Source organism: Mus caroli, unplaced genomic scaffold (assembly GCF_978045245.1).
Source record: "Mus caroli unplaced genomic scaffold, Mus_caroli_1 scaffold_3, whole genome shotgun sequence".
NCBI classification, from domain to species: Eukaryota; Metazoa; Chordata; class Mammalia; order Rodentia; family Muridae; genus Mus; species Mus caroli.
In genome coordinates this window covers 59,276,930-59,349,018 of record NW_028227258.1, presented here as the reverse complement: position 1 = coordinate 59,349,018, position 72,089 = coordinate 59,276,930, and the positions used below count along the sequence as shown (strand labels likewise).

The following is a 72,089-nucleotide window of genomic DNA, read 5'->3' as shown; positions in this document are numbered from 1 at the left end:
AAATGTTTGCATTCTAACAAGTGCCCTGACCCTAAAACCAAACATGAGAAGCCTTCCCTGTGTACCATCTGTTTTCTATTCAAACCCCATTTTCAGGTTGCTTGTGGTTCTACACTCAGAAAAATCATGAAGCTATCAATAGTGGAGTTCCAGTTGTCTGTGAGTGGTGTGTCACCCATTTGGGAGGCAGGAGGCTTCCTAATCTCTCGATGGCCCTGGTCTTGAGACACCGATCTCTCTGAAGTATTGGAGATCTTCACTCACCTTCCTATCAAAGCTTCCCAGAAGATCCCAGCCTGAGAGATGAGTGAGAAGATGCACTGCTGGCAGGGACATCTCCAAGTAGTGGGCCTCTCTGATCCTTGCTCTCCCTTGCTCCTTGATGGAGCTCAGTGTCTAGGGTACAATGTGGCACACTTGAGTTCCTTTGTCAGTTCTGCAAGTACAGATGTCGATGGAACAACCAACTGAGATTGTGACAACCTGTCGTCCTGTTGGAGATGGCTTCACCTGACAGATATGCCGGCATAGGTCCATTCATCCACCAGGGTGTGAGTTATCTAGCAAGTCTGCTTCAGGTAACTGTTGTCAATGGGCTACCACTAGTGTTCACAATTTTAAGGAACGTGTTGCTACTACACCCTCAAACAATCTTTTGGTAGCCTCAGTGTCCTGACCTTGAAGCAGGAGCAGATCAGAGCAGTGAGTCTGTGTCCTCTGTCAGCAGGCCACTCCCCTACCCCTCCCTTCTCTGATACCTTCCTATTCTACAAGTATGTGGTTTCTTTCTTTGCCCCTTCGATTTTCTCATACCAGATGTAAAGATTGTTGCCTCTTCTTTCTTTTAAATCATATGTGCTTGATACTCATGCTTTTTACTTGTTTAAATGTTATTACATTTATCTGTGTACCTGCATGTATGTCATACATGCCTGTGTCGTGGTGCACTTACAGGGATCACAGATCAACTTGCAGGAATTGGTTCTCATGGTCCACCATATGGGTTCTAGGGATGAAGCTCAGTGTCAGGCATGACAGGAGGTACCCTTACCAACTGAGCACCTCTTTGGCCCTATTTGTTTGTTTTCAATCTTTCTGTATTCTTTTGTGACAAAGGAATCTTCTGTAAATAATATACTGGTGAATCTTTTAGACCATACATTTAGAAATGTTCTATTTTGTAATGGCCAAATCCATTTACATCTATTGTACTTATGTTATATTAAGATCTATTTCTACCATCTTACTCCACCCTTTCTACTTTAAAAATTCTCTTTGCTCAGGGCTGGAGGGATGGCTCAGTTGTTCAGAGCACTGGTTGTTCTCCCAGAGGACCAAGATTCCATTCCCAGCACCCAGAAGGCAGCTCAGAACCTTTTCAAGAGGCCCAACAACCAAGGAACACACACAGTGCACAGCCGTCTGTGCAGGCAAAAGACCCACGCACAGAAAATAAAAATAAATAAAAATCTCAAAAAATAAAATAAATCTTTTTGCCTTAAACCAAACAGATTTGATTTTCTTTTGCTGGTATAAAGTAACAATTTATTTTTGTTCTTGCAGCGACTGCACTTGAAATATATTTACTCATTTATCCCGACTTATTAAATTTATGAATATCTACTTCTTCACCCGCAAAGTACAAGTAGTTCAGCATGTTCTCTTTCTCTTCTGCCCACCTTAAGTACACAAAACAGCAATGCCCACACGTGTCTACCCACCCACAAGCACACACACATACACACACCACATACTACTCATGCAATCTGAAGCGAATTCTAGTTTGGATTTCTTATGAATATAATTTTTTCTTCATTTCCCCGCCTCAATCTTTGCTTTTTTTTTTCTTCCAAGAATAACTTCCATTTTCTTTTTCTCAGATGTTTTTTAACTCTGTCCTTATGAAGTGACCTCTTTACAAGGGGTCTCTTGTGGATGTCTCAGCAGAGCATCATCAGGTTAAATCATTGTGAGAGTGTTCAGTCATTTTCGGGCTTCAGGAGATGGGCTCCTGACTCCCTTGCTATGACTGTCATGGCCCTCACAGTAACGGAGCTCGCCACAGTGAGAAGCACATAGCATCAAAGACGCTTGTTTCAGATGCATCCTTGACAGCAGTGGACTTTACAATGTCCCAAGTAATGACGTTCTCAGCATCAGGCACACTCTGAGTGCAGGTTGTACAGTGAATTGGCAGCACACGGCCCAAGGCCACCCACCCATCCTTTATCTTTGGTTATCGTGGAGCCAAAACCCAAAACAGCTTTGCTAAAAAAATAAATAAATAAATAAAATAACACTAAATCTCAGTCTATTTGACTGTCCTAACTTGGCATTTTTCTATAGCAGTGGTTCCCAACCTTCCTAATGCTGCGATCCTTTAATACAGTTCCTCCTGTTGTAGTGACCCCCAGCCATAAAATTATTTTAGTTGCTGTTTCATAACCATTATATCGCTACTGTTATGAATCACATTGTAAATATCTATGATGGTCTTAGGCCACCCCTGTTATAGAGAAAATATCTTGTGTATTGTACGAATGCATCACCTGTCAATTAAAAAGCTTATGGCCTATGGATTAGGCAGGAAATAGAAGGTGGAACATCAAAGAGGAGAAAGAATTCCCAGACAGAGCCTGGCACGAAGAGACCTGCCTGGGGAGATGCGAGGAGACAAACACATGGTGCCTGAGCACAGGTGACCAACCATGTGGCAGAAAGTAGGTTAAAATAACTGGGATACTTGCAGTTATATCTAGTCAGAGAAAAGCCTAGCTACATGGTCAAGGTATTTGTAAGTATATTTTGATTGTAAATATATTTCTTGGAGCATGGGACTGGGAAGCAGAAACAGACTAAACTTCTACACCCTATGAAAGGGTCAATTTGATCCCCATGGGCTTCAACCACTGCTCTATAGCACTGTTGGGTTTATATTCCATTAGCTTGAATATTTCTTCCTATGTTTCTTAAGAGCACAGGTTCTAAAACTTCATGATCCAGAGAATATTATTACATTCAGAATATTTTTGTTATGTCTTTCTATTTAGGTATTAACTTTACTGGGTAGAAAAGCCAACACCCATCAATTTCACCTTGCCACTGTCTCTTTTGCAGCGAGTGTTAGCGTCGAGTGTTCCGAGGTTCATCGGATGCTTGCTCCTTTGTGTAAGAGCTCCTATTTTTGTCCAAAAGAGTTTGGGCTTTCTCTTAGTCTGCAATGATTCTACTGCACAGAGACTGCCTACTTTTGGAGTTTTCTGACTCTGCACCACAGGCTCTGATTTTTTTTCTCTATTTGGTTTTCCCTCCCATTGAATCACTATTATCTGGGTACTAGAATTTTCACCCTTCATAACCCTAGCACTTCTCCATCTTAATTTCTCCTGTCTTGCATAAGGTGCACAGTAGCTTCCTAATGTGTCTTGTGGCTGTATATGTCTGGGCACTTGTCCCAGATCTTATTCCTTCTGTGTCAGTCATTGCGTTTGACCAACCTTGTGGCCAGGTGGTTGCTCTCTCTTTCTATCACTAATATTTTCCCTGGTTGAGTTTCTGACAGAGAATGAACTAACCTGTACAGCTGGCCTCCTCCTCCAAGATTGAATTGCTCCTAATTGACAGCGCAAGGGGATGAAGCACGGGCTGGAAATCCTAGCGCACACGGGAGAGCCCTCTGAGATGCTGGAGATTGCTGTGAGCCAGAACGTGATGGAGCACGTGTGCGCGCACGATGTGATCATTTGAAATTGAAGGCAGACAGAGTCGGCCTGGAGGAGCAAACAACTTCGCTCTCCTCCTCGACCTTGGCTACGGTCTGCCTCCCCACCACAGCCACTGGACTGCTTAGTTTTTGTCAACTTGACATTACCTAGAATCACCAGGGAAGACGGGACCTCAGAGGAGGAATTGCCTCCATCAGAGTGAATGGTTGACATGGGAGGGCTGTACTGGTTAGTTTTGTGTCAACTTGACACAGCTGGAGTTATCACAGAGAAAGGAGCTTCAGTTGAGGAAATGCCTCCATGAGATCCAACTGTAAGGCATTTTCTCAATTAGTGATCAAGGGGGAAAGGCCCCTTGTGTGTGGGACCATCTCTGGGCTGGTAGTCTTGGTTCTATAAGAGAGCAGGCTGAGCAAGCCAGGGGAAGCAAGCCAGTAAAGAACATCCCTCCATGGCCTCTGCATCGGCTCCTGCTTCCTGACCTGCTTGAGTTCCAGTCCTGACTTCCTTGGTGATGAACAGCAGCATGGAAGTGTAAGCCAAATAAACCCTTTCCTCCCCAACTTGCTTCTTGGTCATGGTGTTTGTGCAGGAATAGAAACCCTGACTAAGACAAATTGGTACCAGAAGTGGGGTATTCCTGTGACAACCTGACCATGTTTTGGGGAGGACTGTGGAAGGACTTTGGAACTTTGGGCCAGAAGATCCATTCGGTGTTAAGAGCTCTGTCGAATTCTGTGTAGGAGCTTGGAAGATAATGTTGAGAACAGTGCAGAGGATGGAGGCCTGGGTTGTGAAATTTCAGAGGGAAAATTAAAGACTCTCTTCAGGGCCATTGCTGTTTTTATTGTGAAGATTTTGTAGTTCTGGTTAGCTGGGGCTGAAGAATCAGCTGTGATTAACAAGATACCAGAACTACTAAAGCAAAAACTTTGCATTACTGGGACTATTGATGCTGGTTAGCTGGAGCTAAGAAATTAGCAGTGATTAAGAAGAGACCAGCATCGTTGAGGTGACATCTTCTGGGAAGTGTTTTCTGAAAGCACAAAGAGGCTGTGTTCCAGAGATAGGCAAGGTTGTACTCCTTCTGCAGTGGGACTTGGTAATGTGTAAGGGTCACCCAGGTGGTACTGGTTTTGAAGGCATGAAGGGGTCACACAGCAGCTCAGGCTCGGCACTGTGAGAGGCCATGGAAGGCCATTGGTGAAGGTGCAGCCCCAGTTGTAATTGAAGGCCAAGGACTGAAGGGGTCACGCAGTGTTTTGGAGATGCCAGCACCAGGAGATGACCACCAAGAGCAGCAGCAGCAGTGGAGTACAGGCATCTGGAGCCCAGAGGACGACGTGTGTGCTACAAAGGGCATGGCTGGAGAAGTGACCCAAGCCCTTGGAGGAGCCCAGAAGATCGTGAGTTGGATCCCAGACATTGGACGGTTGGAGATTGATTTTTGCTTTTGATTGTGACTGTGCCCTGATATTTTCCCTCTTGAAGGAAGAAACTGTTTTAGTGGAGCCCACAGTTAAGAGACTTTTAATTGTAAAAAGACTTTGAATTTTAAGAGAGATGGATATTTTAAAGAAATTGAAATTTTAAGAATATGTAAAGACTGTGGGACTTTTAAAGTTATTTAGATCTTGAGGATGAATAAGAATATAAGGGTTGAGGCTTACTAGTGATGTGTTTGTGTGTCAAGTTGACAAGGGGTCAATTGTACTGGTTAGTTTTGTGTCAACTTGACACAGCTGGAGTTATCACAGAGAAAGGAGCTTCAGTTGAGGAAATGCCTCCATGAGATCCAACTGTAAGGCATTTTCTCAATTAGTGATCAAGGGGGAAAGGCCCCTTGTGTGTGGGACCATCTCTGGGCTGGTAGTCTTGGTTCTATAAGAGAGCAGGCTGAGCAAGCCAGGGGAAGCAAGCCAGTAAAGAACATCCCTCCATGGCCTCTGCATCGGCTCCTGCTTCCTGACCTGCTTGAGTTCCAGTCCTGACTTCCTTGGTGATGAACAGCAGCATGGAAGTGTAAGCCAAATAAACCCTTTCCTCCCCAACTTGCTTCTTGGTCATGGTGTTTGTGCAGGAATAGAAACCCTGACTAAGACAGAGGGCATAGCGCAGCATAGGTGGTGCCAGGCCTGGGCAAGCGCTCCTGGGTTGTCTAAGAAAGCAAACTGCCTGAGCTAGCTCTGGAAGCAAGCCAGTGAGTAGCCTCGCTCCGTGATTTGTGCCCCTGTTCCTGCTTGAGTGCCTGCCCTGACTTCCCTCAGTGATTGACTGTGGATGTATGTGAGGAAGCAAACTGCAACAGTCGTGAAGCACAGCAAAGTGGTTCTGCTGGGGTGGAGAGGGCACAGGGGACGGCGCGGAGAAAGCAGATCAAAGAGGGAAAAGAAACCTGAGTACTTGTTACCCACCATAGCCGAAGCCACTGCCAACCCTGAATTCGCCAATACTGAAAATGGCTCTCAGGGGAAATACAAGGATAGATTCCTACGGGCCACTGATCCGCACTTTCTTCAACTGATCAATATGTAAGTTTGTGTTCTGTGTGTTTCTCTTTAAAGGCATGGTTAAGATCTATTACTGTGTGGTAACATCGAGCTCGTAGCCAATGCTGTAATTCTTGCTTCAGTGAAGCTTGGGTAACATGAGTTTGCTCCCTACGGCACATCAGTCTTCCTGTCCTGAGGCAGCACCTTAGCCCTGCTGTGGACTCCATGGTGCCCCTCAGATTCATGATGAAGCTGCAATCCAGGTAGGTCACACTGGAGGTAGGCCCTATATGTAAGGCCAAACAGAGTTCAAAGCATGAGCCCCGACACAGTGCCTTATGAGACGAGGAAGAGGCCCCTGAAGTGTGGATACAGAGAAAGGGCTGTGTGCGGGTATGTTAAGAAAGTGGCCCTCACCAGGAGGTGGTAGGACACACCTTTAATTCCAGCATTTAGAAAGCAGAGGCAGGCAGACCTCTGTAAGTTTGAGGCCACCCTGGTCTACAGAGATAGGTCTAGAACAGCCAAGGCTATTAAAACACACACACACACACACACACACACACACACACACACACACACCTGTTTCCCAAAACAAAAAGAAGAGGAAGAGAAGGAGGAGGAGGAGGAAGAGGAGGAAGAAAGTGGCTCTTCGGAACTGCACGTGGTGGTACCCACCTGTAATCTCGAGGGAGGTGGAGGCAGGCCAATCAGGAATTCAAGGACAGCCATCTGGGTTCGCTTTCCACATCTGTAATAAGCACCATGATCAAAATGAGCTTGTGGAGAAAAGGCCCATTTTATTACAGTTTATAATTTATGTCCCATCACTAAAGGAAGTCAGGGCAGGACCCAAAGCAGGAACTGAAGCAGAGACTGGAAGAGCTCTGCTCACTGGCTCGCTTCCCGTCCTCCCTCGGCTTGCCCTTTTATACAACCCAGGAGAACCTGCCAAGGCAGGTGGAGCACCTGTAGTGAGCTGGACCCCCACATCAATCATTAAAGAAAACTCTCCACAGACTGCCCACAGGCCAACCTAATGGACACATTCCCACATGACTCCAGCTTGCGTCAAGCTGACAAAAAAATTAACCAGCACACCCAGCTTGGCGGTCGTGAGTTTGAGGTCATATGAATTCCTGATCCACAAAATAGAGATAGAGAGGCCTTACCAGAAACCATTCCCACCGGGACCTTAACCTTGGGGTTTCTGCCCTTGGAAATGTGAAGAAATGGATTTGTGTTGCTTAAGCCACTACCAGGACTTTCAAGAATAGTCCAAGCAGATAAGACAAATGCTGTGTTTGGAGACCTTCTCTGCCTCTCTGTCTCTCTCTGTCTCTGTCTCTCTCCTCCCTCCCTCCCTCCCTCCTTCCTTCCTTCCTTCCTTCCTCCCTTTCTTCCTTCTTTTAAAAATTAATTAATTTATTTTATTTTATATGTATGGGTATTCTCCATGCATGTATGCCTCTGTAGAATGTGCTTGTAGTGCCTGCAGAATCCAGAAAGGCATCAGGTCCCCTGGAACTGGAGTTACAAACAGTTGTGAGCTGCCACATGGGTGCTGGGAATTGATCCAGGAGCCCATGGAAGAGCAACCAGTGCTCATAACCACTAAGCTATCTCTCCAGCCCCATGGAGACCACTTTCAATACAAAATCAGCACTTCCTGCTCCTGTAAAGAACCCAGGTTGGAGTCCTAACACCCATATCAGGTGCCTTCAATGCCAGCTCCAGGGGATCTGACAGCTTTGATCTCTTCTGGCACCGGCTCTTATGTTCAGATATCCACACACGTATACATAATTAAAATAAATATTAAATATTAAAGAACTGCTTAAAATAATTTTATAAATTATTACCAATCAAAAAATAATTTTAAAAAATCTATCCTAATTTTTTCTTTTCTTTGGTAAATGTAATTTTTGCTTATGTTAAGGTATACTTTGTCACATAAAGAATCAAGAAGTTCCATATAATTTGTCTTAGCTCACTTTGCTGTTAGAAAGGAAACAACAGAATACCAAAGACTGGAAACACAAGTATGTTTCTTATAGTTCTAGAAGCTAAGAGGTCCAATTTCAAGGAATCAATATCTGGGAGGGCACTCTTACTGTACCATCCCATGGAAAGGAAAGAAAGAGAGTGTGTGAAGGTTTGTATATGCTTGACCCAGGGAGTGGCACTACTAGAAGGTATAACCCTGTTGGCGTAGGTGTGGCCTTGTTGGAGTAGGTGTATCACTATGTGTGGGGACTTTAAGACCCTCATCCTAGCTGCCTGGAAGCCAGTATTGTGCTAGCAGCCTTCAGATGATACTCTCCGCTCCTCCTGCACCATGCCTGCCTAGATGCTGCCATGTTCCTGCCTTAATGATAATGGACTGAACCTCTGAACCTGTAAGTCAGTCTCAATTAAATGTTGTCCTTATAAGAGTTGCCTTGGTCATGGTAACTGTTCACAGTAAAATCCTAACAGAGAGAGAGAGAGAGAGAGAGAGAGAGAGAGAGAGAGAGAACTTTCATCAACATCATTATCTTGGTTATTGAGACCAGATCTCACTGGTAGCCCAGGTTGGCCTTGAACTCATGATTCCCCTGCCTTACTGCTGGGCTTATAGGCATGTATTGACACACTTGGCTCCATGCTCACTTTTTTAAAATCTGTGTATATGCGTTTTACCTACATGTATGTATGTGCACCTCATGAATCACAGATGCCAGGAGAGGATGTCAGATCCCTTGGAACTGAAATTCCAGATGGTTGAGCTGCCATGTGGGTGCTGTGAACTCGACCCAGGTCCTCTGCAACAGTAGCAAGCCCTCTGAACCACTGAGTCATCTCTCTGGCCCCTCAAAACTCACTTTAATAGCAACTTTGTCCCCACGGCAGCATTATTAGCCCATCCATGAGTGCACCTAACCTGTTTCTTTTTAAAAACCTTTACATGTATTTATGTATTGAGAAGGCAAAGGGTGCACTTGTGGGAGTCAGTCCCCTCCACCCACTATGTGGACCCTAGGAATAGAATGGTCATTTTCAGGCTTGGCAGCAAGAACCTCTACCCTCTGTGCCATGCCACTGGCCCATCTAATGTCCGCACACAGGTCCCGCTCCTCCACTCTGTTGCACTCAGAACTGCCTGCGATATACAAGCTTTGGGGGCGCACATTAAAAACCCAGTGATCCAACAGAAGCCTCTTGATGCTCCCTTCCACATCTCCACTCTTCAGAGAAGGCTGCCTGCCCTCAATTCCTCACAGATTCTTTGGGCAGTTTACGTCATTTCTCTATAAAACATAATTATGTAGTTGCTTCCTGATTGCTTTTTTCTTTCATTTCAGTCATTAATGCTAGCCTTTTCATCCCTAATCCTCCCAGGAAAGCAATGCTATCATTTCAGATAGATTAATATTCAGTGTTTATATTATTACCAATCACGAGAATGCCAGGCCCTGCTTAGTGATCTGATACGCAATGATTTGCTTTGTTGAGCGAGTTATTATTTTCTCTGCCGTTAATTACTGTCTTTGGTTTGTTGAGTCATGTCCTCTGTGTTTGCTATTTTTTCCCCCCAAACTCTGTCTCAGATGTGCTTAACTGTGTCAGGGTAGTTAAACTCAGTCCCTTCTGCACTGACTCTTGCTGGCTGTCTGCTAAGCATGCGGACACTGTCCTGGCTCTTCCTTGCTTTATGATCTTATTTTGGCAAAGCACCCTGGTCTAGCAGCTTGCTTGTAAAGGCAGAAGTTAGAGGGACATCCTTTCAAGGAGATGTCCATATTTGAAAATGCCTTTATCCCTGCCTAGCACCTTTATTCCAGCTTAATACCTAGTTGGTAGGTTAGGGTAGGGGGCAGAAAGGCATTAGAACTTTAAAGTGTTAGTCTGTTGTCTTTTAGTTTCGGCACAGCTGTTTAGAACTTTGTTCTGTTTCATTATGAGTTTGCTGTTGTTGTTTGTTTTGAGACGGGTGGTGGTAGGTCCCTTGTAGTGAAGGCCCACCTCAAGCTGCCTCTGTCTATGAGGATAATCTAGAATTCCCGTTCCTCCTGCTTCGCCTTACAAGTGCTGGAACTGCAGGGGTCTGCCCCCATGTCTGGCTTCTACTTCTTTATTTTTTGTTTAATTAATCAGTTGTACATGAATAGAACCCAAGGCCAGAAGCGTCTTGAGTGCTCTGGCCCCAGCCGGCTCATCAGCCTTTGTGTTTCTTCCTTGTATTCTCTCCCTCCTTTCCCCTCTCCCTCCCTATGTCCACTCCCTGATTGCTTTTGTCTCTGTGTTCTGAAATTTTACAGTTCCATTCCTAGGTCTGAATGAATTCTCTTTCATGGTGCTCTGTCCTTAGTAAACACTTAAAAGAAAGGGGGCTTTCAGAATCAGATCACGTTCAGATTTATAGCAAAATGAGAGAACTACAGGGGTCCCACACAGCCCTGTCCCTTCTTGCTTTGTTGCTGTATGATAAACACCAGCGACAAAAGCAACTCGAGGAGGGCAGGGTCTGTTTCATCTGACATCCCACACTGCAGTCTAACATCCAGAGAAGTCAGGGGAGGCACTCGGGCTGCAGCAGAGCCACAAACCATGGAGGGATGCTGCTCAACCGACTTGCTTCCCCCTGGCTTTCTCTCTTGCTTTCTTATACAACTCAGGAGCACCTGTCCAGGGGTGGCACTGCTCAAAGTGGGCTGGGCCCTCCCACATTGATCACTAATCAAGAAAACACCTCACAGACCTCCCTACAGGTCAATCTGACAGAGGCAATTCCTAAAAGGAGGTTCCCTCTTCCTAGCTGTCTCTAGCTGTGGAGTGTGGAAATATATGTCCCACGTGGGCATAGCGTATCTCATTCAGAGTAGCGCATGGAATGTGATTACACTGATGCTTTGTCTCCTGAGCCCTTAGCCCCCACACATCAGGACCCACCCGCTGTTGTCCACTCTGAGTTTAAACGGGGTGTATAAGGACACACATCCAGTGCATCACACAGAATGTTCCCTATGCCCCGCAGAACCTCTCTGTACCCCCACCAGCGTTTCCACCTAAACCCAGACAAGCATAGGTCTTTTAGCTCTCCACCAATTTGCCTTTTCTGGAATGTCACATAATAAGTAGATTGGCTTCATTCCCTCCGTAATATCTGTCTCTTGCATCTCATTTCATAGTTTAATAGTGAATTTCTTTATCCCTGAATAATAGTCCATTGTTTGGGTTGGGCATGCTATTGGAAGACAGAGGCAGGCAGATTCCTGAGAGTTTGAGGCTAGCCTGGTCTATGTAGTAAGTTTCAGGACAGACAAGACTGTGTACAGATACCCTCTCTCAAAACCAAAAATCCATTGCTTCCCGATTTGAGCAATTGGGAACATAAGTGCTATAAATATCTGTATGTGGGATTTGTGTGAATATGTTTTCAACTCCTTTGGGTAAAGAACATGAAGTGTAGTTTGGGGACTGTACAGTAGAAAGTCTGTAGAGTTTTACAAGAACCTTCAAGTCCGGCTACATTGTTTCACATTCCTAACTCCAATGGCTGACAGTTCCTGCTGTGTCACCTCCCGACCAGCATCCAGTGCTATGGGTGTCCTGCATGCTGACTGTTCTAACAGGTATGCATTTGTACTTCATTTCTGTTTGAATTTTCATCCCCCCAGTGACATAGGATGAGGAGTGTCTTGCTTACTTGACATCTGTAAACATCCATGAAGTATCTACTAAGGTCTTTGGCTCAATTTGAATATGGTTGTCTGTGTTTTACTGTGGAGTGTTTTCTTTAAAGGAAAATTTTATTTAACGTGTGTGTGTGTGTGTGTGTGTGTGTGTGTGTGTGTACCATGAACCTATACCATGTACATTGAGGTGCCTGGGAAGCACAGAAGAAGGGGTTGGGTAGCCTAGAACTGGAGTTTAAGGTAGTTGTAGATGCTGAGAACCAAACCACATTCTCTGTGAGAACAGTGAATGCTCTTAACCACTGAGCCATTTTTCCAACCCCTATGGTAGAAGTTTAAGAGTTCTTTGTGCATTCGGGATAACTGGGATGACAGGTATCATGCAAATATGTTCTCCCAACCCAAGGTTGTCCTCTTCAGCTCTTGCCTGTCCTTTGCAGAACAGAAAAAAAAATCTTTATTCTGAAGGAGTTCAAACTATCACCTTTTTTCTATAACTTTATCTTTCAGACCAATTCAGAAAATTATCTAAAAGACAATTTTCAAATCTAAGGTCATCTAGATTTTCTGCTGGTGTCAAGCTTGCAGAATCCAGAATCCCCTGAGAGATGAGTTTCTGATGCCTTTGAGGGATTACCTTGATCAAGGTGAGGTGACAAACCCACCCTCTGTGGATGGTGCTCTTCCCTGGCTGGGATCCTGGCTTATGGGGATGGAGGAAGGAAGCTGAACAGCTCCCAGCCATTGCTCTCCGCTCACTGTGCAAACTCCTGCTGTCTTTGCCTCCCACTACAGTGCATCCTTGAATTGTGAGACAGAAGAAACTATGTCTCCCTTAAGATACTTTGCCAGAGGATTATACACAGCAACCTCAGGAAGACAGCTGAGGCGGCTGTGTCCTTGGACCATTACAGCTTTACATTTGAAACTCAGGTTTGTGATCCATTTGAATTGATTTTGTGGAGTGCTTAAGATCTTCATCTAGGTTTGCCTCCAGGTGTATATCTAGTTGTTTAGGTGATCGCTTGTATTAAAGTAATATCTCCAATTGGATTGCATTTGCCTCGTTATCAGAGGTTAAAGAATTGATTTATGCAGTCACTCTCAGGCTCTCTATTCTGTTCTATTTATCTATTTGTCTATTCTTTCATCAATATCACACACCTATAAACTTTATAGTATGTTTTAAAATTGGGCAATTCAGTACTAGAATCTCTTCCTCTTCCTCCCCTTCCTCCCCTTCTTCCCCTTCTTCCTCTTTTTCTTCCTCTTCCTCCTCTTTTTCTTCCTCCTCCTCTTCTTCTTCCACCACCACCACCACCACTACCACCACCACTACCTCCTTCAATATTGTGTTGCCTATCCTGGATCTTTTGCCCCTCCTCATAAACTTTGCAATGGCCACAAAATAACTAGTTAGGATTTTGCTTGTTGTTTGTGGTGGTTTGACTGAGAGATCTTTGACTAAGTCCTGGACATTTGAATATGTGGCTCTCAATTGGTAGTTGTTTAAGGAGGACTAGGGAGAGTGGTCTTACTGAGGAAGTTTGCCACTGGGAGTGGACTTGGAGGTTCCAAAAGTTTTAGCTGGCTCTCTCTGCCTCGTACTTGGACAACCGCCACCATGCCTCCTTCACTTCACGGTTAAGAACTCTATCCACTGGCACCATATGCCATAGTCAATGCTTTGTTTCATTATTTACCTTAGTCTCAGGGTTTGATAACGGCAGAGAGTAGCTCATATAGTGTAAAACTAACTGACTTTGTAGATTAGCCTCAGAAGAGCTGACATCTTGACTACACTGAGTCTTCCTATTCACGAACATGGACTATCTCTTCATTTACTTAATTTTTTTTTTATTTCTTTCATCAGAGTTTTGTATTTTCTTCCCAACAAATGCCGTGTATATATGTGTCAGGCATTTCACTTTGGAGGGGGGGACATTTTACGTATTTTAGTGCTAACATAGTGATACCACATTTCAAGTGGTGCTTCACATTGGTACGTACAAGGGAGCCATGTGCTCTCCAGCATGACTCTTGTACTCTGCAACCGTGCTGCAATCTCTTGTTCCTGCTTCTGCTGCTGTTGTTATTGTTCACTGTTTCAGAATTTCTAAATAGACAGATTTGTGTCATCTGCAAAAAAGACAGCTTTGTTTTTTATTTTGTTCCCAACCCATGTGCCTTTCATTTTCTCTTCTTTTCTTTTGGCATCACCAGGAGTTCCAGTGTGAAGTTGAGGGAAACTGGGAAGAAAAAATATCACTACTGTGCTCTCAGTCTTAGTGAGAAAGCCTTAGGTTTCCCAATTATTAAAGATGATGCTATCAGTACATTTTTTTTTTTGGTAGATTTCTTTGTTAAGGATGTCTTTTTCTAGTCTCAGTTAACAAAAACTGTCTTTTTATTTTTTTAAAGTTACTTTGTTTTTCACAGCTATTTGCAGCAGTACACTGAGCTCCATAGACACAGCATGGGAGCAGGCAAGAGCAGGACTTGCTCTGGGCGGCTCTGGGCCTCATGGAGGGAAACCTGGGCAAAGGAGAGCCTAAGTAAAGAGACAAATGTCTTCATATGCATCTTTGTGCAGACTTGCCAGGAGAAGCACAGAAGAAGCACTGGGTGCCCTGTCAGCACCTCAGAGAGTTCTCTAAGAAGTTTGAGAGGCTGGGACTGTGTCTGCTGAAGAAAAGCAGAAACACGAAGACATGGGAAGGCTGATGAGACACGTTACAAAAGAGAAATGAAAACCTATATTCCACCCCCCAAAAGGGGGAGACCAAAAAAAGTTTGAGGACCACAATGTACCCAAGAGGTCCCCTTCAGAATTCTTCTTGCCATGTTCTGAATATTACACCCCCCCCCAAATAAAAAAGCGACCATCCTGGCTTATCCACAGGTGATGCTGCAAAGAAACTGGTAGAGCTGTGGGGGAGCGCTGCGGAGGACAGGCAGCCCTGTGAGAAGGCTGTGGAGCTGAAGGAAACCTGCAGGAAGAGGGGGCACTCTAGGCTGAAACGGGCAGGAGGATGAAGAGGAAGACAATGAGGAAGATGAAGAGGAAAAGCAGGATGAAGATGATGAATAAGATGGTTCTAATGCAGTTCCTCTTCTCTGTAAAGACTTTAAATCCCCACCCTGTACACAACCCACTCCTATTTTAAAAAAATTAAAATGTAAGGCTGTGGAAGCATTGGTTTTAAACTGTAGTGTCTTTTCTTTTTTCTTTTGTATAGTTAACACACTACCAACTGTGTCAGTAGATGGCCCTGTCCCAGTGGTATTTTCAACAGCCGCTAACTGTACCTGGTATAGCCCGGGGTTGTAAATTGGCATGCAAATCTAAACCAGGTTCTTGTTGGTGTACAGCACAAATGAGATATATGGGGACAGCGGGGTGGGGTTTGTTTTGGTTTGGTTTTTCCCTCCTATCTTCAGTTGTCTCTGATACTGCATTATGAAAAGACATGTTGTTCAGTTAGCTGAACACCATCTGTAATTACAAAAGTAAAAATCTCAGCTGCTTTGTTGACATTCTCTTTCTAAGTAAGTTCATTTTTTAAATTAGTATTCTCCTGTTCATAGATCTGAGATGTTTCTTCTCCAGGGACGCTTGTCTTCTGCTCTTCCCCATGTTGGGCCACACGGATTGCTGCAGTGTTTATCTTTGCATAGAGCCAGATGTTAGAAAGATTTTTTTTTTCTGCACACCCTGCATACTGTGTTGGGGTAACAAAAATTAGAACAGCTTCATTCATCGCTTAAATTCCCAAGTCATGATCAGCTGGATAAGAGATTCTACATAACCGGTTGTAGAGCTGAAAGTGATCAATTCTACCACACCGTGGCATTGTTGGACTGAAACAATCTGAAAGCTGTCCTTGACAGGCTAATAGAAAAGCCTGTTCTAATCTTTACGTGAGGACTCTGCGTTCTTTAACTCCCACTACTGTGTAATGGCAGCTACGTTCTGCAGTTCTCTTATTAAAGAGGACCTGAGAATGGATCCCCAAAAACGTGAGCTTAGAATTCAAGACTGCCAGACTAAACTTTGTGTTGGCATTAGTCCATGTGAGGACTATGAGACTACTGGTTATAAAGCCTAAACTGTTTGTCTTTCTAATTAGTTGAAACAGCTTTTATTTAAAAATTGCTACATTTTAAATTAAAGTTAGGATATGTTTATTCTATGTTGTGATTTGTCCCTTCATAAACAGATACAAAAAAAAGAAGAAGATAGACTTTGCATCTTAGTATCAGATGTCCAGTTCACTTGGCTTCTCTTTAAAAAACCCAGATTCATTCATTAGAGTCATGTTAGTCTGCTTAGCAGTTTAGGGGACAATTTGGCAGTTTTCTGGATTTTTTGTTTTGCTTTATTTATTTTTCTTTTTTGTTTTTGCTTTGTCTTGTTTTTTGTTTTGTTTATTTGTTTGTTTTGTTTTTGTTTATTTGTTTGTTTACATTCTTGTCCTCCTGAAGCACCAGTGGGTTTAAAACAGTGCTCTTGCCAGTCTCCATGCCTTTACGATGAAGTGTTATTATATAATTTTGACTTGGGTTCTTTCCAGTTGTTTTGATTTTTGTTTTTTGTTTGTTTGGTTGGTTTGGTTTTTTTAGTTTTTTCAAGACAGGGTTTCTTTGTATAGCCCTGGCTGTCCTGGAACTCACTCTGTAGACCAGGCTGGCCTTGAACTCAGAAATCCGCCTGCCTTTGCCTCCCGAGTGCTGGGATTAAAGGTGTGCGCCACCACGGCCCGCTGTTTTGATTTTTGAAAGTCGAGAAAGAACACTGAGCTTACGTCCTGGATGATACTCATGAACTAATAACTGCAGAGGTTTTAAAAATTACTTTTGGGAGGGGGACAGGGCTAGAGAGATGGCTCAGTGGTTAAGAACACTGGGTCCTAGAGCTGACATGGCGGCTCACATCTGTCTGTAACTGCAGCTCTAGGAGATCCAACACCCTCATATAGACATACATGCAGGCAAAACACCAATGTACATAAGTTAAAAATAAATAAATCATTAAAAAATAAAACCCAAAAGTGTGTACCACCATGCCTGGCTAGAAATATCTTTAAGAAAATATCTTTCATATATTGAAATGATCTCGTAATTTTTCTTCCTAGGTTGATAAATGTGATGGATTATATGAATTGATTTGTAAATATTGAACCAGTCTTGCATATCCAGGATAAATCCCACTGGACTGTGGTGTGTTCTTTTTATACATTGTTGGATTCAGCTTGCAGAGGTCTTGTTGAAGGTTCTTATGCCTGCACTCATGACAAATACTGGATTGTAGCTTTCTTTTGTTCTGAAGTCTTGTCCAGTGTGGCCTCCTAAAAACAGCTGGGAAGTGCTCCTTGATTCCATCTTCTGAGAGATATGTCAGAGAATTGATATAGTTTCTACAGCAAGTGTTTGATAGAACTCACTGGAGCATCTATTTGGGCTCTGTGCTTTCTGTCTGGGAGGTTAGTGGTTATTAATTCCATTATTATTTCTGAGATGGTGTCTTGTTATACAGCCTGGTCTTGCTTCAAACTCACAATGAATGGTCCTGCTTCTGTGTTCCAAGTGCTGGGATAATAAATACATAGGTACTACCATACCCCACTTCTGGTACAGTTTTTTTAGATGGAGACTGAGCTTTTGAGATTGTTGATTGATGCTTGTGTTGAGTTTAGCTGTCTGTCTTTTGAAGAGTTTGCCCTAAGTTTACCATATTTGTTGGCATAGAGTTAGTTATCCTTGCTATTTCTTGATTTTGCTTTTAGTGTTCTAATGTTGGGATTTTGGTTTCATTCTTTTTTCTCTATTGAGTTCCTGTTTTATTTTTATTTTTAAGTGTGTGTGTGTGTGAGAGAGAGAGAGAGAGAGAGAGAGAGAGAGAGAGAGAGAGAGAGAGAGAATGTGTGTGAATATGTGTGCAGGTGCCCATAAGAGGACAGAAGAAATATCAGATCATTAAACTGGATTTCCAAGCAGTTATGAGCTGTCTGATGTGAGGAGATGGAAACCAAACCTGGACTTAGGTCTTCTGTATTGCTAACTGCAATGTCTTTGTTTTAATTATATTGACTTTTTTCTTTGCTTTAATTTTTATTTATTTTCCTCTGTTTATGATGAATTTAGCTTGATGTTTGATTTTGTAGTTTTCCAAGGTTGAAACTTAATTGACTGAGTTTAATTCTCTTTTTTAAACATATCTACTCAATGCTATTAATTTTGCTGTGAACATGATTTGTATTGCATCCAGTTGCTGTGCTTTATTTCTTTCTTTCTTTATTTTTATTCTTTCTTTCTTTCTTTCTTTCTTTCTTTCTTTCTTTCTTTCTTTCTTTCTTTCTTTCTTTCTTTCTTGGTTTTTCGAGACAGGGTTTCTCTGTATAGCCCTGGCTGTCCTGGAACTCACTTTGTAGACTAGGCTGGCCTTGAACTCAGAAATCTGCCTGCCTCTGCCTCGAGTGCTGTGATTAAAGGTGTGCACCACCATGCCCGGCTAGTTGCTGTGCTTTTGTTCAGTTCAAAATATGTTTAATTTCTCTGAGATTTTATTCTTTGACTCTTGTGTCACATCATGTCCATATTTAAAAGAATCTCAGCTATCCTCTCATTAATGGCTCCTAGTTTAGTTCCATTGTGTTCTGAGTCTCCTGATCTTCTTGTCTCCAGCTGTGAGGGTGGAGCCATCTCTCTTCCTGGTTGCTGCCCCACAGGTGTAAGCCCCACTGTTGGGTGTGGGCAAACTACACATCCTTTTACTGTTTTAGAGAAGTGACAACTTTACTAGTTCATAATGTGCTCTTAATCTCGCATAACATTTGTCAGCCTGAAGACTGCCTGAAATAAGTAAGTTATCCCACTTTCCTTTGAGTCATATTAGTGTAGTATCTCTGTCTCAGTTCAATTACAATGGAATCTACAATAGGAGCTGGAGACAGCTCAGCAGTTAAGTCACTACAACATTTGTAGCGTTTCCTGTTTCTTGTCCTATTGGTCTTTTGTTGTCTTCTGGCTGCTTTGGTTTTAATTGGGCTCTGTGTATTATGTTGTTCTCTCCCATTTCTTGGCTTATCATTACACTTTTGTTTTATGGTGATTATATTACATTATAGTTTACAGTACATATTCAGAGAAAATCCAAAATCCAGGTCTACTTTTAAGTAATATGCCACTTAGTGGGTGACATAATTTCTCGGTAGTAATAAAGTAATTCCAATTCCATCCTTCCATCCTTGTTAAATTGCTGTGCCTCCTTTCACTTACACATAAAAGTGCACATGTATGTGAACATGCTTGCACACAAGCTCACATGCACATATACACACACATGCACACACAGAATCAAATACCTTGTTGTGGTTAACTGCTGCTATATGCTATGACAATTATGAATAGGAAAGAGAAGTGAATTTTGTATTCATTTATTTATTCTCTAGTTTTTAAAAAAATTATATAGTTGAAACTTCTGATCTTTGTGGTTTTCTTTTTTCTAAAACATTCCCTTAATCTTTCTCGAATGTCAAGTCTGCTGTAACAACTTCCTTCAAGTTTTGTTTCTTACAAAAATATCACTTTACCATTCACTGGGACTCAGCTCTTGGTAGGGATCCAGATGAGCTCTTGCCCACCAACCCTCTCAGCCTTGCCTTCTGGCCATTTTGTTAGCCACCAACCCTCTGAAACACTTTCTACCAAAGACCCCCAGTGGCCACATTGTGCTGGGAAGCACAAAGACTGTTTTCACTAGTCTTGAGTCTGCCATTCCGATCTCTCCTGATCTACTATTCTTAGTTCTGTAGCAACCTGCCTGCAGGAGTCCCAGCTCCCACCCTACCTATACTCCTGAGAACCCCAGGCTCCCTAGCTCTTTCCTGCCTCCCCTCTCAGCCTTTCTTCTGGCCCATCACCTTGTGTCCCACTGACCCCAAGGACTTTCTACCAAGTACCCCAGGGCCTCCACACTTGCCTTGAATCCAAAGTGGGCAACAACAACAGAACACCCTCTCAACAAAGACAAGATCAGGTATCTATATCAAGAAACAGCCCAAACATCATAACTCCAAATGTCTATATCTATATGTAAAAACACAAATGTGAACAGCCAAGACAATATGCCTCCTCCAGGAGCCAGTAACCCTACTGCAATAGGCCCTGAGAAATGCAAGTTAGCTGAAGGACAAGACAAGGACTTCAGATAGCAATTAAAAATTTGTTCAAGGGCCTCAAAGAGGATCTGAATAAATGCCTTAATGAAGACCATGAAAGCACAAACTGTTGAGTGAAGTGATGAGAAACAAGAACAATTCAAGACTGGAAAGGAGAGCATAGCAAAGGATTAGGATTATTAAAGGAACCCAAGCAGAAACAAAACTGAAGATGAAAAAGTTAGGATGTAAAAAACAGAAGTAAACCCAAACATTGTCAGAGGTGAGTCTCACCAGTGGAAGTTCAGGGATGACAAAGTAGAAGAGGTGGAAGGCTCAGGCAAAGAACATGGGAAGTCTAAAAAGGTCCAGGTGAACAGCACATATAAAGTGTGAAAGGAGTAAGCATATGAATAAGAGGAATGGAGGAAGGAGAAGAAACCCAGGGCAAAGGCACAGAAAACACTTTTAACAACATTGTAAATGCATTCACCCAATCTAAAGAAGGAGATGCCTACCAAGGAGATGCCTACCAAGAAACATGAAGCATACGGGACACCAAACAGACGGAGCCAGCAAAGAAAGTCCACAGGCCACATACTAGTCGAGACACTAAATGTACAGAACAAGAAAGCATACTAAAATAAAAGCTACAAGAGGAACAAGGATCAAATCATATATAAAGGCAGGTTCACTAGAATAGTACCTGGCTTTTCAATGGAGACTCCGAAAACCAGAAGAGCCTAGCTAGATGTTCTACAAACTCTGAGAGACCACAGGTGCCAGCCCAGACTACTATGCCCAGAAAAACTATCAGTGGCAACTGATGGAGAGAAATAAAAATGAAAGCAATTTCTATCTACCAATCCAGTTCTACAGAAGGCACTAGAAAGAAAACCTCATTCTGCACAGATTAACTGCACTCAAGAAGACACACCTTTAATTCCAGCACTCCAGAAGCAGAGACAAGCAAATGTCTGAGTTCAAAGCCAGCCTGGTCTACAGCAAGCGTTCCAGGGCTGCCAGGATTGCACAGAGAAACCATGTCTTCAAAAACAAAACAAAACAAAACAAAACAACAATAGGACATCTCAAACAAATAACAACAACAAAATAATACCAGAACAGTAAATCAGGTAAGGGGAGAAAGCAAACACCAAAACGACAAAATAGCAGTAATCAATAAACACTTCCCATTGATAACTCTGAAATTAAGGGTCTCAATTTGCCAATAAAAAGACACATAGTCACAGTATTAGAAAACAAGATCCATCTTTCTGTTGCATCTGAGAAACACATCTCAACATCAAGAATAGAGATTACCTCAGGGCAAAAGGACAAAAGAGATGTTCTAAGTAAATGGGCTTAAGAAGCAAGCAAATGTAGCTATGTTAATATCTGACACAGAGCACTGACTGCTCTTCCGAAGGTCCTGAGTTCAAATACCAGCAACCACATGGTGGTTCACAACCATCCATAATGAGATCTGATGCCCTCTTCTGTTGTGTCTAAAGACAGCTACAGTGTACTTATAATAAATAAATCTTAATATCTGACAAAAGAGACTTCAAGCTAAAAGTAATCAGAAGAGATGGGGAAGGATGCTACATACTTATCATAGGAAAATCCACCAAGAGGTTACTGCAACTTAAGCATTCATGCACCAAACACAGGACACTCAAGTTCCAATGAAGAAGCACTGCTATAGGTAGAATCCCAGATTGACCCTCACATGGGGCTAGGGGTGACTTCAGTAACCCACTCTCAACCAATAGGCAGGTCAGCCAGATGAAAACTAAACAGAGAAATCCTGGAGTTAAATGGTGCCATAAAGCAAATGAACATAACAGAAAGCAAGCCGGGTGTGGTGGCGCACGCCTTTAATCCCAGCACTCGGGAGGCAGAGGCAGGCGGATTTCTGAGTTTGAGGCCAGCCTGGTCTATAGAGTGAGTTCCAGGACAGCCGGGGCTATACAGAGAAACCCTGTCTTGAAAAACCAAAAAAAAAAAACATAACAGAAAGCAACAGAACTTCTTACCCTAAAAGAAGACTACACTTTCTTCTTTTTTTTTTTTTTTTTTTGGTTTTTCAAGATAGGGTTTCTCTGTGTAGCCCTGGCTGTCCTGGCACTCACTTTGTAGACCAGGCTGGCCTCGAACTCAGAAATCCGCCTGCCTCTGCCTCCCAAGTGCTGGGATTAAAGGCGTGCGCCACCACGCCCGGCTTACACTTTCTTCTTAACAGCTCATGGAAAAAATTCCAAAACGGTCCATGTACTAAGACACAAAGCAAGTCTCAACAGATCAAAAGAAAACTGAAATAACTCCCAGCATCCTCTCTGACCATCATGGATTGGAATTTTAGTGTTATTTTCTTTTTTTTTTAAATGCTTGTGTGTGTGTGTGTGTGTGTATGTGTGTGAAGGTCGGAGGATGCCTTTCATAAATTGGTTCTTACCTTCTTCCATGGGTTCTTGTGATGGAACTCACATCATCAAGCTTTCATGGCAAGTGTTCCCACCTGTTGTCGTTGTCCTCGCCGCCAGTGGCGACAGGAATGACATGGACACCAAGTCGGGTTCACACAACAGCTTCTTTACTTGTTCTCCTTCTTGCAGCTTTTCTTACAACTCCCCTTACAACAGCTTCTCTTACTACAGCTGGCTTCTACTTAGGGCAAGGGCTAAACAACTATACTCGCACCGACTGACCTCCTCTAGCTCCACCGCACCTCATCCAATCAGAATTCACACACACACACACACACACACACACACATGCTCCAGGCATGAGCTCAGGTCGGTCACCGATGGGCTGACAGGTCCGGATCACGAGGAACAGTCCAGCCTGGCAGGCAGCCCATGCATGCTTTTTCACTGCACATGCTAGGGCAAGGCAGTAAACAAGTGGGTTTCACCACACCTAATGAGCAGTGTAACTGGCCCTGGTGATGCTTCCTTGACTGTCACACATATCATGCTGGGTTAACTGAATGAAGAGACTTAGTCAGGCTATGGTAGGTTGTGTGAGGAGAGGACATAGTCTTCAGAAATTCCAAAGTCATTGGTGTCCTAATGAGCTCCCTCATCTGCACTGTGGATCCCACATCTGCTTCTTGTTCTCTTACCCCTTTATGGGTGGACCAATGATCCGTGAGGGCTGAACGTGGATGTTTCCTTTATTATTATTTTTAGATCCGTTAGATTATGAGCAAATCCCAGCAGGGTGGGGATCTTGTTAGTTTCTCCTGAGGAAAGATCTTGATTTGAAAAACATAGCATTCTATTATTTTTCAGAGTGACTGTGTTTTCTCTCCTCTTGCAAGATGTTAGAATTTTTCCCCCCTCAAACATCTCTGAAATACTGGTCATCAAACCCATGGAGGTGAAGTTCACAATTTGAGGGCCTCCCTTGAGCCGTGATCCCTGGAGGTTTACTGTGGTAAAGAACAGGTCTCTGTATCTCCAACTTATGTCCACCTGTTTGTTATGTGACCCCCATCTCTTAAAAGAATGGCTGGATTTTCTTTTCTATTATTCCTTTTAATTTTTAAAAATTATTTTGGTGTTTATGTTTTTGTTTGCTTCTTTATTTATAATTTTACTCAGTGTATTTACTGAGACAGGGTCTCACTAAGTGACCTGGGCTGACCAGAGACTCATGGTCTTCCCGCCTGAGCCCTCCTGAGGCAGAGACTCCTTGTCTGAATCTTCAACTCATCAGTGTTTTAGTGGTTAAAATGCAATGGAGTCTTCTAGCTTCATACATGAGGAACCAGAAATCATAACACTCGTGAGACCTTTTAATACGGAGATTACGCCCTTCTATTCTGAAAGCGTTCTAGAATTATCTCATGGGCTATAAACCTTCTGCTCTGCCCTTTCTTCTGAAATGTCTATCTTCTATTTTGAACACACTTGTCTGGTTTTACTATTGTATTTGTAATTCTCTAGGACAGTCTTTGTTCTCTAAATATTCCTTTTTTATAGTTTTTTTGTTCTTTTTTTTCATGAACAAATAGGTCCCCCATTCTTTGCAGGGCATTAAAGCTGTGGGCTGTCTTGCCTTGTTCTCTCCTGCATGTTTCTGTGCATTCGAACCATTGCCTCTCCCATTATTTTCTTCATCTCCATCAGGGTCCATGACCATCTGCTGGTGTCTAAGAGGGGAGCATCAGGGGTCGAACTCTCCGTGAGGAGGTGGTGCTCAGTGACTTCAGAATGCACCCAGGGCCACGGAGCGTTGATGTTGGAACATCACCCAGGGAAGCCTGGGTGTTGATACTGTTGGGCTTTCTCTCTTCAGCTAATAAAACTTTGATGCTAGTGGGTCATTTTCCAGTAGTCTGCCTTATCATGAACATTCTACCTGATCTTTGCCACCTGGGCCCCCACTTTCAGTAGAAAATGGTTATCTAACCTCTCATATTTAATGTATACTCTATTGTCAACTATTCCCGGTGTCCTCTAATCCAGGAACCGTGTGTTTTACCATCTATGGAGAAGAACCATAAGGCTTCTACTGGCAGCAATCGATCCTTACCGGGCACAGAAATGGGTGTAACTCTCCCTCTCTTCCTATCTGGGTCTCACACATTGAACTTATGATTCTCCTGTCTCAGCCTCCTGAGTACTGAGGTTCCAGTGGTGTGTACTGTGTCTGTCCCTAACTGCTCCTTTAACTGATCTTGCACCGGCCTTCCATTGTAACCTCATCTATCCTCCTGGAGAGACATTGTGCTTCCGGTTCTTAATGGTGACTCCAGTTCCTGACAGTCAGGATTTAACGCTATGAACACATTTATGCTGTCTTTTTCCTTGCTGCCTTGGTATTTGTAGGAGTTTGAGTGAAAATGGCCACCATAGGCTAATACATTTGAATACTTGATCTTAGCTGGTGGAACTATTTGGGAAAGATTAGGAGGTATGACCTTGTGACAGGAGGTATGTCACTGGGTGTAGCTTTGAGGTTTGAAAATGCCCATGCTCTCTTTGCCTCTTGTTTGTGGATCAAATGTAAGCTCTCAGCTACTGCTTCAGTACCATGCCAGCTGCCATGCTACCCGCCGTGATGGTCACGGACTCTCACCCACTGGACCTGTGAACCCCAAATTAAATGCTTACTTTTATAAGTTACCTTGGTCCTGGTGTTTTCTCACAGCAATTAAGAAGTAATTGAAATGGTGTCGACTCAACTTTTAGAGTCTTTTAGCTACCAACCTTCATCTGCTTTCTCTAGTTCCCCAAAATGTGTTGCTATTGTTTTTCCCATTCTTCCTTTCCTGTGGCTCAGGCCTTTTGTGTGGTTCAGTTTAATGTAATGATGCAGAGCTTCGGGGGGAAGTGAAAGCTGGTGCATGGGATGCGTTACCAGCCTTCACTGGGACCCCAACCTTCTGTTGCCCTTGTCCTGCCTCTGACTGAGGACGACTCTGCATCTAGACATGGCCTCCTCAGTCCATATGTCTGGGTTGGACTTGGCTGGTTCCTTTGATCTCTCTAGAATTGGCTGAGTGTTTGCTTGAATCCAGGAAGGTCTATAGCCCACCTCTAGTCATCAGCTGCAAGCACCTCCCCTGTGTTAACTCTGACCAGGATGGGTGGGTAGTGATACCCCAAAGTAAGCAGATTGGCTGATGCAAAGGTCAGACCTGCCCTTGGCCCTAACTCTATGTAGCTGTGACTAAAGCAGCAGGCTGCCTCGAAGACTGAGGTCCAGATGTACTATCAGGATCATCCTGCTTCCAGGGCAGTGGCAGGGGCAGTGGCAGCAGGCTGTGGCTCAGGCTAGGTCTTGTGGGGTGGTCTCATAGATGAAGGAGCTTCTAATGCCTCCAGTAGAGACTTCTATCCATCTCTCCCAGGTGATGAATGTTAGGGAACTGACTCAGGTGTATCCAACTCAGAACAGGCTACGTGTCACCTTAGGGAACGCTTACCGATTAATTTACAACCAGCGGTGCCCTTTTCCAATGACTAGACGGTTAATAGTTGTCACCCATTATCAAGCCACAGGTATAAGTCGTGCGGGAGAGGGAGCGGGAGAGGGAGCCACATGCACAGTGGGAAGAGCATGTACAGTGAGGGGGCAAACACATCAGTGAGCCTTTGGAAATGGAATAATCACAGCCCAGTGAGCATGGAGACGGAGAACCCTGGGGATACAGAGGACTGGCGAGGCTGCCTTTTTTTTTTTTTTAATGGGGTGGTGCGTTAGTTAGTGTCCATTGCTGTGAAGAGACACTATGACCAAGGCAACCCTTATAGAGGAAAGCATTTGACTGGGAGCTTGCTGACAGTTTCTGAAGCTTGCTCCCTTATAATCATGGTGTGAAACAGGGCAGCACACAGGCTGGTAGGATGCTGAAGAAGAGCTTTACATCCTGGTCCTGAGGCAGCAGGCAGAGAGAGAGACAGACAGAGACAGACAGAGACAGAGACAGAGAGACAGAGGGAGACAGAGACAGAGAGGAAGAAGGAGGAGGAGGGGGAGGAGACAGAGGAGAAGGAGAAAGGAAGGAGAAGGAGGAGGGAGGGATGGAGAGGGAGGGACAGACAGACAGACAGACAGACAGAGACAAGATCTGTAGCAGGCTTTTGAAACTTCAAAGCCCACCCCCAGGACACACCTTCTCCAGCAAGGCCACACCTCCTAATCCTTCCAAACAGCTCACCAAGTGGGGACTAAGCTTGCAAATATGAGCCTATGGGAGCCATTCTCGTTCAAGCCACTGCAGATGGTATGCCTCTTTGACGAACGCGGCCATCCTAGAAAGAACAGGGACATCCTGAGAATGGCTGATAGCCCTGAGAATGCACTTTAGTCCCTTACAAGAGAAAACCTGAAGGAGGAGCCTGTGGAAGCTGCCAGACCGTTGCATCGCCTTTGCTATGGGAGCTAAGACACACAGTGTAGGCTGGGCCGTATATCCAGATGATCTGGCCATGTAAGGGATGACTCGCAATATGAAAGAGATGTGTGGGTGCTATTCTCCCCTAACATCTGACTTGCAGAGCAAATTGGATAAAGGATGAGATGAGGTGGAGGTGGAGGTTTGCCTTTTCATATAGCTGGGGGTGGCGGTAGGAGGTGTGAGGGGCTAAAAGGAAAGGGAGTACCCGGTAGATATATGCCAAAGCCTCCCCTTCTTGACTGTGGGCTAAGCCAACCAGTTTGTACTAGCTCTGAGATGTCCGTAGCAGTGGAGGAGATGCCCATAGCAGTGGAGGAGATGCCTGTAGATCCCCATGAGGTTCACCAGGATGAAGACGCTTAATCGCTCATAGAAACGGTGGTGAACGACCTAGGGTAGTGCCTTCCATCCCAAGACCCTGTCTCCAGCAATGACCTTTTCAGAGACAACAAAATCTGTTGGTGCTGTACGAACCTCACCAGTCCCACCCTTTGCTCTCTCTTTAGCTGTTGTCTCCTGAGACACTTCTTGGAACGGATGGTGATAGTCTTCAGAGATCCTGCCACCCTTTCTAAGAATGATTCGTTACATAGATGCTATGACGTCGGCTTCCAAGTATTTTACACATTTAGAAATATCATCTGAAAGACAACAGGTGCACTTAAGGGAACAAGGATGGGAAACCAGTTCACAGTTCACAAAGACACATGGGCCAGGCATCGTTGTGGCACTCTTAGGAGCCTTATGGTTGAGGTAGGCATAGATGATACTCATTAAGATGATTGAGAGAACGTCCCAACAGCCTATGCCTGTCGATGTTACAGCAATGGTTAAAGAATGAGCAAAAGGTAGCCGGGCGTGGTGGCGCACGCCTTTAATCCCAGCACTCGGGAGGCAGAGGCAGGCGGATGTCTGAGTTCGAGGCCAGCCTGGTCTACAAAGTGAGTTCCAGGACAGCCAGAGCTATACAGAGAAACCCTGTCTCGAAAAACCAAAAAAAAAAAAAAAAAAAAAAAAAAAAAAAGAATGAGCAAAAGGAATCCTGTTTGGTTGAAAAGAGATATTCCAAAAAGCAGAGGTTACTAATGGAAACGGCCAGGCCCAGAGATGAGCTACCTCCCTAAAGTTGTTGGTCAGAGAGGACCCCAAAACAATACAGGTTATTTCCACTACTATTGATTGACCTCCTCTTATAGAAGGAAGAGTGGTCAGAGTTATCGGGGTCTCTCTTGGAATCTCAGCCACACCCTTCTGCACCACCCTCCCATCTGTGTATAGTTCTGCCAAGCTACAAGTCTCCAGAAAAGAAGAGTGGTTGAAGGGGGCTTATCTATGCAGCTATGGAGAAATCCTCTTCTATGGTACAGTGAGATTTTCAGTAATGTGGCCTCTTTGGAGTTACTCATGCTCCTCCTGTGAGTAATCCCTCACTCATGCTCTGTAAGTAGACCTGATAAACTCACTAGTTTACTAAGTAAGACTTCGATGGAGCTGTGCTGTGGTCTGTTGCTGTTGACCTGTCTGGAGAAAGCAGATGTTTACATCTCCCAGGAAAAGTTCATGCGACCTTGCAGTTTGGCAAAACAAGACAGTTGGAAAGGACTACGGAACCGATGTCAGCAGCAGCCCTTTCCTCGCCGTGGGTAACTCTGCATCCTTGCTTCCAGTCTATTAGCATCTCTTACCTTAGCTGTTCTAGCCCGTTACAGCTCAACTCAGATGTCACCTCCTCTCAGAAGCTCTCATGCCACCCCAGTTTAGTGACCCAGTCCTTGGTCTGCCTTTTCTTGAGCTCCCTGGCTTGCCTCTGATCTGTGTTTGCCAATACAGGCTCCATTTGTGTTGTCGTTGGCCCACTGCCTGCCTTGCCTCTTGAGCTGCCTAGATACACAGATGTCATTGTTCCTTTTGCTTTTAGTGCCTTCTTCTAGATTCTAACACAGATTCACAGCAGAGTTCAATGACTATCAAATGAATAAAGGGACTGTCATAAAGGACCAAACATCGCATGCTAGATGTGTCCTGTGCCATACAAAATGTTACAGAACAGTAGAAGAAAGGCAGGGCAAGAGGATGGAAAAGAAAGAAGGCTTTCTGAAGGGATGGAGGTAGAGAAGCTATTGTATCAGGATGGCCTGACCAATGGGCCAGGATCCCATTGCTTGGGACTGAGACAGAGGTGAAATCCTCAAGTCAGAGACCATCTGCTCTTCTCCTGCCTGGGTAGATCCTGTGTAACTGGAACTAATGTTTGAACATTTCGAAAGGTGTGGGGCATGGCTAGGTGGTGGTGGTGAACACCTTTAATCCCAGCACTCGACAGGCAGAGTCAGGTGGATCTCTGTGACTTCTAGGCCAGCCTGGTCTACAGAGCTAGTTCGAGGACAGCCAGGGCTACACAGAGAAACCCCTGTTTTGAAAAGAAAAGGGAATGGGGCATAGAACTTAGTTTGTCTTTGACCTAAGTCATTGACTGGGTTCTAAACAAAAGGCACCAGATTGAAAGGAAAACATAACTGAGCCCCCACAGGAAGTCCTTAGTATAGTCAGTCTTTGTGGTTTACTCTCAGAGCTTCCTGCCAGCTCTTACCCAGGCTTACCAGCCTAAGAAGACAAGAAGTGGGCAGAGCGGGCCACAAGTGTGCCCTATGTTGTAAAGCAGGTGCCTCTGGTAGATGAGTTTCCAATTTTAACTGAACACCTCCCCCAACCTCAGCCTCTCCAGGGTGGGTCTACCATACTGCTAGTGAGACTGCTCTGCCCTGTTCATGAGGGTCACTTACAGAACTCAGGAATGGAGCCAGAGGCGTATTATCCTGCCCTCTGGATGTTACCTGATGGGTTCTTGGTATCTCCAGTATCTATAGAGACTCCCTCTTTACACTAATAATGCTACAGACCATTGTGAGCCCATTTGAATGGTCAAGAAACTGAGTGTCCATGGGGCACCTGTTGTTAAAGTGTGTGTACAAAGGTGTCTACACAAGATGCTGGGACCCCTTTGCAGCTGATACACAGGTGTCGGTTCTGGTCATTCAGGTGATGACTCCTAAGATCAATCGAGTGGCCCGAGTGGACCAGATTTGATATTGTCATCCCAACCAGCCTCTTTCCCATTTTTGCAGCTTCCTATTCCTTCCTGGTCTCCTTTCCAAAATAAGCAGGGTTAAATTTTTATTTTACCCCTGCTCAAGGGAAGTGACCAGTGTCCATTGAGGCACCTGGGGGACTCAAGAACCTCTGCTCAGGTAGCTGTCTGTAGGACATGAGCCAGCAGTCATGTGGTAGCTCACATGGGTAGAGGACCTGAGAGGAAGGTGAGGCCTTTATGCTGCTTGTCCAACAACCTTATGTGCACATGTTTGTGGTTTCTGTGTTTCTGCCATGAAAGATCTAAGAAGAGGTCTCAGATTCCAGAGGCCAGACCAAGTGACTGTGTAGCTGAATTAAAAGACACCACTTTGTCCTGCAAGTCTTGGGAAGCACTTGGGTCCTACTTCCATTAAACACTAGACGGAAGAGTGAGCAAGCTCACCTGAAGAAGATAAATCCACACAGCTTTTTATTGGAAATGATGGACTCTGCCTTCTTAATTAGGGGGCGGCAGTGAAACACCTTCTCCACTCCCACAGGGAGGTTTTGGCTGAACTCGGGGTCTGGGTAAAGGAGGGCCTTTCTGCTGGTGAATCTGTGTGCCTGATGGAGGAGGTCTCTTCTTCTGCTGGTGCTCACGGGTACGGTGGCTTGGAGGCAAGGGACGATGGCCGGGTGTTTGGAGGTGATGGCCAGGTGGAGGAGGAGCTTGGAGCACCACTGGATTCTGTGCTGCTGCGGCGGCTGGGGTTGAGTGCGGCTTCGGGCCCCTTTCCACAGTGCTTGTTCTGGAAGTTTTTATCTCCAGCTCTTCATCTGTAATGGCAAGATGTTTTAAGAACTCATTCTGACAATAATGAACAATATAACACGGGTGTGCAAATGTGTGTGTGAGTACATATGTAGATAAGCATGTATGTGTGTGCCAAGGGATAATCTCTGATGCCATTTCTTAGGCACTGTCTACTTTTCTTCTTTTTGAGATTCATATTCTCTCTCTCTCTCTCTCTCTCTCTCTCTCTCTCTCTCTCTCTCTGTCTGTCTGTCTCTGTTTGCTCTGCAACTTATCAAGAAGCCCAGCTAGGCCCAGGGAATCCACCTGCCACTGCTCTGGGGTTGCAAGTACCACCTTGCTCGTTTTATGTGGGTCTGACGAGTCTACTTCAGTCCTCATGTTTGAAAAATAAGCACTTTAGTAATAGAGCTGCCTCCCCAGCCCCACGATGCGGCCACTGAACACGCTTCATGTGATAGGCATCAAACCAGCTGCTTCAGGAGATATGAAAAGGAAAGAGAAGTTACTCCCACCCTCTTCAAGTTCTGGGTGTGTCAGGGGAGAGAGAAACGTTGCCCATAGATACCCTAAGACCCTAGGCCTCTTTAGAACTCAAAAATGTGAGGGAAGAAGACACCTGGGTGGAGAGCTTTGTACTTAAGGCTCTAGAGTGTGGAGTGAGTATTGCATCTGGGAGTTGTAGCTGGATGCTGCCAGAGATAATCAGCAAGGTTGCTAAGCAACAACCCTCAGGGCCCGAGCCCACTGAACCCAGGTCTGAGTGGTCATGAAGGGCATCAGAGACTATACGCCTTCTGTGAAGTCTCTACAGTAGGTCTGCCTTTTGCTCAATTTGATTGTCACACAAGCCACATTCTGAAAGGAACCTGGAGTGCCCTCTAAGGGACAATCTCGCCCTGAGAAATGGGCTAGCTCTTCCAAAATTCATAAGCAAGACCCATCTCTTGGGCTTTCGTGGGAAAAATGGTTCCTTTCCCCACGCTTGGGGATTTTCTGCTTTGTGTGGCTTCTGTCCAGGAAGACAAGCCTGAGACTGTGTCGATCTTCTTACACTGTTTTTAAGCCACCCAGGAAATCTGTGGGAACAGGCAGCTGCCAGAAGCCTGGAGCCACTGCTGGGCTCCTTCAGGGCACATTCTTGGTATTCCACTCCCTGTGCCTTAGCCTTCCTCAAGGAGCCAGGAGGAGCTTCTCTGCGGGGTAAATGAATGGTTGCCTGTAACCTTTTAGAACATGTGTCTTGAAAAGCATGTCTCCGCATCACCAGAGGGCTGACATATGGACCCCAGGTGATACACTGGCTACTGTAACTACTGTAAATGCACTATGAACACAAAGCCTCAAAGGCAAACAAGGTGGTTTTGACACCTGAGTGACCTGCGAGCTCTAAGCACATACATAAAAAGACACTCAAAAGATAGAACATGTCCTTTATGCCATGTTCGGTGTCCCAGAAGTGCCTGCGGTGTTTGGAAGGGTATAGGTGAGACTTTGACCCTAATCCTGGGTCCTAGACACAGACCAGCAGGTGGTCCTTCTTGCACAGTGGCATGCTCCCTTGGCTCTCTGCTGGCTCTTCTGTTTGTGGCATTTTTTTTTCCCTCCTGTGCTTTCTCTCGTGTTCTATGTGTTAGGCCCATTGCTATGCCTCAGTAATGACTCAGGCAGCAACACTGTCCTTCGTGAGTGACAGAGCCAAACAGTACATCACAGTGTCAGCCTCCACCAAGGTGGGGGACCACCAGAAGGTGCAAAGAACCATGTGAGAAGTGAGAGGGTGAGAGGTGTGACCAGACACTGAGCCCTTACACTGAGTTGGGCAGCAATCTTGCTCTGGGGAAGCCATACACTTGCTATGACCTATGCCACCCACCTCTTAAGAGCAGGAGCATAGGACCCCAGTACAACCTCTCCAGCAAGGTCTACCACTGCCTAAACATCTGTTCCAGGAGCCTTTCGGTTCTTTTTCTTTCTTGTAAGACCATCTCTTGATGGCTCAGTTTGGGTTATAGATGCAGGTGAGGAAAGCCAGGCCCATAGATGTCCAATTTAAAGAGGAGTTATGTAAGAACAAGATAAAACTGCCTAGAAATTCAAGGACTAGGGGTTTTGCCTCAGCCTAGTCATGCTTTGGCCTATGGGCTGTATGATCTGGGGTGATAGCTAGCGTCTTTATCTGTGCAAATGTCTACCTTACATTGAAAAAACTGAACTTTGTCCCTGGAACAGGCCACTTTATTCACGTGAGCTATTGTCATTTTTCTCTTCCCAGTCTGGTGGTGGCAGAGGTTGACATGTGTTGGGTGACACCTGAGGTCCACTTTGGAGGAATGTGTCTGACCCCTGGGCAGTGTTCATGGGCCTTATAAGGAGAGATGGAGACAGTATGAGCAGAGCACAGAGATAAGGGAGCCAGTGTCAAGGTCTCTGCAAGCCACTAAGCTGTACTGGATGGAAACCTGGGAATGATGTTCCCAGACATGAAAGGTGCAGAGAGAATGATGTCCCCAGCCCCAGGTGGGGGAAGTGGTATGTGAGATGACAGATGAGGATGCTGGCCTGAAGGAGGATGGGGCAACACTGAGAAATGAGTTGTGAAGAAGGAAGCCAAACCTACTGGGCTCCAGGCCAGGGGCCAGCATTGTGGGGTATGGGCAGACCCTGCCTATGGGCTGTGCTGGAAGTCAGTATTTGAACATCACTCGGGTGATGGAGACCTGCAGGGACGGGACCCAGCCCTGTGTGAGTCTGAGATTTCTCAGGACCCCAGGGACATGTCCACCCACTAGCATGTAACCAACTAAAGACTGCCCTTACCCCAGCATCCGCGGTTACACACCTGAACATAGTCCCTAACATATTGTCCCTTGGGTGGTCGGCTCCCTGCTTAGGATCACCACAACTACTTTCTGCTTTGTAGGCTGCAGGACAAGTCTGCATCAAGGTAGCCATACTCCCAGCCTGAACACCTCACTTCCTAAACATCCAACCGGGAAACAAAGGGCCACCAATCACCCTCATTTGGGCTTTATTTTCTTGCAGCTCTGGGAATCAAATTCACAGCCTCACACACACTGAGCACCCTGCACTGACCCACTCCCAGTGGCTCCTGGCTGGAGATAGTTTTATCCATATTCCTAAGAGCTCGGCCCTGAACGCACCTTTGAGGCATCCAAGGCCAAGACACAGACATGGGATTTGGGTGGGAATCTCTCTCTCCTTATGAAAGTTTGTGGACGATTCAGGGATCTCCACACTTTGGCTTTCACCAAAGCAGCCTCACGTGGTGGATTCTGGGAAGGTATACAACCTGGCTGCAGCTTCTCAAGGGTCCTTTGATGTTACCCCTGAGAACTGTCCCTCAGAAATCAATCTGAGCACATAACAGAGCCACCCAGAAGCTCTGGTTCCAACCCAGCTGTTTGATTCTGCCCATCCCTTTCTTCCCTTCGCAGACTCGAGGAGGGACGGTCCCATGGGGATTTCACTGCAGCCTACAGTGATAAAGGGGTGGGTGTGCTTACCTTTTCTCCTCCTGCTCCGTTTTTTCCTCTTGCAGATACAGAAAATCAAGAGCGCCACTGAGAACACCAAGAGGAGTCCTGCACCGGCCCCCACTGTGACATAGAGGTACAGACCTTTCTCTGCAAGAAGAAAATATGGCTAAGGGAAAGGTCTTGGGCAGAGTGGTCCCTTCATTTCTATGGCCCAGGCCCCAGCCTCCTACATCAAACAGATGAAAGAGTTCCACGGGGTTTTCCGCCTCCTTGAGGCTGAGCTTCTGGGGCCTGGAGTGCTACTTAAATCTGCAAGGGCTGAGGAGCAGTGCCTGCCCATCTCACCCCATCCCCCACTGAGGAAAAGAGCATCCAAGTTCTAGAGACGGAGGATGAGTTGCCTGAGGTCTCATGGGACCTTTCCCCCAAGTGAAGCATCCCCCAACCTCAGTGTTCAGCTCTTCTTCCTCCCAAACTCCTCCTGGGTTCAGGAAAGCCGCCTAGATACTCAACAGTTAGCAGTGGCATATGCCGTTCTGATCCCTTCTTCTGCCAGAACAGGGAAGAATAACAGAGGAAAACAGTGCCGTGGTTGCGCAGGGCAATAGGCTTAGTTTAGCTCTTCCAGGTAAGAGCTGTGTGACCTTTGGTAAGACGCCACACTTCTCTGAGTCTGTTTCCTTCTTTGTAAAATGGAAACAATGCACCTTACATCACAGAGTAGCTGTCAGAAGTCAGATCAGATAATGGATGGAAAAGTGCTTTTGTAAACTGTAAAACAACACCTAGAGGTGAGGTCTTGCTCTTGCTATACTCTCTACCCTGGGGGTTTTCTGGTAGCTGTTTCCCAGGAGGGGGGCTAAACCATCTGTTCTTTGTGAATCAATAGCAGTTAGAGAGAGCAGCTGGAGCAGGGGCTCAAAGGAAGGTGGGGAGAAGAAACGGGAGCTGAGCCTAGCTTCACAGAGGCCAAAGACTGTTAACACTCCTGACCAGGGATGGGCCCCAGGCAAGCCGGAGGTCCACCAAGCAGGGCAGAAGATCAAAGCAAGCTGTTGATGTTGGTTGTTACCTCTGTCCCTCCAGTCTTCCCCTCAGCCAGTCCTTGCCTGTGAGCTGAGAACCTCTCTGGGCACTGTCTGCACAGGGGCATCCCTCAGCAACCCCTGAAGCTGCTTCAAGGATGAATTCAGGGACCTTCAGGCCCTGTTGACTTGCCAAGGACCTGGAATGTCAGAGTCAGCTCCCAAGTGTGAGCAGGGTGGACAGACAAGGCGTCCTGTCCAAGCTGACTCCAACAGATCCTCCCTACGGGTCCTCAGGCGGACCTCCAGCCCTTCCCCAGACACTCTTGGAAAGCAGGCTTGCGGCTTCCACAGTATGGTCTGAGGTTAAACCATTGTAGCACTCTGGGTGCCTGGTGGTGTCCCTGGTGGGGACATCAGTAGCTGTAGCTCTGTCATAGGTCCTTGCAGCATCTCATTCCAACCATTCTTCCCGTCACTCCTCTTGGAGACACTGTGCCTATGTTTATGTGAGCGAGCACTACTCCAGGGCCAGCTGCTTCCTCCCCGTGGCACTTCAGCACACACTCACTTTATCCCTGCCTGCCTTGGCCTTAGAATGGGAGGAGTTTTCAACCCCCACTTTTCTCCTTCATGGCCATTCCCTGGTCTAGTTTCAGCTTCTGCTCTGAACTACAGGTTAAGGAAGCTGCACGGTCCCCTGCTCCCAAACCTAGCATTCTCGCCTTCCAAGGCCTCGCCCTCCTTGATAAATACTTATTTTTATTCTGGAGGGATCTAGTTACACTAAATATGAAGCATGAGGTTGCCAGATAAAATACGAGACAGCCAGTTAAATTTGAATTTCAAATAAACAATGAATAATTTCTAGGATCAATAGATGGGACCGTTCTTTGTTGGTTCACTGACTAAGTCTGGTGTCTCTAACTCAGGGCCTTCTGAAAGAGGAAAACGTTTTTGGAGTCTTGGAGAGGCAGCTTTGCCCTGCCCCCCCCCCCCCCCCGTGCCTTTGTGATTGGGGAATAGAGGGTGGGGGCAGGGAGGCAGAAGAGGGAGACTATCCATGAACCTAAGGTGTGGGGGGTAATAAAATCCTTCTGCATCTGTGCCTTCAGCCACACACACACACACACACACACACATTTCACTGCCGTCTGATTCCTCCGAGCACATGTGAGCTGCACTCTTATCTTTAAGTGACGCACAGGAGTAACGGAAATTAAGTTCTAAAGGGCTGTCACTTCTCTCTGGAACACTGACTCTTGCTTTCAGGTTGCTCTGAGAACCTAGCCGCCATATTGTAAGGCAGCTCAAAGGCCCACTCAAGTGAGGCAGAGTGAGTCCCATGGCTTCCTTCCCACCTGATGCTCTCATGTCAGTACTGTTTTTCTCTGTAGAGCATATGGAGCCCACTGAGGGGAGGGAGCTCTGTTAGGGTCATACCAGCGCAAGTCGGATTGACTGAAACATCCCAAGCTGGAACTTGGGCACTATGATAGCCTTCTCCTCAAATACGGCTGCTGGGTGCTGGGCACGGGGATGTACATCTGTAATCCCAGCAAGAGACTAAGGCAGGAGCTTTGCTGCAAGTTGGGAGCCAGCCTAGGCTAGCTACTTAGCAAGACTCTCCCCGAAAAGCAAAGCAAACTGGAGCAAAACAAAGCCAAATTCTTTCCGGGAGCTCCAGGCTCTGGAGATCAATCAGGCCTTTGGTGTTGAGGGTTGACTGGAGCCATTGCAGTGCAGATCTGGTCTCCGGTTGGTGGCAGGAAGGGTGTGCCTCTCTGTTCTCCAGCTCGGCTCTCCCCTGCCCTGCCTCCCAGGCATTCTGAAACCTTGCTCCATATCAGATGCCCAAAAGAAACCTTTAAAGAGACGTCAGAATCCAGACCACCGGCTAGCAGAGGGACCTTGGGCTAGTCAGAGTCCCTTCCTGCAAAGAACCTTCTTCAACCCTGCAATCCTTTCTTCTGGAAGAGGCTCCTAGCCTGCCTGAAGCGGTCACATCTGTGAGTGGACTGCCAAAATGGGTAGCCAGAAGCCTGCCTCCCCAAAAGGTTCCAGGAAGAAATAATTGTCTTTTCATTTCTGATCCTTTGCCAGACTGGCCTCCCAGCTCAGGTTCTGTAGCGCTGTAGGCCGGCAAGCTACCCCTATGCCTGTGGGCCACCCTGCACCCCCCACCCCATCCCCGCCCTGCTTCACTCCACCTTACCTGAACAGTTAACAACTTCCGTCTTAGACTCCTTGCTGACCCTGTTTATCGCCTCACACTTGAATGGTGCTCTCAGGTCGGTCCACTGGTAACTCATGTTCTTCTGGGGGAGGCTATTGAGTTGTTTTTCCCCTTGATACAGCTTTAGTTCAAAATCTGTCCCTTGCAAGACCTCACAGGTCACGGTTGTGTTGGAGCATTCCCAGTGGATCACAGGCTTTGAGACTCTCTCTAAAAGAAACATCTGATTTCTGTTAGGCACATTTTTGGATACTGTTTTCTTTTTAAGACCAGATCTCACTCTGTAGACCTATTGGCTTAGAAGTCATCTTCCTTCTGCCTCTACCTCCTGAGAGCCGGGATTATGGAACCATGGTCCCATGTACAATGGCCGGGCTTTTGTTTGTTTCTTTAATCTTAAAAAATATGCCTAATAAAATTGAATTGGTTTGGGACCAGGGAAGTTCAAAAGTCCTAGTCTTGCTTTTATTTTGGTTTTTCTTTTATAAAGATTTATTTATTTTATGTGTGAGTGCTCTATCTGCACATACACCTGCATGCCAGAAGAGGGCATCAGATCACGTTTTAGCTGGTTGTGAACCACCATGTGGTTGCTGGGGACTGAAGTCAGGACCTCTGAAAGAGCAGCCAGCGCTCTTAACCACGGAGCCATCCCTCCAGCCCTGGCTTGGTTTGTTTTTGTTTTTGTTTTTTCGACAACGTTTCAACATAGCTCAGGCTGGTCTCAAACTCAGTAGCTGAGGATGGCCTTGAAATTCTGATCCTCCCCCCACCCCCCGCCTCCACCTCCAGGGGCTAGGACACAGGTATGTGCCAGCATGCCAGGTTTCATGTGGTACTGTAGATCAAACCCAGGTATTCCTGCATAGTAGGCAAGCATCCTACCAACTACGACACATTATATTGAAGTTCTTTTGATAACTGTATTGAATTGACATAGAGTATCTTGAACAGAACCATTTCTGGTAAATAGACACAGGATATGAGTAAAATAGGCATGGTGACGTGTGTTTATACAGCATCTCTGCCCTCCTGAGTTTTCATGTGGGGGTTGGGGGGGAGCCAGCAGGAAGCCAGAAAGGACGCTGCCGTTCCTAGCCCCAAGGTTCTGAGTTAATTTCTGGCCTTGAAGGACTTCAACTTTAAAAAACAGGAAAATGGCTTCCTACCTGTCTCAAACCAGACAACCTGTGGCCAAGCCCTGGACAAGTCACTAGTCTCAGACTCACACTACAAACTCCACACCCCTCCTGCTTAACAGCCCAGGGGGAAATACCCCATCCTTGGCGTTAGTGAGATTAGACCTAGTGCCCAGCTCCCCATTCTCCACCTGAAGACCTGAATTCGTCATGCAGGGCAACAGTGAATTTTTCCTATTTCCCCTCTCTCTAGCTTTCAGACCACAGTGTCTTCCCCATAGGCCTCCCGAGTCTAATTCCATTTCTGCCCAACCTACAAGCATGCAGAAATGCAGTTTCCTTTCCATCCTGAGATTCTGAGTATCTCAGAATAAGGAGATGAGGGATGTATCACCATCCAGCAGAGCACATCGTGTAGTCTCAGGGCTGCCTGGCAAGAGACTGCCTGTCTTTCTAGAGTGAAAAACCTTCTTCATAGTAAGATCCAATTATTTCAAGAAACACTGATCAACGTTTAAAAGGCTTTAAAGGCAGTTGGAGATCACCTACAGTTCTGTTACTCAGGACGATTAACACTTTGAGGCATATCTTTATCGGATATTTTCTATGCATAAACCCATAATATATTTTTTCAAATTAAAACTGGATTATGAACCTGGGAGTCAGAGAGCTATGCTCGCTGAGGGTTGAATCCATAGCCTCAGGCATTAAGGCAAAAGTTCTACCACTGCACTATGTCCCCAGCCCCTGGAGCACGTGACTTCATAACCCACCTTCAATCCTTTACTCTGAAATTGTACCATTATGGCCTCTTTTCATGAGCACCAGGACATGTACATCTCTGTCAACATTTTAAGTGGCAATCCTACTTAAGCTGCTAAAGCTTTCAAATGCACGCTTGTACTTAACTCATGCAGACACAGTAACCAGCATCCTTCTGTAGATATTTTCCCTGTAAAATGGCTTTCTGAAAGTGACCTGGACTGCTTGAGAAGGGCGCTCCTAGATATGCCTTTGTCCCCCACTCCCTTTGGTTTTTCAAGACAGAGTTTCTCTGGGTAACCCTGGTTGTCCTGGAGTTAGCTCTGTAGACCAGGCTGGACCCTAACTCACAGAGATCTGCATGCCTTTGCCTCTCAAGAACTGAGATTAAAGTCATGGACCAGTACTTCCCGGCTAGATATGACTCCTTAATCTTAGGCTTCTCTCCCCCACAGGAGTCCAGGGACCCTGAACTGTTCTGCCTGATAAGGGAAGGTAAGATCTAGGAACACATAGGGCACCATTACACTCACAACTCACGACACCCCTCATTGGATAGTATAGGCCTCACGAACATCCTGATAATAGACAAATCTGATACGTTCCAAACTCTGTCAAGCCACAACTCAGTACCACACATGGAAATTCTCATGCTGTGAGACCTTGTTTCCTACATAATACTATTTAAAATATTGTTTTAAATAGTCTTGAATAGTGTGTATGATGTGTATATATAAGCATGGGTGAATGTTGTGTTTATATTTAGGTTCCATCTCCAAGATATAGCAAACACACACACACACATTTTGAAATCTTCAAAAAGCCCCAAATCCTAAACACTTCTAATCTCAAACTCATTAAGTAAGTGATACATAACCTGCACTGGGTAATCAGGTTTGGGGTGGGTCCGAGGACAATTTTCCAATGCTGCGTAATATATAGTTGTATATAGTGGGGACAGGCCCTCAAGTTGAGTCAGCATATTGTGTGACCTTGGCATTTGCATACAGTAGTGAAGCCACCGCTTTTAGTCTGAGGGGTATGGGTTTCCTTTTAGGGGGTAAGGAAAATGTTGCCTATGGTGACAGCCACATAACTCTGTGACTATGCAGAAAGCTGTTGAACTGCGCACCGTAAACGGGCAAACTGTGTGGTATGTGAATTATATACCAACGAGCTTGTTTGGGATATCACCATCCTTGTCAAGGGAAGGCCTGACTTTGTTCCTGTCTAACAGTGAGAACACGGCCACTTCTGACCAGGCCTGTTTCCTTATAGGTGAATAGAAGCTTGTAATTTGAAGTTCTCAGGATTGCCAAAGAAAACCAGGCTAGCTAACAAGCGCCTGACTTCTCTCCAGTAGCCACGATCACCCCAGGTGTCAGTGATAGAGTACAAGAATAGGCTATACAGGGTTCAATACGATGAGTGGTCGTTCTCATTCCTACCCCATTTCTGGAACATTCTCTCTAGATAAAGTTACAGGATTAGGGTCTGGAAAGGGTTGTATACAGAGGAGCTAACAGGGGGCCTTGGAGAGGGGTTGGTGTTAGGCCCGGGTGCTGAGTATCAGACAGGAAGGACACCCACAGGGGGATGAGGGGAGCCCTTTCTGTAGTGACATTTCCTGTGTGAAGCTGAGAATGTTTGTGTGCTCCCTGAATGGCTGATCTATTCTGCACAAGGCATTCTCAGCTTTCTCTGCAAGCCAAGGGCAGGCTTTCTCCTCTCACCCATTGGTGCGAGCTGCCCATTTGTCCCTGGACTTTCAGCTTCGGCGGCATCCCAGGCTTCGTTCTCTTCTTTCTCACCCACCCAAGCTTCCTCACGTCCTCCTCACTCCCACACCCGCATGTTTGCACCCTTCCTCATCTCCCCGGCACCCTTTACTCCAGGCCAATGACTATCAATGACAACTCTTCTCACTAGAAGCTCTTAGAACGCTAGAGATCCCACTGGAGCACATACTCCATGCCAGGAGCCTGGGCATCAGTCACTTCTTCCAGCTCACTTGCTGGTTCTTACCAAGATTAAGACCACCTGCTTGGCTTCACAGGAGAGGATTCCTGGTTGGTCTTCTCCTGTTGCTCTTCAGTATCGTGCCCTCTCACCTACCCTGGCTTAAACATAGCTCTCCAGACAAGAGGCTCACTGCTCCTAGGCACCCTCTGACATCCTGTCTAGCTACAGCTTCATCAGCCACCAAGGATGTCCATGTCTTTTCTCTGCTAACCTGTCTTCTTTCTGATTAATGCCTGTCTGTAACCTGGGAGTCTTTGCACAACCCCACAGCCACCCAAAGAGAGAATGAAGGGCAGACAGGTTTGAGGGCCACCCTCACCCACTGGAGTCTTCATTGTGGGCCACACAGGTAACATTGGATGGGGATGCTACAGAAAGGCTACATAGCAGCCGTCCTAAAATGAAAACCTTTAGGGAATGGAGACTTACCCAGAATCCTCACGTCCAGCTTCTTCTTCAGCGTACTCATCCCATTTGTGCCATACACCATTACTTCATAGGTGTCACTGTCATTTCTCATCATCGGCTTCTTTATCTTCAGGGATCCGTTTGCTAAGACCTCATACGTTTCTGGTCGGGAATAAGGTATCCCCTTCCTTTTAAACTCTGCAACCAGGGTGCCCCTCCTTTCCCATCGCACCTCATCAATATCATCAGTCATTTGAAAGTTGGGGATGTTCAGGGTGATGCCGTGACCCAAGACACCCCAGATGACCTCATTGTCTCTGCAGTCCACCCCTGTAAAAAAGTAAGATGGTTTCTGAGATCTTGGGACTACGGAGGATCTCCCTCTTCGACTCTAATGGCCACTCCAAGGTCTCCGGAAGAGCTCCGCACAAATGCTTACCTTTGCCGGAAAGGCTGAAGAGCAGAAAGAAGCTACCCAGGAATTTACATTTCATCTTTAGAGTTCTTTTCCCAGGGGTGACTCTGAGTTCTTTCTGTCAGGACTGTGGTGAGGCTGGCAGAAGCCACACCCAGCAACCTGAACCACGTGTCTTTCATGCCTGCTGTTCACAGTAGGGGAGGGGGAGAGGGAGAGGGAGAGGGAGAGGGAGAGATGGGGAAGGAGAGAGAGAGAGACGAGACCCTATCAAAACGACTCATGCATTTGCTGCCCTCCTTAGCCGAAATAGGTGTCTGTGTCACATTTTAATCTTTACAAAAACAGCTTAGGGTGTTGGGTTTTAGCACCCCTCCAGAGGAAGAAGAGGAACTGGGAGGTCAGTTGTCAGAGCTACCCTTTTGTAAACAAGGGCTTAAACATAGCTGTCCACTCAGCTGTGCTGCCTTCAACAGGACCAAGTAGACTCACCGGCAAATTCATAGGAATAGAATTCAGATATGTATATTTGGGAAGGATTGGAAGGTGTGGCCTTGTTGGAGGTGTGTCACTGAGGGTGGGCTTAGAAATCTTTAAAGCCCTTGTGGTCCTGTTAGCTCTCTCTCTCTCTCTTCCCTCTCCCCTTCCCCACTCTGTCTGTCTGTCTGTCTGTCTGTCTGTCTGTCTGTCTTGTCTGTCTCCTGCTGTGGATAGGAATGTAACCCCCCCGCCCTCCTCCCCCCCCCCCCCCCCAGCTACTGCTCCAGTGCTATGCTTCATGCCTGCTGCCATACTCCCGGCCATGCTGGCCATGGACCTGTAAGAGCACAGTAGATTCTTCCTTCTCTAAGTTGCCTTGGTCATGATGGTTTGTCACAGCCATTGAAAAGTGACTGCAACACCCATGAACACCATGCCTGAAGAGGCCAGAGGAGTCCATGGATCTCCTGGAACTGGAGTCACAGATGGTTGTGAGCTGCCTCGTGGGTGCTGGGAATCAAACCCGGGTCTTCTGGAAGAGCAGCCTGAGCTTTTAAGTACCAAGATATCTCTCTTGTCCTAAGACTATAAAAAAAATAGTGAACAGGGATACAAGGACTAATGTCCCTAAAAAGACAACAGAGAGGTCACGTGGGCAAGAGATACAGTGAACATACAGTCTTTTGATCCTTTAGAATTCAGTGAGAAAAGATCTTCAAAATCACGGTTTTTCCATTTCAGGTGCTTAACAACAGCCATAGCAATGCATTTCAGTTGAGTTAAAACATTAATTCCAAGGGGAGAAAAATCCAAGTGAAATAAGACTTAACAGGAAACATAAAAGAATTCCTATTCTTGAGTATGGAAAATCTTCCTATATATATTGCACAATTCAGAAATAGTAAAGATGGACATTATAGGCCACATAAAAATCTAGAATCTATGCATGTACAGAGGGCTATTAAATGTGTGAGAAGTCAAACCAAGATATTTGCAATGTGTGCAAACTGTTACTATCTAAGATGTCAGCATCATTTCTTGTCTTCCCTTTGGGGTGTTGAGGATGGAAACTTGAACATGCTAGGCAGGCACTCAACCACTGAGCTACATCCACAGTCAAAAGTATACGTAGTTTTTATCAATCACTAACAAAACCATTTTAAAAATGGGGGAAAATTATTGATTTAACAAAGAAATACTGTGTGTGTGTGTTAACATGCATGTGTGTGCGCGTGTGCATGTGTGTACATATGTATTCACCCCAACCTGGATCACATTGTTTTTAAAACGAAAACCTTGTTTGCATAAAGGATGCCTAAGACATCCCTTTCTGAGAAACAGCATGCAGCGTTCTAGTCACTGGCCACCTGGCTGCCAGCCCTGGGGAGAGAAAGCACACACCAGCCTCTGCTTTGGGCCAGTTGCTGCCTCTGCCTCTCACTCTCCTGTAGTCCCCATGCTCTCCGGAGCCTTGCTTGCCTCCCCTGATTTGCAAGGCTAACTCTGCCCTTTTTGCATCCACTTCAGTTCTGAAGGAGGAGTCAGCTTCAAAGGGGGACCATGGAGGAGGAGGGCGGACAGGTCTGACTCTGTAGGATGTAAAACTTTCCTATATATTGAAAGGCTAGGTAATAAAAAAGGCAAATTACCGACAACATCCATGACAAAAGTTAATACCCTTAAAATTAATTTTTTATAAAAATTAGGAAAAAGGGACAACTATAAAATGGGTCAAGGTTCTTAAAAGAATGACTCACAAAGGGAGAGATCCAGTTAAATGGCAAATCTGTGAAAGGGTAGTTAAGGTGAAGTGGATGGTGAAAGGTAGTCACCAATAAGGAGACACTGTCTTGACAGACAGTATTCATTTAGAAAGCGAGAGTGGAGCTACAGTTACAGTTCAGAGGAGAGAGCGATGGCTAGGTGACTTGGAGGAATGGCTCGACAGTTAAGAGCTCTGGCTCTTGGGTCCTGGGTTTGACTCCCAGCATCTACATGACAACACAACCTGGAACTCCAGTTCCAGGTAATTCAACACTTGAACAGGTACTGCATACGGCCACAGACATGCAGGTAAAACACTCAAGCACATAAAATGAAAGAACAAGATTGAAAGAGGGTCAGCCTGTGCAAGGAAGAATTCAGTTACAAGCCGCTGGCATGTTTGTTTTTATTATTTTACCAGGTACTTATAGTTCTACCTCCCTTCTAACACTTGTCCCACACTAATCTCCAACTAATCCAACCCCACCCCCCAACACTAGGTAGGAGAGAAAGGATAGAGGAGAAAGGGGGCATAGACCTCTGTAGACTAATTCCTGCTGATTCGGGGCACTGAGCTTCTTGGGGCTAGTCCACTCTTCATTGTAGTAAGGACATCTCCAACTTCTTGTCTCTTCTGCTCACAGCCACGTGACAAACCTCAAAATCAACAACCAGGAGCAGCCTCCTCCTCTCCCTCTCCCTCTCCCTCTCCCTCTCCCTCTCCCTCTCCCTCTCCCTCTCCCTCTCCCTCTCCCTCTCCCTCTCCCTCTCCCTCTCCCTCTCCCTCTCCCTCTCCCTCTCCCTCTCCCTCTCCCTCTCCCTCTCCCTCTCCCTCTCCCTCTCCCTCTCCCTCTCCCTCTCCCTCTCCCTCTCCCTCTCCCTCTCCCTCCTCTCCACCCCCCTCCTCCTCCAGGGTCCCTCTTGTGCCTCCCATCACGGCTCTAGCATGTATTCCCTCTCTGGAGTCCCCAGAATTAAACTCTCTGCAGCTGGCAGAAATCACCCCCCTCCTAAAGCCCAAGACAATCGTAGTTGATGGCTGTGGACACACTGAAGCAGCCTCATACCCCACACCTGGGAATAAATCAAAAACATATTCACAGAACATAACTGGGGTTTAAAAGAAACCAAAATTCTCACTACAGTAAGCCACTCGGTGGGCAGGGTAGACCTTGGCCTCATCTGCCTTAGTGTCAACAAAGGGGAGGGAGGTTAAAACTCTCAGATGTGGACAACTGGTCCCAAGGTGACCAAGGCAGGTACTGTCCTTGAGTGGTGGAGCGGGAGCTGAGTTTGCACACTAAGGTCGGTCTGCAGGAGTTCAGCGTTCTGGGACCTCCTCTTCCTGCCTTCCTCATAGAGGAAAAGGAAACACCTTTCACAAATAGATACTTCCTCTATACATGCTAATATCCCTTTCAAAGGAAACCTTGCACCCTATTTGTGGTTCTTTCTTTGTCTCTGAGAGTTCTCAACAGCATTTGGCATAAAATAATCTGCGTTCCAAAGAGGCACAATTTGGGATGCATATTTTATGACCAAAAAAAAAAAAAAAAAAAAAACAAAACACATAAGCTCATCTTATTTCATAAAAAGACATGGGGTGCCCTAGAGAGGAGTCTCTGTGTTAGGCGACAGTGGCTGCTATTCTGCTTGTAGCTGCTATTTAATACTCTTACCTTGGACAGGCATTGCTTTTGATTGATCGAGTTTTTATCCTAAAGGTGGCCATCCCTTCTTACAGCTCCAAGGTTGCAGCCTCCACCTTGGCTGTGTGGGTTTCCAGGACACAGCTGATGGGTTCTCCCTCTGGCTTCTCCATGTGTCACATGCCCTACAGTCCAAAGCTGATCCCCTGAGCTCTCTCCACTCCTTTTTCGTGCTCAAACTAAGGCTCCTGGGAGGTAGATTAACAGGACAAGAAGATGAAATGGAGAAGAGAGAACACCTTCCAGGGGTGGGGGTGGGGGAGCTCGGCTGAGTTCCCTGTAGTACCGAGGCCCCCAACTCTGCTTCCTTCACTGTGGGACAGGGGAGAGCCAGACAAGGCTCAGGTTGACCTTGTGACCAAGACAATGTTTCACAACTCATATCCTACCAGATTGTTTGAACTGTGGGATTTTAGAGGAACTCAAGAGAGAATCTGATCTTCGCTTGGCCACTCAGTTGAGGGTTCTAAATCCAGGGAGTTTCTGGATTCTATCTGCCTTGTTGGGTGATGCCATTATCTGGTTTTCAGTTCCCAGAAGCTGGGCTCTAAACTCTGGGAGCTTCCTGCTTCCTCCTGTCCTAAGGCTATCACTGAGTGCTGTTTCCCAAGCTTCCTTTTTTTTTTCTTTTTTTTTTTTAATTAGGTATTTTCCTCAATTACATTTCCAATGCTATCCAAAAAGTCCCCAATACACTCCCCCCCCCCAGTCCCCCACCCACCCATCCCCACCCCTTGGCCCTGGCATTCCCCTGTACTGGGGCATATAAAGTTGGCAAGTCCAATGGGCCTCTCTTTCCAGTGATGGCCTACTAGGCCATCTTTTGATACATATGCAGCTAGAGACAAGAGCTCTGGGGTACTGGTTAGTTCATAATGTTGTTCCACCTATGGGGTTGCAGTTCCCTTTAGCTCCTTGGGTACTTTCTCTAGCTCCTCCATTGGGGGCCCTGTGATCCATCCAATAGTTGACTGTGAGCATCCACTTCTGTGTTTGCTAGGCCCCGGCATTGTCTCACAAGAGACAGCTATATCTCCCAAGCTTCCTAAGGGAGGCTCCGGTCTCTCCCACCAGTCAAGCCCTGGCCATACTTTCTCACTCAGGAAAAAAAAAAAAACCCAAACCAGGAGCCAAGCGGAGAACATTGTTTACTGAAAACTTATGATCACCATGGCTTCTGCAATTATCAACCCGAGAAGCCACACCACCTGCCTGCTTGTGGCCAGGTTTTGGTTGATGTTCAGCTAGGTCACATCTGGCTGTCCCCATCTGTCAGTAGCCACAGCTGCATCCCATTCACAGGGACTGTTGTTGCCAGGCAATGTGTTTGGGTGTGCTTGGCCAGCAATATACATCCTGTGACAGGTGAGGCATTCATTCTCCATGGACCACCTCCTGCCTGCAGATCTGCCCTCCACCTAGCCTGCTTCCCTGAGGAAAAACAATGGCGCTTCCTCTTCCTCCTGCAGTTGACACCCGTGGGTCACTTCACGTTCCAAGGCCAGATTCACCAAACCTGGAAGCCCTTTCAGGGTAAATGACTCTGCAAGAAGGACAAATTTGTCCATCTTCAGCTGAATAGGCAGTCATGCGAGAACACTCCCTCCCCTCCCCATCATACACTAGATGTGTGACTCCAGATGCAGGGGTAGGGGTGTCCTTGAGCCTCAGTTCCTCCAGCTCATTGTGAAGGTTACATGAGGTGACATGTCCCACAGTGTCTAGACCCTAAGACAGCCTTGATGTCTGTCAACTTTGCTTTCCCCTTGCCTCTGTGTTCCTGGTGGAGAGGCCTACCATAGTCCCCTTATATAGGTGATACCTCCCCCAAACCCCCACTGGATCTGGGAACTGCTGACCCTGCACATACCATGATTAATTTTTGGTAATTGAGTTTTGTTTACAAAATTAGGTACCATAGGAGATTAATAAGAACTAATGACAAAATTGAACAACGGTGGCAATAAGCCATGAGAACAGTTATGGGCAGTGTATAAATTCATTACTTCTGGAAGTTTCCATGTTAGGTTTTTGAACTGTGTAACTGAAACTGTGAAGAGGGAAACCCCAGAGAAGCAGGGGCTGGGAGATGCTGTTTAAGAGTGTGGTAATGGGGGACTCTGAGCTCTTTATCCTGAGGGTAGGCCAGGGAAACTCCTACAGCTCAGCTGTGGAGCCTCAGCCTGGCCCTTGGGAACCCTGGGACACAGCCTAGCTCCTTAAGTAAACCAAGAGGCTTTAAAGACTACTTGGTACGTGTAACTTTCCTTTGCTTTCTGTTTCATCCTGGTGATATCTCAGAATTGCTCAACGTAAAACCAGCAGAGCCTGTGAGTTTGTGAGCTGAAAGCCCAAGACATACATGACACAGAGACACAGGGTGTTTCTCAACAGCTAACTTGGGAGCAGCTCACGGAGTGGGTGCGACTGCTGTCTGGGTAGAGGGAAGTAGGCTGAGGCTTCTGACAGAAGGGAAAGGGATGCTGGCACCGGCTAGCCAAAGTGACCACAGTGACCAGAATGCTGAAGTCCATGCAGACCTTCAGTGAACAGCAGGAGCCCAAAATGCTGGCTGCAGGAGCCGTTGAACAGAATGGCTCCAAGTTAGAAGCCGCAGGCTCACTCGGTGGATGGGATTCACATTTCCTGCTTGCTGTCTCTCTGATCATGGAAGCAATCTCTCTGTGCCTCTCTTTCCTCATAATTAAAGCGCTGAGGCGATCAAAAGAGGAAACAATTCTACCTGCTCAATTTGTCCCTGAAGTTTATGGTAATGACTAAGTGAGGTCGCTACAGCCTGAGATGCACACTCATGACCCAGCACCCAGAGAGTTGAGTCGCACGCTACACAGAGAGACCCTGTCTCAAAGGCAAACATCGGAAGGCTGCATGCTTGTATGGGATTCTCAAAGAACGAATAAAAGTATTAAATTAAAAATGAAACAAAACAATTTTAAAAAAATAGCAGTAACAACAACAAATCACCAGAAATTGTCAAACAATCTGGCGAGGTTAAGGGCAAGAATGAAAAAGACGCTTCACCTAACCACATGCATGACCTAACCACAGCATGGCCCGCTGTCCACTGCATGGCATGCCCGATGCAGGATAGCCTGATGTAAGTAGCCTGCCCAGCCATAGTGAAGTCTGGACCAGTGCTGCGCTGAGGGTCATGTCTGGGTCTATGGCCATGCCGCAGCAGGGATCTGTGTTGATGTTGGTGGTTGGTGGCTCATATTACCACCAAAGGCCTTGTGGACATCCACGGACTGGGTTCCTGCTTGAGCTGGTGCTGATGTCTAAGGGCTATGCAGAGCTGGTAGACCCTGCGCCTTGCCTTGGCAGCACAATAGAACTGTCCCGTGTGTGTGTGTGTGTGTGTGTGTGTGTGTGTGTGTGTGTGTGTTTTCTGAGGCTCACCCCCACCCCCAGCCATGAGCAATGGAGAGCTGACCCCACCCCTCACCAGCCTTGGCTTTGCATGAGCTAGCCTGGTCAGGGCAGTGCTGGAGAGCTGGCAGACTCATCAGGCCCAGACTTTGAGTTTCACTCAGGACTTTGAATTGATCTACCCCAAAATCTACCTCATCTATGAACTGCTGAAGCATGAGAAAGGGCAGGTCCTGCAGATCCAAAGCTGCAGGAACTCCATAACACAGGGCAACAACAGGATGTCCAAAAGGAGTCCTGGTGAGGATCCAGTATTGATAGTGTAGCAGAAGCCAAAGGCCTTGAACCAGACCAATGACTCACACAATGAACATTTGCAAGTGAAGCAGACGCACTGTGACGCACTAGAGCTTCCACAACCAGATGCGGTTTTTTGGTTTGGTTGGATTTTGTTGTTGTTTTTTATTTTTATTTTGGAGAGAGGTTGCAAGGGTGGAGACAGGTTGATGAGTGGGACTGAGGTCCGTGATGTGACCGTGATTCACAAAGAATCAATAAAGTTTAAAAAAAAAAAAAAAAAGGAGCGAAACCCGCTGAAGAGGGAAGCGGCTAGGTTTGGCTCAGAAGAGGCCTGATTCCCCGGCAGGAGAGAAGGCAGAGCTGAGCGCAAATCTCCAGCAACCACATTCCTTCTAGCTCGCTCCAGCGGCTTTCAGGACCGCTTTGTTGCAAAAGACCTTCAGGCTAAGCCCCTGTCTCCTGCTGCCACCCTCTGGCAACAACCTGAATTGCACCCTTGCTAATTTCCTTGCCCGGAGTTAAAACACTCAAACTTGTATTTGAATTGCGCTTTTTCAGTCTACTTTCCTCTCCCTTTAAAAAGCATGTTTTTGCTGGTTATGGTGGCACATGCACAATCCCGGCACTTTCCAGTTGAAACAAGAGGATTAATAATGTGAAGATATCCTGGGCTACACAGCAAGGCCATTAAAAAAAAATCTGACCACTGGCAAAATATCATCACCCTTGTAATAGGGAAAAGGAAACAGGAAGATCAGGAGTTCGAGCCCAGCCTTGGCTAAACAGTTTTGCAGATAAAGAAGACACTCAGCTTGGAAACGCTGAGTGTGTTGTGCAGAGATATAGCCAGGAGGCCTGTCCTGGCTCTACTTTCTGTTTCTGTGGTCTGTGTTCTCTCCAGTCTCAGGGGTGTATGTATTCATCCTACAGTCTTAGAACTAGTTCTCAAAATCAACAGAATCCAACCACCTGATATCCCCCCCCAACCCCTGCACCCTGTTCCACAAACTCCTCATACCCACCTGTACCTACGGCAGCCCGCTACAAGCCAGGAATGGCAGACACCGGGGCACACATCCTTCTGCTTTCCAGACTGAGGAGAGAGGTGAGGCAGGCACCTGGGGAACCTGGGGACTGTAGGGAGTGTGACCTAGACAGATACAATACTGAGGCTGAGAGTTCTGCGCCTGAGCCAGCTCCAGCATCCTAGGAGCCCTGTGGAAGAGAGGGACATACGCTCCCATCCACGGAGGAAAGAGGCAGGCGAGCCAGAGAGGGAGGCTGAAGGTGGGTCAGGGAGTCGTGTGCTCCTTTCTAAAGGCACTGAGAAGCCTTCATTGTTTACATCTTTCACCGGGGCATTTGGCAAGCATTTTTAGAGCTAAGCACACGGTCGATCGTGCTGTAAGATGACAGTTACTGTGATGTGGTTTTCTTTTCTTTTTGCAGTGAATATTTACTGACCACCTAGGACTCTTGTGCCTGACTCTTTTAGACCCCTGGGAAGTAGCCCTACCAATACTTGAATTCACGTTCTAGTGGGGGCTTATAATAAGCAACATGAATTAACACCGTATTGAGTGACAGGCCTTCGGGAGAATAGTAAGTAAGGCAGGAGGTCGTGTTGGGTGTATCTTCAAACCAAAGGAGACTCTGTCATTGCTGAGAAGTGTAGACAGAGTGGAAGGAGGGGTCAGAAAGCAACTGAGGGACAGGCAGGTGGAAGAGGAGGGCTCCCAAGAGGCCTTGTTCATGACAGGGGCAACTCAGAGAGGGTTGCTGTGAAGTCTGATTCTTTCTATAGGGTTTAACATTGAAAAGAAAACTGGGCTCATGGTCTAACCCGGGAAACCTAGTAGTTTCAGGAAGTACAGGGGTCAGGGACTAGGAAACGTGGCTTTCAAAAGACACACTGGTTATGCTTTGAGTGTGCTCAGAAGACACACTGGTCACACTTTGAGTGTGTTCGGGCTACCTATCCTATGGGGCAAGTCACCACACAGTCACCTGACACAGCTGCACCAGGATACTTCTGGAGTCCTGGCTTCTCACTGTCCTGCTAGGGGAGGCACTAGGTGCCTGGCCTGCTACGGACAGGGGGATGTTGAGCATGGAGGATGGTGGCTTCACTGATGTGCCTAATGCCTGCACCTGGAAGCTTGATTGGCACATCTCACAAGGCCTCTGTCTGGTTTGCGGCTCCCCACAGGGTGGGGCATTCCCCTCAGAAGAAATGTCTAGAACACAGGCAGCCAGACAGGTGAGCCACCTAAGAGAAGCAGCTGAGTTGTCTGGCACTTTGTGACTTAGCCTCTGGAGGCCACAGTACCCCTTCTACTATGCCAGTGTTCTACAGAGTCACAGAGCACAAGTCAGAGAAAAGAGGGATTGGCATCTTTCTTGATGGGAATCATGTCAGAGAGGTGGCCCTGGGTGCTACAGGACTCACAGCTGTGTGCCCTCCAGACCTCCATTCTATCCAAACCTCAGCCAGAGCCCTGGGCATCTTTGAAAGTCTGTTCACTTCCACCTCCTGCAGAGTTAGTACTTCAGCCAAGTGGCTCCCGATCATGTGCTCACACACCTGAAACATCAGATCTGGACTGTGGGCACAGAGAGCAGCAACAGACGACTGGGTGGCTCTCTGAAGACATGAGAACATTCAAAGCCCTGACAAAGTCTGTGACCTGGACTTAGCCATCCATTTCAACATTCGCTTAAAACACTTGAAAGAAGTCTCAGGGGACTTTGGAGTCGTTCTCCCAATGGAAGGGTTGGCAGCTGATAGTCATCACATCCCTCCTTGGGCCCCTGTTCTAGCAGGAGAGTAGTAACATAGGATCCGGTATAAGGAAGGGCAAAGGCCAGCCCAGAACTTCCACAAGAGCTACTGAGTCTAACAAAAGCCAGCTTTATGCACTTTCTAGAGCCACTTCACATCTGACACCTAGCCCATGCAAGAGAAGGACCGGGAAGAGCTGGTCTTTATTCCATCCTGTGTATAGCAGAGGCCAAGGCTGGAATTCAAAGCCTGCCAAGCAAGCTCTCAGCCTCTGTTCTAGTGACCAGTGAGCGCCTAAGAAAGAAGCTCTCCCGTCTGCCCTCCCAGGGAGAGTGTCTCTGTAGGCTGAGGGAGAGCTCAGCGGTGGAGCTTACCTGGAGGTTGCAAGGCCTCAAGTTTGATCTCTGGCCCCACAAAAAGAAGAAATGAAAGTTTGTATCTATGTGAGCCCTTTCCCTGGGGGTTCAGGATTCTGAGTGCTGTATGACCTAAGTTTTAGCTTTTCCTTTGTATCAAGGTTGATGGAACAGTATCTGTCTCACCTGGGATGGTGGTATCTGCTTCTCAACACAGCTTTGGTTGAGAGGTAGGGCACAAGTTTACCCCCAGAGCACCAAGGGCTCTGCCCAGCATTGTCTAGTATGGGCTCTCTGGTAGGCCTCCCTCCACTCCTGCCATGATAATGGAATGGAATTACAGATTGTTATAAGCCACCATGTGGGTGCTGGGGAAAAAATCCAGGTCCTCTAAAAAGCACCCAGTGTTCCTATTGCTCCCCCAGCCCCTGGAGGCCCAATGTCCTCGGGGTTGCTTCTCTCGTCTTGATCCACCATGTCCGTGCCTCTTGTTTGATTTGGAGTCACACTTTCCCTGAACTCATGCTTTTTATAATCCTATGTTCTTATACAGTCTAAGAAACAAGCATCTGGCTTCTACTGGATTCGTGTGTGTGTGTGTGTGTGTGTGTGTGTGTGCTCGTGCATGCACACACGCTTACACACAGGGTAGGTGGGGGTTGTTTTAAATGCACATGTGGAAGCCAGAGAACTCTTAGGAATCCATCCTCTGGAAAGCCATCTACCTACTTTAAAACAAAGTTTCTACGTTACCCAGAGCTCCTTAAGTAAGTTAGTCTGCTGGCCAGCCAGCCCCAGGCCTCCCCTCCCCTCCTTGAAGCAGGACATTAAGTGCACATTAACAACCAGTGTTTCCACTCAGGTTCAGAGGACCAAACTCAGGTCTTTATACTTACAGGGCAAGAGTTTTACCAAACGAGCCGTCCCTGCCCCCTATCATTCTACCATTTGAGTTGTGCTTTCCCATCTGTTTTCTCTCATTTACCCATTAAACACCAGTTATCAGATAATGCAGGTGGCTTCTGTTCTCAGCTCTTTCAAAATCCTCTTAAGAAGGGAAAGCCAGGGAACCCCGAGTCTCTCTGCACCCCTGGGAGCCCCACCTTGCATCCACCCTGTCTCTAGGAGGGCTCTAAGTTCTCCTTTCTGTGAAATTCCCCCAAGTCTTACAGAAATCCTGCAAAGACAAGTGAATAAATTAGCAAACAAATAAGACAGCCTGGATAAAAGTCGGAGGATTCCACCACTCAATATAAACTAAGACCACAGAAATGAAGGCATACTGAGACCACTGCTGAGTGCTGATGTGGGGTTTATTTTTCTCTCAAGAGAGACCAGGCTGTTACCAATGGTTAAGGCATCGGAGCCAAGGGGCAAGGGACCATGACCTCTAGCTGAGCCTCAGCTGAGTACAGCAGATTTATGACTGTGGGCACAGACACAACCTCTTTCCCCATTACGAAGATGCATTCTGTGGGGTGGCCAAAAGTCCACAAAACCGTTTCATCGTTTATTGTTATGAAACAGCATAAGCTACTCCTTAATAGATTGTCCTGATTTCCCAAACAAACACCAGAAAAATGGGACTTGGGTCTATTGTAGATCCTAGTTTGGAATCAGTAGGGAACCCCAATAATATTTGACATTGTGACCTCATGTAGAAGCCACTTGTGCATCTCTGAGCCTCATCGAAAAGAACTAGCAATACAGAAAGTCCCCAGATAAGGGGTCCCATCCTAAAACTACCTCCACCGAGGAGAACTGTCGTCTGTCCCTCTCCATGGTCATGGGGCAGTATCCTGTGCCAGCTCCTGCCAAGTGTGAATGAGTAAGTTCTGAACTGTGTTGGCAGCTTCGTGGTTTTCTGTAGCCTTTTGCAGCCTAGAAAACAGTTTCCAGCGAGAAGCCCCTGCTGTTCTATCCATTACGTGTGAAAACAGATAAGCCTGCGCATGTCCGCTGGGGGCTGGCGAGGGGAGGGAACTTAAACAAGAGCTAATGTGGCCTGTGGGGACTAGCTGAAGAAGGGCAAGCTGCTCTGGCTGGGAGCGAGGGGCTGGCAGAGGAGTCTGCCGCATACTGTGGCCACGTAAGGCTGGAGCACATGAAGGTCTGTTGTCCGCGGTTTGAAGAGCGTTCTGCAAAGGGCTGGTTTACAGAAGGGGAAATTTAGATCTCACAGCACAGATCCGGTTTCCTGAGAACCATCTGCTTGTTTTTCTCCTTCCCAAAGAGCCCACAATCTCTTGTGGGAAAAATTCAGAATGTTATTGGCTTTCTGAGGAGAGGGGATTGGAAATGCCAGATAAATAGAGACTGCAAGTGACAGGGTTTCGTTGTGTACCCCTAGGGCTGTTGGGGAGAGCCACATGGTGAAGCCGTGAGACTGTGGATAGAAATGCAGAAACAGAACTGTGGGCTGGGGACAAAGCCACAGGGGCTCTGCTGTTTAGCCAGACCACACTCACGTTCCCTGTCACATGAGGGGCAGGCAGCGTGGACCGCGTGTGTCTTGCAAAACCACGTGAGGATCCAAGGAGAACAGGGATATATAAGAATCTCGGGACTCAGCCGGGCAGGTGCACTCGCGTCTGCTATGGAGATGTCACTTAAACCCAGCCAAAGCTAAGCTGTTCATCTGCCCACGTTTAAAGCAAATCTTAACTGAATTCTGTACTGGAATGCTTTTGTCTGCCTGTGGCAGGAACCCAGTTTAAAATGCCTCACTCAAACTAAGGACAAGAGCCTTTAATTCACCCAACCAATCAACTGATGGTGCTTTACCGAGAGCCTGCCTGGTGCCAGGAGGTGTTCTAGAAGTTTCTATATTTATTAGCAAAAAAGACAAGCCCACACGTTCTAAGGGTGCTGATGGGTGGGTATAGCCACACAGATGTAAATATGAGTCTGTCAGGTAAGGTGTTCTAGAGAGACAAAGCAAAGCCAAGGGTCGGAGTGGCAAGAGGGTTCCATGTTAGGCTGACATGGTCTCAATGGCTCACCTGAAGCCTATGAGGCAAATGGGAGCCAGCCATACTGCCACTTGTGGGAGACCATGGCTGAGAGATGGAATGGCACGTGCAAAGGTCCTGAGGCAGGAGCTAAGAGGCCAGTGGGGATGGAGAGAGCTGACAGGATGTAGAAGTAGGAGAGTTGCTCAGAGGGGAGCAGCCAGGTGCTGAGGATTGGGGTCCCGCTCTTGGAGATGAACGCAGTGTCTTTAGGGTTCTGAGGAGAGTAGCTGTCTCCTATGACTTCAGGTTTTCAAGCCTGACTTGGCAGAGGCAGAGAGACCCCTATGCAGGTTACTATGGGGTTTGAGTGGGAGGATTAGGAGGGTGAGGTCAGATGTAGGGAGAGCTTGGGGTGAGAGGTGGTGCTGGCCTGATTAGCCTGTGGATGAGATGCAGAGGTCAGGGGTGGGGGGCTCAAGCGTGAAATGAGTGCAGGCAGTAAGATCAAAGCTCGGTTCTCCTGTGTCTATTGGTATTCTTCTACTCTGGCTTCATTTTCAGCTCTTCGCATATGGTGCTAAAGATGTCCACTGTCAGCTCAGACCTGTCTGGACGTTCTCTCAGAAGACTATTGCGACCTGAAGTTCCTGGGGGGGTGGAGTGGGGCAGAGCCACACCTGTGTAACGGATTCTATATGGCTGATAAATTGATTAGAAGCCCGAGATTGTGGTGAGTTGGAATGTTACAGATCCAGGACCAATTTATATTGGGCTATCTTCAGTCCATTTAATAGCTATTCACTGCTCACCTCTAGCCTCACATCCTTCGACTATTGGTGACACAGGTTGGAATGAATTAATAGTCTGCTAGCATATACCAGCCCAAAAGATAAGAATGACCTCAGACAACATCTGAAACCTAGAACAGAGACGTATTTGTTATGTTAGAATCTGCCTTGAACTTCCACCAAGTGTGTTCAACAATTGACCTATGGCTTCTTGTTGTTGTTGTTGTTTGGTAACTATGAAACCATTTCCATTCATTAGAACACACTGTCCAAGACTGTCTGATTGAATCCATGTCCCAAGGCCATGGTCACCGATATTAGATATTAGACTGGCAAATTATCTTTTATTCCTTCTGAGGTGAGAGCTGTTTTATGTTTACAAAGTGGAAGCTTTTTGTTCCAGATGTCTGCAATAAATGCCCTCTTGAGTGGGACTGGCCCGAATCTGTCACATGCTCACCCTGGCCCAAGGAGGATAGTTTGAGGATAGAACCCTGCTGACTATATTCTGTCTGATCCTCACCTGTGGTTCCTAGATTACAGACAATGTCAGCTTCCCTAAGGCATGGTGACAGGGGTGGTGAGTGGGTTTGCAGGGTGGGAGGGAGGCAGAGATAAGGACAATGGGGAGAGAAACCAGAGGTGTCAATGGGGGGGAGGATGAATGGCCACCCCATGCTCATGTTGGCCTGGGGTGTTTAATGGGGATATCCAATGTGAGTGGGAAGCAGGGCACACATGATAGGTGTCAACTGATGGTTGTCACACATGGAGGTTGGAGGTTGAAGGAAGGATGGGGGTGGGAGTGCAGATGATGGTAGAATAGGTAGTCAGGCTAATAGCCATGAGAACTATGGAATCCAAAACTCATTTATGTTGCAAAAGAGTAAGGAGGGGGATTAAATTTTGGATAGGTAAAAGAGATACACAAGTAGCCACGGGTCACAACAGAAGAAGACAGGAGCCAAATGAGGGGACAGGCAAAATACACAGGGGTGCTGGGGTTGTGGGGGCTTGAGTCACAGATGACAAAATGGCCAGCATTCAGATGGATGCTTAGACCCGCTACCAACAAACGGGAAGTTGAGTGACCTCGTCACTGCCAATGAACACCTAATTATCTACCAGGCAGAGCCCGCTGGGCATCTAGATCTTTCTGTCATTAGCTTCACCCCAGTCTGTGCACAGCTGCTGAAAGGAAGCCATCAGACAGGCAGTCTCCTTTCTTCCTTCTTGCCCCAGGCTCAGCTTTCCATCCAGGCAGTAAACCAGAAGGAGTCGCCTGCCCCTGCCTCAGAGGGACTGGAGGGACTTGGAGCTCCTGGAAGGGACTGGAGGGACTTGGAGGAGTCGCCTGCCCCTGCCACGGAGGGACTTGGAGCACTTTGTTTGACTCTAGACTGGGGCTGGGTGTTTTTTTGGGTAAGTAGGGACCCACACATAATTAAAACTCAGTCGGGGACTTTTTCTAAATGAGAAGCAAAATACAATCAACATGATCTCCCTGAAGACTGAAGGAGATCTGGAGGGAAAGAAATAACGTTTTTGTCTGCAAAGAGAAAGGGAGAAAAACAGGGAATGTAGCGCCAGTTAAAGCAAAGATACGGAAGGGGAAAATAGGAATTAGATCATGCCAGCAATGCAATTAAGGAGAATAAGATGCGCTTTTACAAATATCAGGGGGGAAGGGAGATTATAGAGAGGAAATAAGAGTTAATAAATGCACAGGACCATGAAATGAACGTTGACCACAAATGGCTGAAATGCCCAATTCCACTCTTTGGTGGCCTTTAACTAGGAAAACAAAGGGAAGAAATGGAGCAATTAAAAACTAAGCACAACTTGAGGGAAGTGGCGTAGACACCGGGGAGGACAAGCTAGCTAGCTGCTTTGGTTCTCATGCATTCCAGAACACAAGCACATCACAGGCTACAGGAACAGTCCTGGGAGGGAGGGAGGGGAGGGAGGGAGGGGAGGGAGGGGAGGGGAGGGAGGGGAGGGGAGGGGAGGCCCAACTTGGCTTGGCTTTCTTAAGCTAAGCAACCGAGTTAAGCTTGAATGTGAAATGACTCCCGCAGGCTCTGCAGTGAGCTCCTCTTGCCAGCTGGTGGCGCTGTTTTGAAGGTCTCAGCGCCTTAAACTAATGAGGCCTGGCTGTCAGAATCTGTCCTTAAGACTGAAAGGCTTAGAGGCAGGCTTTGACAGTTCCGGCCTGCAATCTCTGCCTCCTGGTCTCCACCTGTGAGAAGCCTCTGTCTTAGGCTCCGGAGGTAGTAGAGTGGCCAGCCAGCCGCCATACTTCCCCACCACAGGAGACTGAAATCCCTCTGAGGCCTGTGCCAAAATAAACCATCTCTTCCCGAAATTGTTTCTGTCGGGTAATTGTGCACAGCAGTAAAACCCTGAGCATGGGACTCTCATGTCCCATCCTCACCCCCCTCCACGTCCAGCTACACTCCAACTTTCAGCAGAGAGGAAGATCCAGCCAGTCTTCAGTGTGGTCCCTTCTGCCCTCTTCTCCCCTGCACCCCTTCCTCCTCATTAGCAATTGGGAGTCCAGGACCCTCTCTTGGGGTTTTCCCTACCTGAAGCACAGCTACAAGGATGTCTTTATTATTACTGTTTTTTAATTGAAGGAAGAATAGCAAGCCAGGAGCATGCTGGGTGAACAGACTGGTTAGATGGGGTTTGCTCCCCCCAAAAAAGTTTATTTCTGGATCTTGCAAGGTGCTAATATAACCAGGTACTATGACAGGGAGTGGCATGCAAAGATAGGCATGTAACAAGGGCTTAGATGCCAAAGTAAGGACAGACGTGTGTGTGTGTGTGTGCGTGCGTGCACTCGTGCACACACACACACCCACCCACCCATAGTGCTGAGCCTGCCTTAATGGTGGGTGTTCAGAAAAGGTGCCCTGGAGGCTCAACTATGAAGAAGGAGAAACTCCATCCTCATAGACCGTGAAGGATTCTAAAGGTCTCTGTGCATGCTTTTCCTGAATGGCCAGAGTTTTGACAGGCGGCAAAAGGCTTGCCTTTCAAGGCAGCAGGAGGCCCATCTGTGAAGGGCAAGAGGCACCCACGGTGCTCGGTGCTCGGCATTCAGCACATGAGCAGTCTGCTTTCCACTCTAAGTCATGCCAGCACAGGCTTCCAGGGGCCTAAACACTCACCTGTTCCCTGCTAGAGAATTTTAGGAATAGCTTTAATTCAATTGTCAGGGCAACCCACCTCTTTTTATCACATTACAAAAGAAAAGATTACAGTAGGCAGATGTGATCTTGTCAGTAGCATCAAGGGGTCTCAAGTGCCACCTGCCTGGGATGACGGGGGGGTGGGAGGGGCATGAACCTTCTCCAAGCCAAGGCGAGCAGGAAGAGCACTGGCCCAAGGCAGAAGGGCAAGTGACAAACAGCTGGAGGAGCAAGGCAAAGGGGGCTAAGGTTAGGAGAGCTGGAACCAGGAGAATGAAGATGAGGCAGGGACTCAAAGGAAGCTGGGAAGGTGAGCAGCTTCCAGGATAGACAGGCCTGAGACCAAGCCCTGTTACTACTCATGGATGGGCGGTATGGTGGTTCTTCTCCACTATCAACCTCAACAGATGTAGAATCACCTAGAAGGTCCACCTCTGGGTGTGACACTGAGGTCATTAGCAGAGAGGTAGAAGTGAGGAAGGGTGACCCGCCCTGAATGGGGGTGGCCTCATCTCATCAACTGGGGTCCCACGGTACCTAAAAATAGGGAAAAGAAGAAGCAGTCATCTCTCTGAGGGGGCGTTCAGTGTGACCAGCCGCCTCACACTCTGCCACCATGCCTCCCCGCACATGACGAACTGTGTCCCTCAGCCCACAAACCCTTCCTCAAGTTGCCTGTGCCATATATTTGGTCACAGAAGAAACATGATGAATCCTGTCATTCCGTGTTATTTTTTGCCAACTGTTTTTCTTTCCCCGTAGGAACAGGTGAAGGTAATAATCAAGATCAAAGAAGTAAAAAGTAGTTGTTGACTTGGTAAAACACCATGAGAAGTCAGACAATCAATCAATCAATCACACAGTGTCAGAACTGGAAGGAAAGGAAACTTCAGGGGAAAAAAATCTCTTCCGGAACAACGTTGACAGCTATTCGAATACCCCATAAGCAATGCCTCAGAAAGCAGGCCTGGCTTTGTGAGAGGTTCTGAACGAGAGAGGGGCTAGGGAGGGACGAGGCTTTCTTATATGGAGTCAAAATGTATCTCTGAGCGACTTCCACCCATTTGTCTTGGCTCTGCTCTCTGAAGGCGGAACAGGCCAATGGCCCTTTGAAATGTGCTGCCCAGAGAGAAACACAGACTCCAAATGTGGTCTGATTTAGTTAGAGCCCCCGTGGGGAATTGGGAGGGGATGGGAAATAATGAAGCCACCGAGTTAACCAGCTTTAAAAATGACAGACATAGAAAGTGCCCATAAGTGGAATCTTAGGATCACAGGCTAATGGGAGACCCTGAAAATACCCAGCTGGACTCTCTCCCACAGAGGAAACTCACACCTTAACCTGTCCAATCCATCGGGGCTGACCTGACCTATTTTTAAGTTCTCCTAAAGAGAGAATTCCATGCATGTCGACCATGGAGAGGTTTCTCACAAATCACCACAAATCAGGCATTACGAAATATTTTCAAATTGGTGTTTTCCTGGAGACTAATTTATTTGTGCATTTCCCGTCTTGTGTGCTATTATCTCTTCTGCCACATAAACTGTCTCCCTAATGAAGCCGCTTATTGTATCATATTCCAGGAGTGTGCGTTCATCTGTTCTTGCAGTGTTTCGGCTCCTGCTGCATTAATTACCACACTTCCTCTATTACTTGCCTCCCCCCCCCCATTGGATGCATGCTGTTCATCTTTACACTGTTGCATGGCTTTTGGTGAGATGGTTGCATTCTCAGAAGTGGGGGCAAATCCAATCTCGGTCATATGGGTCTCTCTTCAATTAGAAGTGCCTTCCAAATGCATTTGAGTGTTTGTTATTGGGAGTCGCTGTCTGGGGCGGGGGGGGGGGGCAGCTTGGGAGAAGAGAACACAGAGCTCTTGGAGCCAGAGAGGATAACGCCCCAACTTGGGTGGGAAGGCACAATACCTCCTCAACATGGTCAGAAGAAACTGCACTCTGTCCCTGCAGCCCCAAACCCAGCCGTGTCTCCCTGTCTTCAGAGTGAAGAATCCTTTTAAAAAGTGAATGCTCTTCTCAGTGATCAAAACAAAAAAAGAACAAGTTCTCAAGTCCCTGCATGAGCATTCTTAAAAGGGACACAGCATCTTACCAACTCCCTTCTCTGCCTCCTCAGCAAACCTCCCCAGTGTCCTCTGCAGCCCCTTCCCATCTGGTGCACAATAGAGGTTAGCTTCATCAGGGCCGTGATGGTTTCACCAGGTTGCTGCTCTAATGGGCCAAGCTGTCTCTCATTAACATCTCAATGTCTCTTCCTGAGAGTAGGGCACAATGTGACATCTAAAATCCTAGCACTAGAGAGGCTGAGGCAGGAAGATTTGAGTTCCAGGAGAGCCTGGACTATGGAGTAAAACCTTGTCTCCAAAGGCATTAAAATGGTTAATTAATACAAATTAAATATAAATATATTTAATATAATATACATCATATCATGTATTACATACATTACATATAAGAATATATATTATAATTATACATTATATTTTATATGTTATGTGTTATATTAAATATAATTATATTAAATAAAAATAAATATAAATTTTAAAAATCACTCATTAATATAGTAAAGCATATATAGTAAAGTAATGTACCCAAAGTATCTCCTCCTCGCTTCCCTTTTCCACGCTGCTTGGGTCTTCCTGTCCCCTCATGCACTCCTCTAGAAGAATAGAACTTTAAAAGAATTGTTTTAAAACAGAGTCTAGTCTTGAATACCATGGTACACACAAGGAAGATAGTGGACGACTTATGGAATCAGTTCTCTTCTACTTCTACATGAGCTTGGAGATCAAACATAGATCACCAGGCCTGTGCAGCAAGCATCTGTATCTATTAAGCCCTCTTAATACCCTAAGTTGGGATTCTCGTATGTCCTAGATCATCCATCTCTCCAGTCTGACTTGAGTCCCTCAAGACATCACATCCACAGGCTAACCACGGCAAGGACAGATGCCTAGCCACCCTCACTGGGAAGGTCTTCCTGATGCTACAAGGACCAAGTTGCTGTAAATTCTTGAGTGTCCAGTGTATAATGGTAACAGTTCTTAGGGTTCACAGGATTAGAAACAGAACCATAGAAAAAGTTGTTCTCGAATGTTTTTAAAGGTCAATGAAAAGTGTGTATGCAGCAAGTGAAGGCTTACGCAGACTCCTGAACGGGTTTCCATGATGTCAGCCCCCTGCGGTACTGGGGGTAAAACGATGTGGTTCAGTATCCAAACCAGTCAGGATTCTTGGTTGTAAACAATTGAAATCAAGTTCAGCTGACATGAACGGAAAGAATGTGATGGAGAGAAGTCAGCCAGGTACAGAGCAAATGGGGACCACAATCTGGAATTGGGGCAATCTGCTGCCACTGGCGCCTCCCTTCCAGCACATGGGAAACCACTGCACAGCCAAGTGAGTTGTGAGCCATCTGGCTTCTTTGTGCAACTCAGGGGCAAACCCCAGGGGAAACTACGCAGCTGGGGATTTGGAGGTATGCTCACATCCAACTGATGTAGGGCAGGACAGCAAGGATCAGATATCCTTCTTAGGAGAATTCCCCACGATCTGTTGCTGGGCAGTCACCCAAGAGAAAAATATTCGGTGGTTGCTGAATAGTTTTCTTTTAAAGTTTTGTTTGCTTTTTAAATTATGTGTATGAGTTTGTCTTTGTGTAGTATGTACGTGTGATACAGGTACCCTTGGAGGCCAGGAAGGGCATGAGATGTCCCGGAGCAGAATGAACTAATGGGCATTTGTGAGCCTCCTGAAAAAGAGGAAGAGCAGCAGGTTCTCTTAACCACAGAGCCATCTCTCCAGTCCTACGTAGTCTTCCTGATGCGCGAAACAGCCGGTCTTGACGGTACACACCACTAGTCAGTGAGCTGAAGAGGATTAAGCAGGAGAAGATGGAGATTGAGGCCAGCCTGAGCAAGATTTTGTCCCAGAAAACTGAAAAAGAAAGATGCAGGAAGGGATCTAATAGATAGAACTTAATCAATGGAGGGACCAAAGAGATGGCTAAGCAGTTTATGTTTTTATGGAGATGGGGAAGGGGACAGAACAGGACACTCAATCATCCAGGTTAGATGGCTCTGCAACTCAAGCTCCAGGGGCATCCGAAGGCATCTGCACTCAAGGTCACAAACACACACACACATACACACACACAAACACACACACACATACACACAAATATACACACAAACACATACACACACACATACACAAACACACATACAAACACACATACACAAACACACACACAAACACATACACAAACACACATACATACACACAAACACACACAAACACACACACACATAAACATACACATACACACAAACACACACATATACAAAAACACACAAACACACACACATACACACAAATACATACACATAAACACACACATACACACAAACACACACAAACACACACATATAAACACATACACAAATACACAGACATACACACAAACACATACATACAAACACACACACATACACACAAACACACACATACACACAAACACACATACACATAAACACACACATACACACAAACACACACACATATACAAACACACACAAACACACACACATACACACAAATACATACACATAAACACACACAAACACAAACACACACAAACACACACATATAAACACATACACAAATACACAGACATACACACAAACACATACATACAAACACACACACATACACACAAACACACACAAACACACACATACACACAAACACACATACACATAAACACACACATACACACAAACACACACACATATACAAACACACACAAACACACACACATACACACAAATACATACACATAAACACACACATACACACAAACACACACAAACACACACATATAAACACATACACAAATACACAGACATACACACAAACACATACATACAAATACACACAAACACACACAAACACACACATACACACAAACACACATACACATAAACACACACATACACACAAACACACACACATATACAAACACACACAAACACACACACATACTCACAAATACATACACATAAACACACACATACACACAAACACACACATACACAAACACACACATAAACACATACACAAACACACAGACATACACACAAACACATACATACAAACACACACACACATACACACAAACACACACATACACAAACACATACCCAAACACACACATATATAACACACAAACACATACACACAAACACATACACACACTCAAATTCATACATAATTAAAGTAAGAAATAGCTTGCAGATGCTGCTGTCCCCTGTCACCTCTTTCTGCAGCCACGGTCAACCCCTGCAGACTTCGACATTGGGCCATGTCCCCTTCAAGTTGTTTGCAGACAAAATTCCAAAGACAGCAGAAAACTTTCATGCTCTGAGCACAGGGGAGAAAGGATTTGGTTATAAGGATTTCTCCTTGTGCAGACTTCTTCCAGGATTTGTGTGCCAGGGTGGTGACTTCACACACCATAAAAGCACTGGTGGCAGGCCCATCTATGGTGAGAAATTCAAGGGTGAGGAACTTCAACCTGCACTGTCAAGGCTGAGTAGCCTGCTGAGAAGCACGTGAGCTCAGCGACGGTGAAAGGGAACGTGCTGAGTCCAGGAATGGCAAGGCCAGCAAGATCACCATTTCCGACTGAGGACAACTCGAATGCTTTGGACTTGAGTGCATCTTACCCGCCAGACCTTTCCTTCTATAGCTCAGGAGAATGCCCTTGCCCCATCTGCTTGCAGTACTCTGTCATCTCTGCTCTCACCGAAGTTCTTGGGGTTCCATATTTTTCTCATTCCCTTCCAAGTTTAGCTGGATTGCAGAGTAAAGTTTATGACTATGAATAAAATCTAAATAACTGTTAAAAGTGAGAAATAAATCTTTCAAAACATAACCAAGGGCAGAAAAACTCGTTTGCAGATCCATGGAAGAAAAAAACAAAAAAGACAATGAATGATCATGATACATGAAAAATAGTTAAAACAAAACTAGGAGGGAACTGTTTGAGAAAACAAGCCCTGGACTGTGGCTCCCAGGTCTCCCAGTGTCTTGCAGACAGGACACACAAGCAGGGATTCGGGTTCCCTTTTTTTCACCTGATTTCTTCTAGAAGAACTTGGATTCCTGGATTCACCATCACTTGGCAATCCCCTGTTCACAGCTGCTGTGTGAGAGAGAAAAGAAAGAGTGTCATGTCTTAACCATGGCACAGAGATTTGGTTTCTGTATAAATCTGGAGGTGAGCAGTCCTGGGCTGGTCTGTTGGTTTTGTGGCATCCACAGGCCAGGCTTCTGTCTTGTTTCTCTTTGTCATCATTAGTAGTAGTATATGGCTCCTAACCTCAAGGACACTTCAAAGCTGCTGGAACTCCAGCCACCGTGTCCGCATTCCAGACAGGAAGTGGTCAGAAAGCAAAAGGACAAATGGCAAACAAACAGCGACAACAGACAGATCTGGGCCCTCTTGATGATCCTAAGACATTTAACAATGTCTTTATGAGCACTCAAGCTATAAGCCAGCCTGGAAAAGGTTCATTGCTACCAAACATGGAATAGCAATTAGCAGCCCAGGAAGTGTTGGAGGGAAGTCTAGTGGGTGGCCTTTGTCTCCTTTTGATTCTACTTTGTCCCTTTCTCGAGTCCCTTTAGGTAGTGTCCCTTAGAAGCAAGGAAACCCTCGCGGGAGACAGAAGAGTAGACACCTCTGTAGTCTGTTGCTGTTTCTGCATCATGGGGCAGGGCACTCTGAGAAGCAAAGCCAGAAATTTGTCTGAGCAGAGCATTGTGCAACCACTTCATCTCCAGTGACTCCCCTCTTTCTCATAGCTACTCTATGAGATGGGCACAGTGGCACTGAGGAGCCAAGGACCGGTGCCAATCAGGAGCTAGCCTGCTCATGGGGAGTGGGAAAGTTGGTTAGAGACCAGTGTCAGGCTTACTCATAAGCTCAGCCAACGTGCTGCAGTCACATCACTGCCCCACCTTTAATCCCAGCACTGTGTGTGTGTGTGGGTGTGTGGGGCGGGGGGGATACAGAGGTAGGTGGGTCTCTGAGTTCAATGCCAGTTTAGTTTATATTGGAAGTTCTTGGGATCTAGGGTTGCATAATGAGACCTTGTCTTGAGGAGGAAGAGGAGGAGGTAGAAGAGGAAGGGGAAAGAGGAGGAAGGAAAAGGAAGAGAAAGGAAAGAGGAGGAGGAAGAGAAAGAGGAATCATTGCATTCTTTGGTCACTCTAGGTGCACGCCAGTGACCACACTTGGGTATTTTCAATATAAAAGAAACTTCTAGATGATGACGTTGGCGGACTCCCATTTCTCGTCAGAAAGGAAAGGCGAGGACCAACCCCTTCATCTACCATCTCTTCCTCTTATTTCCATTGCTTTGCCTCATTAAACCATCAGCTCCACCCTGCAAAGGGATGGAAGGAATTCCAGAAAAGAAAGAGCCGGTGGAAGTTGGAGATGGTGGCCTGTACTGTTTGATCCTCTTTACTTGGGGACAGAGGATTGCTAGGTGAGCACCAGCCGATCTGAGTGCCTGGACCCCGCCCTGCCGGCCTCTCGCCCTTTTGCTTCTTCCTTTTAGCTTCCATTTCTCCTCCCTCCCTCCCCCTCCTGCCTCCCTCTTCCACACATGTGAAGTGTGCTTCTGTGCAAACCTCCTCTTTGAAAAGGTCACAACACTCCCAGCTGTGGCAAGGAAGATGTACGGAACACATTTGCATCTTTTCTCGGTCGTTGCCCTAATTACACATAATAAAGGTATTTAGTTCTAGAAGAATAGCTGGTGAGCCTGAACTATCATAAAAAGGCCCTGCCAAGAGCTATTTCCTTTGTCAAGAGACAACTTGCTTACAGACAGTGGGAAGCTGTGATTCATCCTCAAACCACAGTGTTGCTACAAGAAATTTCGATTCATGGGAAGTGGCTGTTGCACAAACTTTTAAGAAATGATAATGTCCCAAGCTCTTGGCTGGTTTCTGTGACTACCACAATGCCTTAACTAAATGTATGGTGACAGAAAACCACCCCAGCACACACCGGGACTCACTTATCAAGGAGCAGCAACCTTTGATTGCACAGGCTGCCTGTTTTTCTAAATAAAGTTTTATCTGAACACGGCAGTCACTGACATAGCTATTATGGCTGTCTTTGCACTCCAGCAATAGAGCTGGGTGGTTGCAACAGATGTCTTACAGCCTGCAAATTCTACAATACTAACAGATGAACACTGGTAGATAGTACGTTAGCCCCTGTCTTGTCAGGTGACAGGTAGGCAGCATAGGCTTAGGCTATGCTATGTTCCTCTGTGGGAAGGTGTAAAGGTGGGAAGTCAGGGCTCTCTTAAAAGGAACAAAATTGGTGGAATGAATACATATATATTTAATAGGAATTTATTACAGTGGCGTTCAGGCTGTTGCTGACTGATCCAACAACGGTTATCTCCTGACAGAAAGGCCAAGAATCCAGTAATTGTTCAGTCCATGAGACTGGAATGTCTCAGCAATCTTGGTCTGGTCCTCGAGTCCCAGGGAATCCTAGAGAGCTGCTGGTCTTCAGTCTACATTGGAATCCCGAGAAAGTGAGTTCCAACACCTGCTAAGGAGAGTGAGAGCAAGCTGAAGTGGAAATTGTTGGTTTCTTTGGAGACTTGGTTGTGTCATGTGATGTTTTTCTGGAAGTTGTCTCCTGAAAGGGCATGTGATATTTTGCTGTAGTGGATGTTTGAGAGGTCATGTGATATTTAGAAAGAATATAAATAGAACGTCACAGAGAGTAAAAGGATGCTCTTGCACTGGCTCGCCTTGCAACACTTTGCTGGTCTTGAGTGGCCTTCAGTTGTCATGACTTTGTATAGAGAAATGAGCCAGAGAACTTCACGTGGGATTCCAGCTGGTTCTTGCCCCGTCTGCAGACTCATGGTGACTCAGCCGAGCCTCAAGACTTCTGGATCAAGCCGTGGCTACTGATTCATGTGTGGCGTTTTGGATTGGACTGCTGATATTGAAAGAAAGATGAAATTTCAAGACCTGTAAGTCATATAAAGTACTCAGAAATTGCTGATTGTTTGTGAGCCTAGAGGCTGCCTGGGGCTGAGAAAAAAGAAAAAACAAAAAAAAACCCGGTATGCCCCGTAGTTAAAACATTCCTGGGAACACCTTGACCATTAAGATAAGAGGAATGTGAGGACATAACAGGGCTATCTGAACTGAGTCAACAACTCACAGAACTCTGACACCCTGCACGTACATGTAATTTTTCTGCTGATGTTTGAATAAGCCAATAGTGTGTCGCTATGCTGTATTCCACACCCCTAAGCCCCTGACCCCATAAAAACCCCTAGCTTTCGAGCCTCGTGGCCGACATCCGTTATCTCCTGTGTGGGATGCATGTCGGTCTGGAGCTCCGTCATTAAACGACCTCATGTAATTACATCAAGAGATGGTCCTTCGTGATTTTTGGGGGTGCACGCCGAATCGGGAATTGAGTCGGGGTTTCCCCACTAGGTTCTAACAATATCCTGACAATGCGAAGATTAGAATTGCCCCCAAAGAACTACTTCTAAACATCTCCACAACCCCCCCCCCCCCGTTTCCTCTTAACCTTTATTTTCCCCTTTTTCTGGTAGGTGGGCTAGAAGGGAGGTTGAAGCATTTAAGAACTCTTATTAAAGTAGGCTTCGTAAACAGGCAAAAAAGCAAAAGCTTCCTTTAATCAAGGCCTCTTCTGTGGACTACCACCAATAAGTATGGCCCATCTTTATGGTGGGCCTTCCCACCTCAAATGATCCAATTAAGAAAAATGTCCCATGCCCAGCCGCTTGAGTTCCAGCTGATTCCAGATGCAGTCAAGTTGATTTCCAGGATTAGCTATCGCAGAGGGTAGGCGCCACACTTTCCTCCTCCCACACGTCAAGCTTCTTTTGTGATCTCTTCTTCCCACTATCAATGCTCAAAGCCCACAAATGGCATCCTGGTTCATAGAGATACCGCAAATCCTTTGAGTGACCAGCAGAGGTATCCATTAACTGCCACCAACAACCACGAGACTCTATAGTCTGCAGGATCCTCCTGGCTCCCTCTCCCTCAGACACTCCTACCTTCTCATGAGCTCCCACACTGCCACACATCTGTCCACCAAGAGGCAGAGGTGGCTCATGGGCCACTAAAAATGCCTGACCCTGATTGGCCTTCCTGCTGGAGGCAGCCACTCAGCCGGGTTCCCTGACATTCAGACTGCTTTTCCCCACTCAGTCGTGACAAAAAGTGATGCTTTGGGGATAAGAGGACAGGAAGGTCTTTCAACAAAACAAAACAAAACAAAAAACTAACAAGACCTCCTGTGTTTTCTCTTACTTTATATCTGCTTGTTTGGTAGGAAGGATTCGGAGTTCCTTGTAATTAGGTGTCTTAGTCAGGGTTTCTATTCCTGCACAAACATCATGACCAAGAAGCAAGGAGGAAAGGGTTTATTCAGCTTACACTTCCACATTGCTGTTGATCACCAAAGGAAGTCAGGACTGGAACTCAAGCAGGTCTGGAAGCAGGAGCTGATGCAGAAGCCGTGGAGGGATGTTACTTACTGGCTTGCTCAGCCTGCTCTCTTATAGAACCCAAGACTACCAGCCCAGGGATGGCACCACCCACAATGGGCTCTCCCTCATGGAAGCATTTCCCCAACTAAAACTCCTTTCTCTGTGATATCTCCAGCCGGTGTCAAGCTGACACACAAAACCAGACAGTACAATGGAGAAACCACCAGACTGGGGGTTTGGTGCCTGGACAACATAGCACCAGGCTGGTGGATAAACAAGAAACAAGCTCTTGCGGCTGGAAAGACAAGAGCACTCTCGCCACTCTCCCAGAGGACCCAAGTTTGGTTCTCAGTACCCATGTGAGGTGGCAGACATAGCATACATTATCTGACACAAACAGTCTTGATTACAAATTGAATTGGGTTGAGAGACACAGGGTTAGGATGGCACCCCTGAATATGTCTGTGGGCTGCCTCCAGAGACAGGAAGGTGATTCGGGCTGTGACGTCCAGAAGACATGATCGGTGATGCATTCAGAAGGTGAGTGGAGTAATGGGGGCAGTGGAGACCTGGTGGACCTCCATGGGAGAAGCGTGCACTGAGGTATGCTGGGAAGGGTTTATCTGGGCCCTGCCTCTTCCTGTGAATGAGCCAGCCAGCCACCCCAGGGGCTACCTCTCTGAGTCTGCACATGAGGATTAGTAGGCAAGTCAGCTTGGGATAAGAAAGGAAACAGGGGGCACAAATGAGGTGCTTACCTCTGAAACTTTTAATGTTAATCATTTTAAAATTATTTATTTTATGTTTATGGGTGCTTTGCCTACATCTATTATATATAGGGAGTGGGTGAAGTCCTGTGAGACTGAAGTCCCGAAGGAGTGGGTACCGAGTGACCTGGGTTGGCCATGTCAAGGACGTGGAATCCACCTAAGGGAAACTGGGGATGTCTTTCCTCCAGGGCAGGTTTGGAAAGGCAAAGCCTTCCTTTCCCAAATATGTGACTCGTGTGTAAAAAACCTGGCAACTTCAGCTTCCTCCTCCCTTGTGTTTACAGCCTTGAGACTGCTTGCCTATAGACGCCCCCTACCAAGCGTAACTAACCCCTCTCCCGTGCTCTATATAATAAAGGCAGTGAGGTTCTGGGTTGTTATAGTAGCTCGTAGACTCACACTATCAGAGTGTGCACAGCCTACCTGACCTCAGCTTTTCTGTGTGCATGTCTGCCATTTCTTCTTCTATTTTTTTAGTATTTTAAAATATATTTTATTCCTTTTTAGACAATTTCATACCTGTCTATATCTTTTTTAAAAGAAGATTTTTTTTGTTTATTAGGTATTTTCTTCATTTACATTTCAAATGCTATCCCAAAAGTCCCGCAACCCCCCCACACTCCCCTACCCACCCACTCCCACTTCTT

The 72,089-nt window shown here is 46.3% G+C and overlaps 1 protein-coding gene across 1 annotated transcript; it reads right to left on the bottom strand.

Annotated features, from left to right (window-relative positions):
* Positions 1–30,556: 30,556 nt before the first annotated feature.
* On the bottom strand, positions 30,557–42,464 carry Cd2 (CD2 molecule). The gene is made up of 5 exons (XM_021158767.2): positions 42,385–42,464; positions 41,967–42,275; positions 37,594–37,824; positions 34,381–34,500; positions 30,557–30,876 (listed from the first exon to the last, which is right to left on the bottom strand). Exons 1-5 carry the CDS (start codon positions 42,437–42,439, stop codon positions 30,557–30,559), a joined length of 1,035 nt encoding a protein of 344 aa, XP_021014426.1. The 5' UTR covers positions 42,440–42,464.
* Positions 42,465–72,089: the final 29,625 nt, after the last annotated feature.

Bases quoted from the DNA above. Each gene is read 5' to 3' on its own strand.
- Cd2 (XM_021158767.2), bottom strand. From the start codon at position 42,439: ATGAAATGTAAATTCCTGGGTAGCTTCTTTCTGCTCTTCAGCCTTTCC. The intron at 42,276-42,384 runs GTAAGCATTTGT...ACTTTTTTACAG, and splicing joins CTTCAGCCTTTCCGGCAAAG to GGGTGGACTGCAGAGACAAT. The intron at 37,825-41,966 runs GTAAGTCTCCAT...TGTTTCTTTTAG, and splicing joins GCTGGACGTGAGGATTCTGG to AGAGAGTCTCAAAGCCTGTG.